The sequence below is a fragment of the Pezoporus occidentalis genome, unplaced genomic scaffold, assembly GCF_034315485.1.
Source record: "Pezoporus occidentalis ecotype Australia unplaced genomic scaffold, CSIRO_AGI_Poc_V1 ctg8, whole genome shotgun sequence".
In the NCBI taxonomy this organism is placed as follows: Eukaryota; Metazoa; Chordata; class Aves; order Psittaciformes; family Psittacidae; genus Pezoporus; species Pezoporus occidentalis.
The window spans coordinates 11,996,458-12,068,546 of record NW_026916158.1 but is presented as its reverse complement, the minus strand read 5'-3'; the positions used below and the strand labels follow the sequence as shown (position 1 = coordinate 12,068,546).

Here is a 72,089-nt window from a genome sequence, read left to right as displayed (position 1 = left end):
GTGGAAAAATATGTTTGGAGTGTTCAATTTAGCATGGTAAATTCCAGTTGCTAAATTTTGGATGTTACTGTGTATTGAGATAGGTTTGCAATAGCTTCACATTATCAGAACAACAGAAGCACAGCAGTAACTGTTGATGAGTATATATGAGGGAACACTGAGAGTGACAATTTTAGTCTGAGGTAAAAATGATCTTTTCATCATGCTTTTGAGAAAATAGTGTGTTTTTTCAGAAAGTATTATTTTTCCTCTTTTTAAAAATTGTTATTTTTTTTGACAGCTCTGTTCTGGATATCACTTTTAAGCAGTTTAAGATATAAATAATAGTTAAATGCTTAGACTGGAGGAAAAAAATCAGTAAGCTCAAAGAAAATCATTATCTAATGTTCCTAGTTTATCAGCATTCCATGTGATTTCACCTTTTTTAATAATCTGGGAAGCAAAAGCACAAAAAGATCACTTTGTATTATCCTTGGTGGTGTCTAATGAGAGAAAAATAACATGATGACCACTAGGTAAGGCATGTTAATTAGTAAAGTAGGTTTTCAAATGAGAGATTCAGAGGTAAACCTTTCTGGAGGAGATGGTGGATAGCAAGCCCCAGTCTTTATCTTTCTGTTCAGCGTTTTCCATCTGCTTCTCCATCTCTCTTTCCAACTTGAAAATGCTCTGTAACTGTATTATACAGAGAACAGCATCTACTTTCAGACAGTGGGACAGAGAGACAGCTGAAAGGAGGAGAAGGGGATGAAGTCTGCATTGTGAGTTGTTCACAGTAGAATGTCAACAATTAGGAAAGGTATTTGGGCTCTGAGGAGTAATGCAGGAGACAGGCAGTTCTGCAGCAACAAGTCTCAGAAATTGGGAGTCAAACAGACTGGGAGTAATGAAGGATAGCTCTCAAGTTAGGTGAAACTAAGTGGGTTTAGCAGTGCTCATACTGGGAGTGCAGTAAACTAACCAAGTTGTAGAGAGCTCCAGGGAGCAGACTAGGAAGACACAGGGCTCCTGAAGCATCTCGATGAAGCTGGTATACAAGCTTTGGGGTGATTAAGCTGGAGAGGGTAGGTTGGATAGAGACAGACACTCAAGTCTGAGGTACAGTATTTACCCACAACACAGTGTTAGTGCAGTTTGAACAATTTGACCCTTTTAATGCCATTGCAGTCACAATATCTATTGCTAGAAAATTTGGAATGGCAAATTACAGTTGTTTCTTTATCTTTTACTTTTGAATACGTAGGAAAGAAGAGGAAGAATTAACAGCACAAACGGATACACTGACAAAAAGTCAGGCTTTAGAGCAGGGTGGAAGAGTATGGCAGAGGCTAGAAAATGAGGAGATAACTCATGAATGGGAAGATAAGTTAGAATGACAAAAGAAGCAGTGGTTATCCTAGAAAGACTGAGACATGCTGGATAAGTGCAAGAATATATAAAAATCAGTAGCCCAAACTTCTCATCCTTTGAGAAACAGAAGGCAGAAAAATAAATGAAAGTGAATAATAATCAGGTGAACAATAATTTCTGAACAAAGTGTATGACAAAGCAGATCGTTAGTGATCCAAGTCTTAGTACTATCGCTGCACTAGATGGCTCAGCCTAAGCTTTGGTTGTTGCTGCTAGAGGTTACTTCTCCTGAGACCTGATGTATTATTTTATCTTATAGGTGTCATATATGATTTGGTTTATCTTTTTTGTTGGTTGTTTTTTTTGCGTTTATTTAATGAACAGTATCTCTCTTAAAGGAATACTGTGAGTTTGAGTTCATGACTGTAGTAATTAATGAGACCATCTGATGAAAAATTTACTAATTCATTTTTATCTAACCAAAGCCCTGTGGTTCTGTGTTTTTTGTTGCTGTTGTTTGGAGTCCAAACTAATTACTGCATTACCTGGGCCTGACTGTTCTCTGTTATGAATAATCATAGCTCTATTACTTCTGGGATATGGTGACATAACTCCCAAACTCTGATGTGAAATCATGGAACACATGTATTCAGGGCATTAGATAAAAAATATAATTGCATGGACTTAGTTAAAGTGGCACCAGAAAACACAGAAATAGTTGTGATATAAATGTCTGATTTTTATATTACCAGTTATCAGCATTTTTGAAAAAAAAGTGGTGAAAATATGCTTTATCATCCAAAGTTGCAATCCGGGAACATAATAAAGGCATACAGGAGGAAAGTTACTGATACTTGACCAGAAGTATGCATAGTTAGGAAAGACTGAAAATTAGTAGGTATTACAGATCTCTTCAGTACCTCTTTTAAAGTCCATGTTCAGGTTTACTTTAAAGAAGTAATTTTAGAGAATGTGACCCATGGTTTAATACAGAAGTGGTTGCCAGAAGATGGGCATTTTAAAGCACTTTATTAAAAGCTTCCAATTCATAATTTTAGTCATATTTTCAAATTATATAACTTGAGTTTCATTGCACATCTGTAGGCTCTAAGTTTCAAAGAGACATAGATGCGTTTGAACCTTGTGAGACTATGGACGTTATATGTTATTCTTTGTGTAGTGTTTTGAGTAGTCATGCTGTTCAGGGCCTCGATACTTAGGTATGCACAGCCCTCTGACGTCCCCCAGTTCATCCTGTATTTCTATTGTAGTTACAGGGTCACACTGAAATAATCCGTATAAGAGCTTGTATGAAAAACTTTCCTGGAGAGCAACATCTGTTATCTGGTGGTAATAGTGACTCAAAGGAGCTCTCTGGGAAGAGAATACAGTCTGTCTCACATGAACAGGGTGACTCAGTAGCTCACATTTGGAAAGAGAAACATCCTCCAGGCCTCACAAATGTGATTCTGGAGACTCATTACATGCATTATTACATGCTTTTGAGAAGCACTCTGACACAGTGCAATGCAAATGGTTTCTGGCAACCGTGATCCTGTCTTCCCAGAAGCAGAAGTGATACCAAACCATCTGCAATGCCAGTGCTGTAGACTGACTCTCATTCCTGTCTGATTCCTCAATGGCAACACATGTGACTTTCATTTCACATACTTGGTAATAAAGCTGAGTAGGGGATGTAACAGATAAGGACTCTTAACCACTGCTGAAGTCCCAGACCTTGTAAGTCCTGACACAGGTTGCCTTGTACAAGCTATCCTGCATCATTGGACAGAGCCTGGGGCAACATGGTCTAGTACGAGGTGTCCCTGCCCATGGCAGGGCAATTGGAACTTGATGATCTTAAAGTCCTTTCCAGTCCTAACTATTCTATGATTCTATGATTTTATGATCCTCATAAGACTCTGACACACACATATCTGTTCATTGGTAAGTATATAACAGCTGAAACTATAGGTTAATTTGTTTAGAGAAATTATATTCTCTGAGTATTATGGGCTATGGACATGCACATCAGATTTCACAAAGACTTAATTTTACTTCCCGTTTTATCTAAGATTTGAGTTAAATTCAGTCTCCCTGTAACATGATTGACCTTGCTATTTCAGGCCTACAAATCAAAGGAGCCTTATAGCCTCACCTGGACAAATGAACAAGCATTCTACCTTAATGTGCTGCTGATCGGTGACTGCAGTTCAGTTCAACTGAAATACATATGGGTGTTACAGTTCTGCCTTCTTTCACACAGGCTTGCATCCACAAACATTGCCCTATGCAAATAAAACTACTCGTTAAGTTCTATGTGGTAATGTTATGTAAAATGCTACAGACCTGAAATACTGAACAGCTTAATTGAGTGCAATTTCTGTTGACTTCGATAGGTGTTTTAATCAATTAGGGACTGCAGAATTTAGATCATTGCCTTTGGCTTACATCATTGCAAATATTAGTGATGCTTATAAAGCTTTCAGGGATCTTTCAGGCTTTTAGTCCACAAATTGACTGCAATGTGAAAGTCTTGCTTGAGGCTAAAAGTACTTATATCCATCTCATCTTTCATTTACTTATTCCTGAGTCTTTCTGTGCTATTCCTTTGGGAGTGCTCATATAAAATACACAATTTAACAAAGAGGGGAAAAGTAGAGTTGTCTCAGTATAGCAAGATTCAAGTTTCATTTCTGCACATTAGAAGTATGCCTTTCTTATTTTCCTGCCTAAAATGTAGAAGTGAATCTGATTAATTTCAATTCTCATAAAATGATGAAATTAAGGCACAGTAAATTTAGAATGAATATTGAGGAAAATTAACAGTTTCCCAGGGGTAAGCAGGATACAGTTCTTGAAATTTTAAAACTACACTGGTTGTAGCACTAGAAATATTAGCAGAAAGAGATAACCTGCTTTGGCAAGAAGGGGCTGGATGGCTTAAAAGAATTTCCATCTTTCTAATGTGGATGCAAGGTAAAATCAGTGCCTGAGATACTCTACATGAGTAGCACAAGCAGGCCTTGTGTAACTTAATTCTGACCAGCCTGTGGTCACAGTAGGAATATGGGTAGGACAGATGATACCCTTATGCTGGCTCTGTGCTGGCCCCAGAAAGAAATGGAATACAGTTTCTACTCTTTTCCAGTCAGTGCTTTGGGGGAAAACAGTGAGTAAACCATTTCACATATAGCGTGTATAATTGCATTTAATACAGCAAAGAAATGTCTAGAAACATATATATGAAAGTAAATGAAAACAAAAAAGGTACTAGAAATGGGCATAAGCACTTTTAGGACATGTACTGTAGAAATCTGATTGCATTTCATGCAATATATTCTTACCATAGATCTTCCCAGAGAAATCTGCAGAAAGAGCTAGGAAAAGTCACACATACACAAATGCATATCTTTAGGTCTATTTGGTAAAATTTGAGAAATTTATCAATGAGAAAATTGATACATATCCTGGCTAGAACGCTGGCTATTCTGTCATCTTAGGTGAAGTGAAAGGTAGCCTTAGGTGGAAAAAAAAGAGGTAGCCTCCTTATAGAAGGCATTTTTTTTTTTTTTTTGCTGTAGCAGTGAGCACAATAAATGCTATCTGTCAGGGAAAGAAACAGGCTATTTAAATTCAGGCAGCATAGCATCTTCAGGCGGAAGGGCTATTTTTAACTTCAGATGTAGCTTAATTTAGAAACTGAGCAGTTGAAGTTCCTTTTTTTTCCCTACTCCTCCAACTGGAAATTTTTTTACAATGACTGTAGATATCCTTGTGTGAAGATTCTGAGTAGAATAAAAAATACATTATCCTGAGCTGCAAGGTCATGAAGATACATAGCTAAACAAAGCAGATTTCCAGCAAAATTGTCATACGTGTATAAACACAGAGATTAGATCAGATTGATGCACTATTTTGTAAGCATAAGGGCCACTTTGGCAATTTGTCATAATGTTGCATATAATTTTTATATCCATTTGTGCAAGATCTTACCAAGATCTGCATTATTTTATGTAGGAAGTGTTGTAATTGCATATAGTTATGTACAACACATGATAAAGAGAGTGTAAATTTCAGTGGTTTCTAAGGAGAAATATTTATGAGAAAACTGGCACTGATTCCCTGCATTGATTTTTGGGAACCAGCTTCTTGTATTTGGCTTTGTTTCCACTTTAATCATGAGAATAGAGAAGCTCATCTTGTTACAGAAGATACTCAGAATTAAGAATTGCAGATTTTACTCTATTAATTGATTACAGGCTTTTTAATATATTCAGATTCAGAATATGGAAAAATCCTCTTACAAATGGAAGTACTTCCAAGATGGCTTGTTGCAAACAGTCTTCTTGCATAATTACATACTCTATGTCACTCAACATTCATCTATTGAATTGCAGTGGCATTTCAGCATAAAACTTAGTCTAGCTGAATTTTGTAATTTACCTCTTCCAGCTCAGCCAAAAGTGATTCTGAAAGCTATTCTAGTTGCATAACAATAACAAAAAGCAGAGAGAGACATGTGCCATTGCAACAGAAATAACTTGGTTACTAATAAGCTGAATGTGACATGGAAGTCGGCTCTATTTCTGAGCATAGTGACACCTTCACTGTTAACTCTTAAGCACATACAACTTCTCACCATTTCTGAAATTTTGCTTAAACGGTTGAGCGTTTGTTCACATACAGAAAAGATCACTTTTTCTGTAGTTACCTAAAATCCTGCACTTATAAGTGAAAGCTTCTGCTGCCATTTATTCTTTAACTTATGACAGCTAAAATTGGGGCCTTTCATTCCATTGTTTTATGCACAGGATAGCATGATGTAATGTTGTAAGAACATCATAAATCAAGTTCGAAATTTAGACTTATATTCATTAATGTTCAATGGAGGTTAAAAATAAATAGCATGTAGAGCTGGACTGCTCCTGAATTGCCCACTTTGGATGGGTATTCTCTCATCTTCCTCTTAAACATCTGTTTTTTAGGAATGCTATTTTCCCCAGCTACTTACTGTGTGGAGGGAATATGGGATTTAGCAAAGAAGCTGTTAGAGGCATTAGACTCTGCAGTGGGATTTTGTTAATTCTCTGCTGGCCAGAAAAGCCTGAATTAATGCTGAATTTAGTCTCTGGGAGGTGTTTTACTAGTGCTATCAGACTATGAAATTCAGTCTGTGATGCACAGTTTGGACTGGGAATATAAATCCAAAGCCCTTTCTTAAAGAGGATTTTCTTTATAATAAAGCAGATATATTGCACCACTATTTGCTGAAGTGTTTCAACTTTGAAAAGAGAATGTGTTTTTCTTATCAAAGGCATGATCTGAAGCTTGCAGCAAAAGAAACTTTCAACACACATACTTGGCTAGGTATGTTAGCATGCTGACAAGAGGCAGGATACAGTTTGCCTGTTAAAGAGGTTTAAAAAAAAGACTAAAAACCATCCAAAAGGAGTAGTGGGGTTGTCAAGAAAAAAACTGAAATTTTATGGAATCGTGGGTAATAATTTTGGTCTTAAAGACACACAGGATATTTTGAAAATAATTTTCTGAATGGCTTTATAAAATCTAATTGGCTTAAAATGGTAACTGTCCATTTGTATCTGCTGTGTTTTCATTTAGCTTGTAGTACAGAGGAAAAAACTATTTTGAGAGCAAGTAGTAGTTCTATTTTCAGGCATTCTAACACTTTACTAGCACAATGCAGCTACGAAGAATTAAGGTGACACACAGATGATGAGGCTTAAGTAAGGCTAGACTTTGAGACTTGAGTTTCAAGCAAAGCTAGGGTTTCTAATAGAACAGTGCTAAAATACTCTGATTTATCCTTATGAGATTCCTGCCATTTCAGGCCAAACTCTTCTGATGAGATTATAATTACAATCACTGGTAAGGCTGAATTAGAAAACTGATGACTTGTTTCGGTATCCAACCTAATGATAATAATTCGTTCTTATTTAGTAGTTTGCATCCACAGATCTCTAAGTGGTTTATAATGACTGTCAATATCATGGCCTTGTTTTACAGAAATGAAAGCACAGAAAGAGGAAGTGAGTACCTAAGATTGATGAGCAGCTTGGTAACAGGCTTAAGAACAGACCCACATCTTATAACCCAGGCGCAGGTCTTATGTTCTCCCCATCTATCAAACCAAAGCAGTATTTATATTTTCATCTTGGAATCTGAAGCCAGCTTTATCATGGTTTTGACTTGGATTTCTAGTAGTTTCGGATGGTGATGTTATAATTGAGAAAGGAAATTCAAAAACCCAAACCAAAGAACACCCAGGCTTGGATTTTCCTACCTCAGGGTTTCCTACAAGGTTTCTGCCTGAATGTCCAGATACATTTGTGTTCCAGAAACATCAGTAATCCAAGCAGGCATTCAGGTACTACCCTGCTAAAAAATTCCTACACAGGAGGATGGCTGGATAGAATACCCACAGGGTTTCATGAGCAGTCCCCTAAGACTTTTCACTAACATACGAATTCTTAACTTTGTCCCCAGAAGGACAGAGATGCAGATTCCTGAATATATGGTACTCTGTATATTCTGTGTCTTTACCCTTTTATAAACTCTTAGCATGACAATTCACATTTCCTGTTGTGAAGTGACTGCTGTGGAGCTGGAAATATTTTCTGTAGCCATTTACATCTCTGGTTTCCCTGAGAGATACTGACATTTGCTCCACAGTAAAGCAAGCCTGGTTTACTCTGCCTTTCCTCCTCTAGGTAGCTACCAGCTACTGAGACTGGGCTACTTTTAAAAGATGTGGTAGTGTTCCGTGCTATAACCTGCAGGCTGGATTCAGACCCCATCCAGGGACTCTGGGAGAGGTGGAACAAGACCTCTGAGGCCTCCTGACTTGTATCTCTGCCTGATCCCAAACCAGTCGTTACACTTTTGCTCTCTGTCTATATAATCTGTGTATACTTACTTCTGTTGTCAGGGAATCACATGCTTAATGTACTGGCCTTTCCATAAGAATTTTATTATAATTTTGTGTTTAAAAAAATTCAAGCCTCCTCTTCTGTATCACTTGTCACAGAATTTTTTCACTCGTCAAAGAAAACATGTTAGTATTTTCCATGTCCACAAAACACGGGAGGGAGGACGTGCAGTGGACTGAGTTTCTGTTAATCAGAATGCTGTCTTCTCAGAAATGGAAAATTGATTTTCTCAAAGTGTGACAAATTACAAGAAGTAAATTGATATTCAGGTGAATACAGAAGACTGAAACAGTCATACTGTGTGTGTGTGTGTGTGTGATACTGTGTATCTAATTATAAAAATGCAATATGCTATGCCTGCATAGGGATTTTCACAATCAGTAAGTAAGCTGTTCACAAACACACGTAGGCAGCGTCGTCCTGTGTTATATAGATAGGGACATCTTTCATCTTGGAGAAGATAGTCATGGGTGAGATACTAAAAATAGTCAAATTTAAGAGTGCACACTCTATAGAGGGGGTCAAAGATCCAGATGATGTTTAGACATGCAAACAACCAGAAATATTAGAGCAGGAAAGAGTGTGGTTGAACCAGTTACTGCACTGATAAAATCTGCTGCTTCTAGCTTCAGCAAAAATTGTGGCACAGAAATGGAGTACAGAAACACAGGGAAAGAGATGTGTAAAGCAGTTTCCATTGCCTAATCTTACATGCCTAACGTAAGTGCCTAAATGAGTGTCGTGGTTTAAGCCCAGCCATAAATCAGAACCACTGAGCCTATCTCTCACTCCCCCCCCCCCCCCTTCCTCCCCCCAGCTCCAGGAGGGATGGGAAGGAGAATCGAAAGAATGTAACTCCCACAGGTTGAGATAAGAACAGTCCTGTAACTAAGGTATAACAAACCACTACTGCTGCCACCAATAATAATAATGATGAGGGGAGTAACAAGGGAAGAGAATACACCCTCTCACCACCCGCCAACCGATACCCAGCCCGACCCGAGCAGTGATCTAACCCTTCCGGGTAGCTGCCTCCAGTTCCAGTTTATATAGTGGGCATGACGTGCTGTGGTATGGTATACCTCTTTGGTCAGTTTGGGTCAGGTGTCCTGTCTCTGCTTCCTCCTGGCTTCCCCTCCTCTCTGGCAGAGCATGTCCTTGGTCAGACTAAACATTACTGAGCACCAACTAAAAACATCGGTGTTATCAGCGCTGTTCCCAGGCTGAAAGTCAAAAACACAGCACTGCACCAGCTACTAAGAAGGAGAAAAAATGGCTGCTACTGCTGAACCCAGGGCAATGAGGCAGATAAGTTTTCCTGGCTATTGGAAGATTAAATGCAGAGGATGTTCTGAATTACAAAAGTAATTCAGAATCCACAAGTACTACTTCTGCTCTGAAGCGCCTCTGAAGGAGCCTGACACTCCTCACTCATTATGTTGAAGACTTAGTTAAACTAACTAACCACCTTAAGCCCCTGAGTTAGGTATTAAACTCACGCAGTAGTAAAAACCCAGTCCATGTAGAGTCACTGCAAAAGCAACTTTGTACCCAGGGCTACAAAGCTAATACTGATCATATTCTTTCCTTGTATCATCGCCTTGGGAAACTTCAATTTTCCCATAAGACTTTCTGTTCTTTATGTGACATTCAGATCACGTATGTGAAGGCTGTATAGTTTGTCTGAAAGACAAAGTCAATGTAAGAGAGTACCTTAGATCTGCGCATTGCATCTGTAACCGAATCTAAAGTCAGACAGACTCAAGGACTCTCCTCTTCTGTGTTCCTTCCTAGAGATGGGAGGTTATTTCTCTAGATAGAATTGACTTTTGTAAAAGTCCCTGGCAAAAGTGTAAATTGTGCTGTTTAGTTCAATAAGATCTCTGAAAATAGAGAAAAGTTTGTACTCAAAACAAGAGCAATACTTTTTGTGCCATATCTGATTTAGTAAGAAAGCATCATGTATTGAAAAGCAATATACATAAAACTTGGCTTTTCATTAAAATGGATGTTTTTTTAATTCAAAAAGGATTAATTTTTTTTATTTATGGTTAAAAATGCTTTAAAAAAAAAGCAAAAAAAAAGTTGTTTCTGAAAATTTTGCATCCAAGGCCTAGCTTCAGAAGATCTGTTGAATTCTCTGTCCTTTGCATCTGACTTGCAGCACTATCAACACTTTTCATGTTTCCTTGTTGCACTTGTCTTGTTTAATACAAGACAAGAAGCCATGTGGGTGACAGCTCTATACCAACAAATCTTTACAGACAGATGCTACGATTTGATCCTGATACACACTGTGTGTTTTACTTACTGCTGCAGCCAGGACTTAAAAATATAAACGCCATCTTTTTTCCTGTATATATCTCCATAAAAATGCCTGTTCTGATTTAAGAAAATTCTAAGAAAAAATAAGAAATTATTTTTAGCCTAAATGAAGCATGGGGACAGTGACATTAATATGTTTCATGGAGCAAGAAAGGATTTCTTCATTTTGGTCGACGCTAATCACCAGTTCTTGCATGAGCATTCATCATAGCATATAAAATAGCAAGAGGAAACTTCCTCCTCCTATTAAGTGGCCCTTTATACAGAGAAGATCGAATTTAGCTAATAATGTCACCAGGAAGTATGCACAATGTTTAAAATCCGGCTGGTAGTGTAAATAACTCTGCTGGGCAAGCGTGCTGTGGTACCAGTGGTAGGTCATGTTGCTGGGTGCTACATGGAGGTATCCTGGGGGTTCCTGCAGCCAGGGGACCCAGAGGAAAAGCTGAGAGCCCTGCCAGGTGCTGGCTGGCCTTGCAAGAGAGGCTGATGCAGCTTGGGCACAACCAGGAACAACTGCAGGAGATTGAAATGGTCCTGGGGAGTGCAAGCAGCCAGAAGCATCACAAACAGCCTTGGAGAAAGCGCCACAGTTTGTGCAGTAGGAGTGCTGGGGGATTTCCAAAAACACTCTCCTGGAATCACAAAACCAATTCATCCCCATTAAAGGTAAGGGAAGTACACAGAGCAAGACACCCCCTTGGCTTAACTGTGGGCTTCTGAATCTTTTCAAAACCAAAGGAGAAGCATACTAGAGATGGAAAAGCGGACAAATAACCATTGAGGACTACAAGGGCACTGCCAGGGCTTGCAGAGATGCAGTTAGAAAAGCAAAAGCTCAACTTGAATTGAAATTTGCCAGAGATGTCAAAAACTACAAGAAAGGGTTCTTCAGGTATGTAAACAACTAGCAGAAACAGAAGGCAAATATTGGCCCACTGTCGTGGTTTAAACCCGGTCAGGTAAACCTAAACATCACTATCAGCTCTGTTCCCAAGCTGAAAGTCAAAACACTGCACTGCACCAGCTACCAAGGAGGAGAAAAATGACTGCTACTGCTGAACCCAGGACATTATCCACCCCTTATTCCATACCATTCACGTCATGCTCAGATCCCACATTTTCAGTATACCATCACTCTTATCTCAGTGCACTCTTATCTTAGTGCATGGACCAGTCCCTATAAAGCTGCTGAGTCCATCTGGTCCATGATGTCAGGCTCCATCTCTTGTAACAGTCTTCCAGAGCAGGAGAGACTGTGTGCAGTGTTCACACTCGTGAATAACCTGGGCAATAGTGTCCATTGCTAAGTCCACCCCTCGATCATGAGTCCATCTCTGTGTTGCATCTCTGCTCTGATGGCCTGAAGTGCATTGGGCCCACCAGGCTCAAAATAATTCACTGTCCCCTTCAGCAGTTTCTGCAGCTTGTTGCTGGGGACTCCATACAGCTGCCTTCCATCTCCGATGCTTCCAAAGCACTGGAGGGGCCCAGTGGACTAGATACTTGCCCATACTGTCCCACACACCCTGCCACTCATGACTGTCCAGCCTTGGGGAAAACCTCTTGGTCCCCCTATATCCTCGTCTAACCCCAGACAAGACCCAAACCTGACTCTGCTTAACTTTTGAGATCAGACAAAATGGTGGTGGGTAGAACACAGTCTGTGTGAGTGCCAACATGCTGATCCCCATCACAATCAGCAGGCAGGTCCAAGGATACCCAAAGGCCATTCAAAACCTTCAGAACTCTCAAACGATGCTGCTGTACTTGTCACTGGGGCTGGTGTAGCCGCTGTGCTTGCCGGCTCTCCCACCGCCAGCTTCTCTTTTCCTGAGTCCAGCTCTTCCCCTCTGCCTTGCTGGGAAATGCTGCGTGGTCTCCTGCATCCTCCTGGGGCTCGGCGGGCGGCTTCCGGGAAACGCTCTCGGCCGCCGGGGCTCGGCAGCGGGGCTTTGTGGGGCTAGGCTTGGCCGCGGGGCTTTTCCGCTAAGCCCCTTCCTTCTGCTCCTCGAACCTCCTCCACCGGCAGCCGTCCCCGCGGCCTCCGGCCCCGCTCCCGCCGCCGCTTGGTCCCGGGGCCGCTCTCCCGGGCCGCTTCGGCTCACCCAGGACGGTGAAGAGCAGCCGGACGGCCACGTACAAGTCCACACGTCCGTCCCGCCCTGCTGCTGGAGCCCGCCCGTATTACAAGCCATTGCCATAAAGCACAGTGAAGTTAGCCCAGGCCCCATACTTGATAAACACTATCACAGCAAATACCGGCTCTACGTAAGTTACAACATTCTGAAGCTGTGAGATCAAGCAAAACAACTCTGAGAGCCAATAAAACAGCATTGTGATGAGGGACTATTAATCCGGTCAGATCTGCCCCACGTTGGGCGCCAAAAGAACTGTCGTGGTTTAAACCCGGTCAGGTAACTCGTTCGCTCACTTCCCCCCTTTTTCTTGCCCTCCCCCTGCTCTCGGAGGGACGGAGAGGAGAATCGAAAAGAATGCAACTCCCACGGGTTGAGATAAGAACAGTTTAGTAACTAAGGTATAACACAAATCACTACTGCTACCACCAATGATAATAATGATAAAGGAAATAACAAGGGAAGAGAATACATCATCTCACCACCAGCCGACCGATAACTCGCCCCCCCCAGCCCGACCAAGCTCTGACCGATACCTCCTCCAACCCTGCAGTCCCCGGCCCTTCCGGCTAACTCCCAGTTGCATCCTGGGCATGACGTGCTGTGGTATGGAATACTTCTTTGGTCAGTTTGGGTCAGGTGTCCTGTCTCTGCTTCCTCCCGGCTTCCCCTCCTCCCTGGCAGAGCATGAGGCTCACAAAGTCCTTGGCCAAACCTAAACATCACTATCAGCTCTGTTCCCAAGCTGAAAGTCAAAACACTGCACTGCACCAGCTACCAAGGAGGAGAAAAATGACTGCTACTGCTGAACCCAGGACATTATCCACCCCTTATTCCATACCATTCACGTCATGCTCAGATCCCACATTTTCAGTATACCATCACTCTTATCTCAGTGCATGGACCAGTCCCTATAAAGCTGCTGAGTCCATCTGGTCCATGATGTCAGGCTCCATCTCTTGTAACAGTCTTCCAGAGCAGGAGAGACTGTGTGCAGTGTTCACACTCGTGAATAACCTGGGCAATAGTGTCCATTGCTAAGTCCACCCCTCGATCATGAGTCCATCTCTGTGTTGCATCTCTGCTCTGATGGCCTGAAGTGCATTGGGCCCACCAGGCTCAAAATAATTCACTGTCCCCTTCAGCAGTTTCTGCAGCTTGTTGCTGGGGACTCCATACAGCTGCCTTCCATCTCCGATGCTTCCAAAGCACTGGAGGGGCCCAGTGGACTAGATACTTGCCCATACTGTCCCACACACCCTGCCACTCATGACTGTCCAGCCTTGGGGAAAACCTCTTGGTCCCCCTATATCCTCGTCTAACCCCAGACAAGACCCAAACCTGACTCTGCTTAACTTTTGAGATCAGACAAAATGGTGGTGGGTAGAACACAGTCTGTGTGAGTGCCAACATGCTGATCCCCATCACAATCAGCAGGCAGGTCCCAAGGATACCCAAAGGCCATTCAAAACCTTCAGAACTCTCAAACGATGCTGCTGTACTTGTCACTGGGGCTGGTGTAGCTGCTGTGCTTGCCGGCTCTCCCACCGCCAGCTTCTCTTTTCCTGAGTCCAGCTCTTCCCCCTCTGCCTTGCTGGGAAATGCTGCGTGGTCTCCTGCATCCTCCTGGGGCTCGGCGGGCGGCTTCCGGGAAACGCTCTCGGCCGTCGCGGGGCTCGGCTCGGCCGCGGGGCTCGGCTCCTCCGCGGGGCTCGGCTCGGCCGCGGGGCTCGGCTCTTCCGCGGGGCTCGGCTCCTCCGCCGCCTTCTCCCGCTGCTCGGCAGCCCCTTCCTTCTGCTCCTCGACCGCCCCGACCTCCTCCACCGGCAGCCGTCCCCTCGCGGCCTCCGGCCCCGCTCCCGCCGCCGCTTGGTCCCCGGGGCCGCTCTCCCGGGCCGCTTCGGCTGCCGCCGGCTCCCGGGGCCGCTCCCCCTCGGCTCCCCGCAGCCTCACGAAGATGGAGAGTAGGGTGAGGGCCAGGACGGTGAAGAGCAGCCGGACGGCCACGTACAAGTCCAAGGCCACGTCCGTCCCGCCCTGCTGCTGGAGCCCGCCCGTATTACAAGCCATTGCCATAAAGCACAGTGAGACAAGAACCTTAGCCCAGGCCCCATACTTGATAAACACTATCACAGCAAATACCGGCTCTACGTAAGTTACAACATTCTGAAGCTGTGAGATCAAGCAAAACAACTCTGAGAGCCAATAAATCAGCATTGTGACGAGTGACTATTAATCCGGTCAGATCTGTCGTTATCTCAACCCTTCGTGCCCCACGTTGGGCGCCAAAAGAACTGTCGTGGTTTAAACCCGGTCAGGTAACTCGTTCGCTCACTTCCCCCCCTTTTTCTTGCCCTCCCCCTGCTCTCGGAGGGACGGAGAGGAGAATCGAAAAGAATGCAACTCCCACGGGTTGAGATAAGAACAGTTTAGTAACTAAGGTATAACACAAATCACTACTGCTACCACCAATGATAATAATGATAAAGGAAATAACAAGGGAAGAGAATACATCATCTCACCACCAGCCGACCGATAACTCGCCCCCCCCAGCCCGACCAAGCTCTGACCGATACCTCCTCCAACCCTGCAGTCCCCGGCCCTTCCGGCTAACTCCCAGTTGCATCCTGGGCATGACGTGCTGTGGTATGGAATACTTCTTTGGTCAGTTTGGGTCAGGTGTCCTGTCTCTGCTTCCTCCCGGCTTCCCCTCCTCCCTGGCAGAGCATGAGGCTCACAAAGTCCTTGGCCAAACCTAAACATCACTATCAGCTCTGTTCCCAAGCTGAAAGTCAAAACACTGCACTGCACCAGCTACCAAGGAGGAGAAAAATGACTGCTACTGCTGAACCCAGGACACCCACTATTAAGCAGGAGAGATGAATTAGTCACCGAATATGCTGAAAAGGCAGAGGTTCTCAACACTTTCTTCACCTCTGTCCTTACCAGCACTGTTGGGCCCTAGGTGCTGGGAACAAAAATTCTGGTTGATGCAAACACTGGCCCACCATCAAGGAAGGAAGAGTTGGTGTATGAACCACTGCAGGAGCTTGACCCTAACAGATCGGTGGGCCCTGACAATATCTGCTTTAGGTGTTAAAAGACCTGGCTGATGTCATTTGTGAGGCCACTCTTCATAACCTTTGAGAAGTCATGGACACGGGGGATGTCCTAGAAGACTGGAAGAATGCTAATTTCACCCACATCTACAAGAAGGGCTCAAAGGAGGACCCAGGAAATTATAGGCCCGTTAGTCTTATTTTAGTTCCTGGGAAGGCTAGTTCCGCCTGAGGGCTATCACAAGTCAAATGAAGCATGTGATTGGGAAGGGCCATCATGTATTCACCAAGGGCAGATTATGTTTGACAAACTGATCACCTTCCAACAAAGTAACCTACTCAGTTAATGTGAGGTGAGTGGTGGACATTGTCTACCCGAATTTCTCCAAGGCTTTCAGTATGATTTCCTACAGCCTTCTCCTGGAGAAACTGATATGATATGGTCTAAACAAGTGGTCTGCCTAGTGAGGGGCAACTGGCTGACAGGAGGGTGGTGGTGAATAGCTCCTCTTCAAACTGGCAACTTGTCACAAGTGGGGTCCCCCAGGGATTGATACTGGGCCCAACACTGTTCAATATCTTAATAAGTGATCCAGATGATGGGATCAAGTGTACCCTGGTGAAGTTTGCTGGTGATACCAAACTGAGTGGGTAAGTGGACATTTTGTAAGGAAGAGCTGCCCTGCAGGAAGGCCTGGATAGGCTGGAATAGTCAGCTAAAAAGAACCTTATAAAGTTCAACAAGGTCTAGTGTAGGGTCTTGCACCTGATCTAGGAGTGCAGCACAGGCTGGGATCTGCACGGCTGGGGGAGGGAACCTAGGGATCCTGGTGTACAGCAAGCTCAATATGAGTGAACAGTGCACTGCTGTGGCAAAGAAAGCCAACAGGATGCTGGGTTGCATCAAAGGTAAAGAGAGAAAGCAAAGATAAAGAAGTCAGCATCCCACTCAGCATTTGTCAGGCCACACCTGGAATACTGTGTTCAGTTTTTTGGCCTCTGCTCTGGAAAAAAAGGCTGAAGAGGGTCCAGAAAAGAGGCACAAAGATTATAAAAGGACTGAGAAGCTTGCATATGAGGAAAGACTGAGATAACTGAGTTTGTTCAGCCTAGAGAAAAGAAGGCTCAGGGGAGATCTGACCACCATGTTCCAGTATTCAAAGGGTGGCTACAAAGAAGCTGGAGACTCTGTTTTTACAAGGAAAGACAAGGGGTAATGGGTACAAGTTACAGAGAGATTCTAGCTGGACACAAGGAAAATTTTTCACAGCAAGAGCAATCAGCCACTGGAATAATCTTCCCAGGGAAGTTGTGGATTTCCCAACATTGGACACCTAAGATTCAGCTGGACAGGGAGCTGAGCCACCTTTCTAGACTGTGCTTTTGCCAAGAAAGTCTGGACCAGATGATCCTTGAGGTCCCTTTCAACCTGGTATTGTTATGATACTGCTACAGAAGAAAAAAGTGTCAGTTTGCCTTGGAAATGGTGTTACGAATTTTAGTTTGGTCCTATGACAGAATTAAGCACAGACCCATTGGTTAGAGATTTTGCCACTATATGGTCAGTGTTAGATTAAGAGTTATGGGAGAGAATCTGAGAAAGAATTTTATGTGCTGAACACCACAAAGCCATTATGAAACCCTGTTGCTAGACTGACTCTCTAAAATGGCTTAGTGAAAGGCCAGTTACTGGACAGAAAATATTATGTAATGTATGTTAACAATTTCACATTAGCTGAAGGACGAAATAGGAATATGTTAATTATTTTCTGTAATTTTTTTTAGATTTCATGTTTAGTTCTTGTGTGGTCAGGTCGTTTCTCATTGTCAGTTTTGGTTGTAAGGTCAGTTGATTAAACAGACCATCTGTGGCCTTACAGTATTCCATGATACAGAGCAGAGAGAAATCATTTCAGTTGAAATAGAAATATAGAAACACTGAGCAGAGTTGCCCTCAACCAGAAAATTAGGAAATGAAATCACTCATACTTAGCATGGAATAGCAAAATCAGAGTGGGTATATTCCCCTAAACTGAAAAATCAGGAACTGAGCAAAGAAACAGACTTTAGTGCTGTATGGTAATTCAGCCTTGGAGATGACAAAAGAATGAAGACAAGTTTTTGGTATTAGAAATCTGAGTATTATTTTCTTGAATATGTAATTAAAGGTAAATATGTATTAAAAAAATTGGACTAAAAGAAAATGTCAGGGGAAGGGCACAAGGACAAACAAAGAAATTATTTAAATATGTAAAGCAAGACTTGTTCAATGAACCACTCAAGCATTTGTAAGAAATGAACAAAGTGGTAACAAAGACAGCTAAAGGGAAATGCATTTTAAAATTCTAGAAAGTAGACTTTAACTTCTAAATGTAACTACTTTAGTAAATGATTTTGGAAAATTATACGTAGACACACAAAATATCCTCAACCTTGTGGCTGAGAAATGCTGTGAATTCAATGGAAAAATACACTAACACTAGCACTAACGTGGATGCGTGTTTTGTGGAGAGAAAATTTCTGTTTCCCTGATGTATATTTATAAACAATGAATTAATCCAAGTCCTTAAATTCATGCAACTTATCTGTGTTGATGCTAAACTCTTCCAATGCCAAAGAAGACAGACACACTTATAAGTCTACTCGTTGCACCTTTGTTAAGCTTTACTATTCTTTTAAGTCTATTTTTATTTTTTTTTTGTACTTTTTGACTGAGTAGAGAACAAGTAATCGTAGTTACAAACATGTTCTCTGCACAAAACTCTTGCTGAGCATCATGCTTCCACATCTCTAGGCCTACTGCTGTGTCATCCCGTTATTTCTGGTGCCAGCAGTTCCCCTGTTCTTGTCTGATGTGAGTGCGCCTATACTGTGGCTTGTAGCAAGCCTTTCAGCTGCATTTAGACAGACCCTTTAAATGTCCCTCTGACATCAGCTCAGCTTTGAGGTCTAGTTGGTGTTTTTCATGTGACTGATAACAGGAGGTTTCCTGGTACAGCCTTTCAAAAGAATGGGCAAAAGAAGCACAGCATGATTCTCTAGGGGACATCATTTTTGATACTTGAAAAGGCCCTTTCAATCTTGGGCTTTGAGAGACTGCGCCCAACATGCTAAGGAGATTTAGAACATCCTTGCTTAGATTTTTTTTGCCTTTGGAGATTACTGTCCAGTAGTTAAGAATGAACAAAATCCAACGTAAATTCTAAGTGTTTAATTCTTCATGGAGAAGAAAATGCTTCACATTAATTTCAGCCATGTGGGTGGGATTCCAGGTGCTCAAGGTGTCAAGTGTGTAAAGCGAGAAAAAAGATAAGTGTTAATGAAAGGATATTCATAAATGAAAATAACACACACAATTTCATTAGTAATTGATATTCCTGGTTTGGTCACTGTATTGGTACTTGTCTTTTGCGTAAAGAAACTGTTACAACTTGTGTACACATACAAAAGAAGGTGTATTGTATGCATATAAAATGTAGATTTGGTGTCAAGTAAGAAGGAAGTGGGACACCTCATACAAAGGCCAGGATACAGATTAACAGTTTGGTAGCTATGACCCACATATCAAATGAATGTTAAGTCTCAGTTTTTAGTATAGTTGATGAGATCAATGATAATTCTATCATGCAAATTATGATGATACATATGTATAAATTACAGCTGCTGGCACGGCAGCAAAGCTTCTTGGTAAAACAAATTCAGGTGATGCAGGTAATTTCCAGAATGCTGATGAAACTGCAGTAATGTGAGGTTTGTAGTGAGTCTGGGTTTTTGTTTTGTTTTGTTGGGCTTCTTTGGGAAGTTAGTTTGTTGTGGTTTTTTTCCTATGTCTGGCAAGTCACAGAATCACAGAATCCTAAGGGTTGGAAGGGACCTCAAAAGATCATCTAGTCCAACCCCCCTGCAAGAGCAGGGTAACCTAGAGCACATCACACAGGAACTTGTCCAGGCGGGCCTTGAATATCTCCAATGTAGGAGACTCCACAATCCCCCTGGGCAACCTGTTCCAGTGCTCTGTCACTCTCACAGTAAAGAAATTTTTCCTGATGTTCACATGGAACCTCCTATGCTCCAGTTTACACCCATTGCTCCTTGTCCTGTCACTGGACATCACTGAAAAAAACCTAGCTCCATCATCCTGACACTCACCCTTTACATATCTGTAAACATTGATGAGGTCACCCCTCAGTCTCCTCTTCTCCAAGCTAAAGAGTCCCAGCTCCCTCAGCCTCTCCTCATAAGAGAGATGTTCCATTCCCTTAATCATCTTTGTGGCTCTGCGCTGGACTCTTTCAAGCAATTCCCTGTCCTTCTTGAACTGAGGGGCCCAGAACTGGACACAATAATCCAGATGCGGCCTCACCAAGGCAGAGTAGAGGGGGAGGAGAACTTCTCTTGACTTACTAACCACACTCTTTCTAATGCACCCTAGGATGCCATTGGCCTTCTTGGCCACAAGGGCACATTGCTGGCTCATGGTCATCCTCCTATCCACCAGGACCCCCAGGTCCCTTTCCCCTTCGCTACTGTCCAGCAGGTCAGCCCCCAACCTGAACTGGCACATGGGGTTGTTCTTCCCCAGATGCAAGACTCTACACTTGCCCTTGTTGAATTTCATCAAGTTCCTCTCCCCCCAACTCTCCAGCCTGTCCAGGTCTCGCTGAATGGCAACACAGCCTTCTGGTGTGTCAGCCACTCCTCCCAGTTTAGTATCATCAGCAAACTTGCTGAGGGTACACTCAGTTCCCTCATCCAGGTTGTTGATGAAAATATTAAACAGCACTGGTCCCAGCACTGACCCCTGAGGGACTCCACTAGTCACAGACCTCCAGCTAGATTCTGCCCCATTGACTACAACTCTCTGCCTTCTTCCTTCTAACCAGTTCTTGATCCACCTCACTACCTGATCATCCAGCCCACACTTCCTTAGCTTATCTATGAGGATGCTGTGGGAGACAGTATCAAATGCCTTACTGAAATCAAGAAAAAACACATCTACTGCTCTACCATCATCCATCCACCTAGTTACTTGCTCATAGAAGGCTATAAGGTTGGTCAAACATGATTTCCCCTTGGTAAAGCCATGTTGGCTTCTCTAAGTGTGGACCTATTTTAGAATAAATCAAAACATTGTTTTATCAAAGGTAGATCATAATGCTCAATATATTTCAATATGGTAATGTTTTTTTTTAGGAGCAATTAAAGTGATCTTCGTCCACTGAGATTCCAGTAACTGATATCCCACAGGAAACTGTTCTTGAATTTGGGAATTATGGTGGTGAACACAGGAATTGTGAGCTGGCTAAAGTGCTGACTAAAAGTAATATTCAAAAGAAAGTGACAAGGCTGGACAAACGTTACTAGTGGTGTTTCTCTGGGGTTAGTCTGGGGACCTGTTGTATTTAATACATTTACTGGTGTGTTGAGGTGAAATCCCTAGGTAAGAGAAGTTGTGAGGTACTGCCAATTCTGAGGAGGACAGGGTTTTGTTCAAAAAGAATTAGACTAACTTCTTTACTAACTTGCTGGTAATGTCATATAAGCAAGTAGCATACTGTATGAAGCCATACACTTTGAGTTCAATAATAACTTCATCTATAAGTTGGGGGTTTATGAACTGCAATTAACAGAGGTGGAAATAAATCTGAGTGTACTTGTAAGTGGAAGAATGAATAAGTTTAGAAAATGGAACATAATAATGGTAGAAAAGATAATGCAGTCCTGGAAAGTGCAAGTTTTTTTCGCAGGTAGAAGAAAATACCATCTTACAAGGCATGTTGACTCCTCTGGAGTATTTCTACAGTTGTGTTTAGCCATCTTGAGACAAATAAGAGAGCTACAGGATGAGAAAGGGAATGAAGCTCCATATTTTGAAGGGAAATTAGAAATTCCTCATATACCCAACCAAATGGAGTTTTCCAGGGCAATGAACTAAAATATACTGAGAGCAAATATTGGTAAATGGATAGGTTCCATGTCAACTGTTCAAGACATGTTCTTTTGTGATGGGGATAGTCAACTGGTGTTAATTCCAGAAATCTGCAAAACACAATTTCCACATAACACTGACAAGGTGTTTGCCAGTAAGACTGTATTTTTATTATGCAATCATAGAATCAACCAGGTTGGAAAAGACCTTTCAGACTATCAAGTCCAACCTTTACCCCAGGACTGCCAAGTCCACCACTAACCCATGTCACTAAGGGCCTCATCTACACTGATTTTGAGCAGGGGTGGTGATTCCACCACTTCCCTGGGAAGCCTGTTTCAATGCCTGATCACCCTCTCTGCAAAGAGATTTTTCCTAACATCCAATCTGAGCCTCCCCTGGCGCAGCTTGAGGCCATTACCTCATGTCCTATCACTTATGACTTGGAAGGAGAGCTCGACCCCCACACCTCAGCCTAGACCATGTCGCCCAAGGCTCTGTCCAACCTGGCCTTGAACACTGCCACGGATGGAGCATTTACCACTTCTTCGGGCAACCTGTTCCAGTGCCTCACTACCCTCACAGGAAAGAACTTCTTCCTTATAGCTAACCTATATGCTTAAGTTTAAACTCATTACCCCTTGTCCTGTTGCTACAGTTGCTGATGAAGAGTACTTCTCCAGCATCCTTGTAAGCCCCCTTCAGATACTGGAAGGCTGCTATGAGGTCTCTACACAGCCTTCTCTCTCCAGGCTGAGCAACCACAGGTCCCTCAGCTGTTCCTCATAAGACTTGTGCTTCAGGCCCTTCACCAGCTCCATTGCCCTTCTTTGGACCTGCTTCAGCACCTCAATGTCTCTCTTGTAATGAGGGGCTCAGAACGGAACACAGGATTCAAAGTGTAGACTCACCAGTGCCCAGTGCTGCTCAGGGGGATGATCACTTTCCTGGCCCTGCTGGCTCCCCAGTTTCTGATACAGGTCAGAATGCCACTGGCCTTCTTGGCTGCCTGAGCATAAGCTGGCTCATATTCAACTCCATCAATCAGCATGCCTGGATCCTTTTCCGCTGAGCAGCTTTCCAGCCACTCTTCCCCAGGCCTGTAGCATTGCATGGGGTGGTTGTGGTTGTTGTAGTACCATTAAAAGTATTCAGCAGCCTTAGAAAATACATGCCGTGTTTCAAATCTGATCTGCAGATTACTTACAATTACAATTACTTATTTTTTTGAGATCTTACTGAACTTCCTTCTGTTTGGTCTTTTGAACTGAGATCTGGTGGTGTCACTCCCTCACCCTTGCCTAATGAGCCAGCTCACCATGATGACAGCTGCTGCTGTCTGGTTTTGACTTTCGAGAGCTCCATAAGTGCGAAGTGTGATGACATCATGCTCCCTAGGGTGTCAGTTATTATCTGCTAAAAATAGATACAGGCAAGCATAGAATAGAAAAATCAAATGTCTGTTTAAACCACCGGTGAATGGGAAGGTAAAGAGATAGAGCTCAGGCGAGGGCCTCTTTTGTCTGAATGCAAGGACAACACTGGGCTGTGATCGTGGCAAATGTTGCAGATGATGCCTTAAGGACTCGTGAGCTAGGAGAGCCCATGGAGACAAGTTCATCCCTGGTGCAATTCCAAAACTGTCATGGTAAGTGAGCTTTTTTGTGTTTATTTCCCACTGGTTAGGTTATCTGATCTGAGTAATCTGTGTTTTGCAGTTCTTAATGTAAGTGTAGCTGTGGGATTCATAGCATGAGGATGTCAGTGTTACTGCCAGTATAATCACTGTGCAACTAAAAAATCAAACATAAAGCAATATTGATATTGTGAAATGAAGTGTTCAAAGGCTAAGAAATAATGTACACTAAAAGCTATATGCAGGTGTAAATGGTGCCTCTAGTCTCCGAGTTCAGGAAAGTATCCTGCTCTGCATGTGTTTTGGGGCTATTTGGTGCAAATTCTTTTGTCACCAGTTATGACCTTTAGGCCATGATCTAAGAGCTAAGACAGGATTGAAGACAAAAGTCACATTTTCAGGCTTTATCTTAATTCCAGTTCTGTAATGTATTTCTGTTTAACGGTTCTGTGGTACTAGCAAGGTGCTTCAGATACTAAGCTGCTCCAAATAAAAGCTTATCTAATAAGGAAAACACATATAAATCCAAAAGCAATATAACATGGAAGTTAAGATTAAGGTTGGACAAGGTGTCTCACAGCCTTGGAAAACATCTCATCCTGGGTTGTTTATACTAATTAGGCCATGGACAGAAATGTTCAACTGGGCATATCAGTGCTGTGAGATGGTTTTCTAACCTGATCTACTCATAACAGTCTTTTCTATACTTCTTAACTTACTGTCTTAGAGCAGGCAGGGGTAGAAATACGAAGTTGTGACTCTTCCTGACAAGTGGCAGAGATTCTTATTTCAAGCTGCAAATGCTAATCAAATAGGCCAAAGTATAATCTTTTCTTCATGTCTTTGGACTCAGCTTTATGGTGATTCAGAAACATCAGAAATCACTTGTAACTAGCACTTGTCCCTTATCAGGGAGAACAGCCTGTTCTCCCTCCAGCTTTTGCACCCTGGGCCCAAACTGCCTGGTATCCTCTTTGCAGCCAGTACACAAGCTATAAACACAAGTCTGCTGATCCTACAGAGCCTGACTCATGTCTCTGTAAACCACTTGCAGGAGCCTTCCCCACAGGGAATGAATTGCTTGATGGATGTTGTACTGCAGGTTATCAGAGTGCATGCTAAGGAAGCAACAGATCCATTACAGTAATTATCCATTTTACAAGATCCAATTACAGGAACTCTGTGAAGTATAAAATAGTTTGATTTTACCCTGTGTTCATCCTGTAAAAGAAGATGTCTCTAAAAGATATTTCCATCCCATCATTATTTCATTGTGCTGATTCATCTGTGTTCGAGGTTGTTTGGAGCCAAGGATTTGATTCTGCCTTTTTGCTGATAATGCTTTTTGTAAATCTGATAATTGTCATGAGTAAAGCTGAAGAATCCCTGAGTCCTTTGCTTGTGGGGTGTTACATGTAAAGCAGAAGATTTTTTGCAGATCAGAAGGCAGGGGACTGTTGTAGGTAATTGTTGTGTGAAATTACGTTGTCTCTTCTATGTAGGAATTCAGACTGTAATTGTGACAGTCCCTTTTGTCCTTTAAAAATGAGAATTTATGACTCAAAAGGTGTTCTGCTGTCAGTCACAGAATTTTTACCATCGTACTGAATCTTATTTTTAATGGTATAATATCCTGTCCTTTTAGTTGCAGGTGTGGTGTTTTGAATGCAAACTAATTTACAGTCATTTTCTTCAGTCTGCAAAACAGGCACAAAAAAAAAGGAAAAAAAATTGAAGAAATTCTGTATTCAGTGGTGGTGGCTGGAGTGGCAAAATGTAGTAGAATATAACATAACATAATAAAAACCTTTTATTCATGAATTTTTCATCTATGCAGTTTTTGTGAGATTAAGTTTTATTTATTTTGTTTTTTTTAGGAAGAGGAGTGTTTTTAGGTATCTCCTTAAAACTACCTGAAGGAGTAGCATCTGAAGAAATAGAAATACAGAGAAGTTTTTACAACATAAAATGTATACAGTTTTTAGCAGATGGCCAACTTCTTGTTTAGAAAGATTCCCTGCTGCATCAAATTTTCTTTGCTATATCTTCCAGAAGGCTGAATGTTGTTATCTCCCGCAGACAATGCAGCAACGCCCTTATTTTGTACTAGTGAATGATTTTTCATTCACAAGCTGTTTCAGTATCCCAGAGCATCTCACTGCTCTAGCATGCATTCATCTGAATGTAGAGTGATTTATTCATAAAAATATTATTCTCTCTTGGTTTGGGGGATACCATCAGGGATAAAGGCACATGCAAAAGCACAAACAACTGAGATCTTCTGGCAGACTCTGTCTGCTTAATGCTTTCACCAGTACATCACTGATTATAATGGCAATAGAGTAAATATCCTCTACAAAATATAATTTCCTGTTGGAATGTTTGCAAAGTAGTGCTGATGTGGCATACACTTACTGCATCATATGTAGGTGGTGGCACCAGCTTGCATGTTCTGTTTTCAAGGTTAAACAAAGGCGTGTACAAAATAACTCTCACTGAGAGGTAGATCTACCTGAGCCTTAGGTCTTCTGACTTTAGCTGAGCCTTCAAACCCTTGTGCAATGCTTCTTGTGTGCAAATGGACCTACTGTCTATGGAAGTTATCTCACTGTAAGTAGTAGCAAGGTAGAAAAATGTACTATGTAAATGACTATGAATGGATCTACTCTTTGGATTTTTGTGAAAAATCTAAGGGTGGTGGACTTAAATAATCAATAAAATTAGGGTAAAAGTCTTAATAAAACACTTGCGGAATTACATATTTATCAGTTTTACATAACCCAAGCCAGATCACACTGAAACAATGGACAATTCAACAAAATATGTGCCTGGAAAGTATTGAGGTCCAATAGCAGGAAGCTGAGTCGAGATAGATTCAGACTGGAAATGAAGCATACGATGCCTGTTAGTGTGGGTCATTAAACATTAGCATATCTAGACGAGAAACGTGATGTTTCACATGCACAGTAATCGAGGGCTTGTCTTCACACATGGAATTCAAATTAACACTGACAAGTTAAAGGATCTGATATATGAACTACTTAGGGAATATGGTTGACTATTGCTCTAAAATATCAGACTAAAAGATTATAATAATCTATCTGACTGGAAAATACATGCATCTATAGCAATAGCTCTGTCCTATATGTGCACAGCAGATAGAAAACAAGAGGAGGTTTCCATTCTACTGGATAAGAATATATTAACAGCACTGTCCCACCATTAATTTTAATGATAAGATAGTTAGATCATGTCAAATCCTTCCTCATCACCAAGAATACTTGCTATGACATTTCTGACTTCAGAAAAGGGACATCTGCATTAACGTGAAGTTTGAAGATCGTCTAATACGTAAGTTTGTAAGATGGAGTCCTAATCCAGAGAAATAGTCAGCACTGCTTTTGGTTTGAATTAAAGCTTCAGATTTGGTCTATTCATTGATGTTGATCCCAGCTTTTATGCAGGACATAAATTGAATACATTACATTTTCTATCATGCCAGGACAGCATTCTCTGATGCAGATACCAAAGCTGAAGTAAATGGGAACAGGCAGTGCTTTCCAGCCTGAGGTGCCAGGACATTAGACAATTCAGGTTCCTAAGTGTAGATGTAGCATAGATATCCAAGTTGAAAGATGTCTCAAAAATACGTCCAAAGATACATATTATTCTGACAACATGCTGGAATCAGCTATTCGTGTTGACACTCTGCCAACCCAGTGAAGGAGTCTTTTGATGTATTTCAAGAAACATGTAAGTTCAGTGTCCTGTAACTCCATCTGTAACCACCAGCCTCTCAGGCTTTTTTTTTTTTGTTTTTTTAATCTTTAACTTTGCACTCTTGTGCCTTCTTTCCTCTCTAAGCTTCCTTTTTGTGAAGATGAAACCTAGCAGCGCAGTGTTTGCCTATAGGCATCCTTTTCCCTGTGAACACAGAGAACCCTGAAGAACAAATAAACTGTTTTGTTGCTGATCCTGCATGTTTGCAAATTCATTGGGAGATCTGGCTCATGTGTAAGACACAAGGGAATAAATGTCAAAGGACATGAAAAGAAAAGCCTTAATAGGCACTGGGACTATAAGAACAAAGAGTGCCTCCAGACTGCAGGAGTAAAAACCACTGGTAAGTGTGGTATAGTATGACAAAAGCTGTAAGAACGACAGTTCTGAGTCAAGCACTGAATCAGAGGGGAAAAGAAAAAAGAAAGAGGCTTGATCCAAGTGAATTGAAGCCACTTATATTCCTGGAAATGAATTATTTCATCTTTATCAAAAAGGAAAAAAGACAGTTTAATTTATATGTTCAAGGTACTAACCAAAACTCTTGACGCACTGACTTTCTGTCATGAGTCTCCTGCTTTGCTTGCACTGCCCATTTGCTTTTCAGTACTTCCTCTTGGAGGCTTTCTTTTAGTCTATGTTCTCAGCAGGCTCTTAGAGGAAGCTCTGGTTCTTATTTTGTGTCCAGAATAAACAGAAAGCATGGTACTGTCTTCTGTGCATAAACTCTCTCTTTCCCTTGTGAATTTACAAATACTGTAGAAAAAAAAAAAAAACAAAAACATGTTCACAGAAATAGCATTTTGTTAAATAATCACTCAAAACTCGTGCTGAGGATTTAGTTCCTTGCTTTGTCAATCTGTTCAAGTGTATCAGTTACACAATTTACTATTTATGTTGTGAAGGCCTTCAAGGAAGTGCTTCAGCCTATGAGACATCTCCCCCCTTTCCTATCTTAAGCTAAGAATATTTTCATTCTATTCATCTCTGCTTAGATGCAGAGTGTCTGAAGACTGTTGCAGAGTATCTGTTTTCAACGCATGCTGATGTTTTGCCAGTCATATGTCACAAGCGAGCGTCCTCCCACTGGTATGAACAATATGACCATGAAAGAAGGCAAACAGTAACTGCATTATGTCCTTCAGAAGACAGATATAAGTTAGAGGGAATATGGTTTTGTGCACTATATTTCAGGGCCCTGCTCATCAGTTTTATGGTACTGCTAAGTTTGTTTTCTAGAGTTTACAAATGAGATTAAATCAGGGCTGTAAAACCGAAAATTGCATTCACATGCTTTGGAGATTAACAATGACAGGCATACTTTAAAACGCTAAAAAAGAGATCAGCTGCAATTAGTCTACAAAGAACCTAATCACCAATATGAATCTGAAAACCAAGACTTCAAATAGTTAACTTCATTCTGTCCTATATACTTACTAAGAATGCCTTTTGGGGTTGATTTTATTGGTGGTTGGAAATTAGCTGGAAATGATTGTCTAACATACAGTTATTCATAAAACTGTATCATTTAATAACAAATACTCATTTGCTTATGAATGCATTTAGATTGCTGCACTGAACATACCCAGACTCCTATCCTCTAGTCATCAAAAAGGATCTGTCATTCTTTACTGATGGAAGAGTACGAAAGGACTGGGGCAATTTCCTACAGACTTTTTTCTGGCTTTCCTGGTGTGATGCCCTGAAATAGATGAGATGCTGCTATCTCACATAGACCACTGGGTTAAGTTAACCAGGATATAATTAAGATTACAAAAACAACCCCAAAAGTTTTATGGGATTACAAGCAATATTATCTTTCATTATCCCAAAGAAGTTTCATTTCTCACTACTTCTCTAGAGAGAAGAATTAAAAATTGCCCTATTATGGGATGAGAACTGTTCAATAGATACCCAGAAAAAGCAATCTGAGAACTAGCATGGGCAGCTGGAGCCCAACCGATATGCTTGTCATTGGTGATTCCCTGAAACAAGACTGCAGCAGAGACTCTGCCTGCTGCTGCTGCAGAAAGCATCCCCAGCAGGTGCCGCCTAAAGAAGCCAGTGACAGCCTGGCCTGTGAGAGTCAAAGATGAAGCAAGGTGAATGGGAGTAGTGGGAAAAGGAATTAATCTTTGTGTGCTGGAAAGATCAAACCGCATTTCACTGTTGCAGTGTTTGGAAGTACGTTTTGTCCTAGGACCTGACTCACTGCCAATTTAAGTCATCAGTTTAATACACAGTAATGCAAATAAGCATCAACCCCTTGCTTGCCTACTTGTACAAACACACATTTGTGTTGGATGCTTGCAGTAGTGAATGCACACAGCTGCAGTAGTTAGATGCACACACTAGTGAATCTACAGTGCTAAAACACCGTATGTTTTGCTGTGCAAAGGGAACCAGCTATCACTGTAGCCATGTCACTAAATTATATTACAACCCTTGGTCTAATGACATTTGTATAGATCTCCAGCCCTCTGCTATTTGTCACTAATCAGAGTAGTCTGAAGATAATCATGCAGGGACATTATCCTATTTGATATTCTTTACTTCAGCTAATAATTTCTACAGTGCGCACACAAGCCAGTATATCCCTCTTTCTCCAGTTCCTTTTGCTATCTTTATTTTTCTTTCTTCAAGCAGAAATAATTGAGAGATCAATGAGGTCATTGTGCCAGGTCTATCACTCAACTCCCCAGTTTCCTGTTGCGGTGGGATCTAGCAGGAAACTTGAAGAAATCCAAGGAACAGTCAAATCTCTTTTCATAGTTGCTCTGAGAGGCTTACCATGCCTATTGAATAGGGATAGTTGAACATGATTTAGGCTTAAAAAATTAAATATATTTTTATTGTAGTATGCCTCATCCAAATGGAGACAGTATTTGGTTCCTATTAGCACTACAGAGTGCTCTTGTTTTCTCTTTTTTGTTTTAGCGATGCGTAAAAAAAGTAAATTCTCTTCCATGTTACTTGAAACTGCAATGAATTTTATGAAATGAATGGAATTGTTTGGGATTTTAATCAATGTAGCCTCAGAATTTGACCAGCCACCTTAAAACCATTATTTTCAATTTAAAATTTTATATTTATTTAGAACAATTGCGGGGAATATCCTGTTATATTGACCTTGACAGTGTTATTAAACAGTAAATACAACATTTGCTTTCTAAAATGGAAAGATGATATGCTCAGTCATTTAGAGCTTCACATGGTAATCATCAGGAAAACAGCTCCTTTTTTAAATGTAGCTGTCAAACTGACAGGTTGCAAAAGAAACAGATTCTCAGCTATTCAGTAGTTACAAAAGATTGAGATGATCCAGTTTAATCAGACCAGCAAAGAGGGAGACTTGAATTTGTTGAATTCAAATCATTTTTTTTCTGTTTGCTCACTTAGGCTGGTGCTAACCACAGCTTCATAACTAATTCATAATAAACGTTTGAGCTGTTACTCATTCCAAGATGGCACTGAACATCAAATACCCATCAGCTGTAAGACTGCAGAGACTTGAATAAAGATGCAACTGCCTTTTTTGAGAAATGCTTTGGCTTGATCACAACCACTTTGACATAAGATGCAGTTCTCTGCAAGTGCAAATAGCAACTGATTCTGGCAATTTCCTTGTGACAGTTTTTCCAGGGGTATTTGATGTAAGCAGATGTCTCTGAAAATAGGCTGTGGGCACACTATGTGGGTCATTCAGAAGTCTTTTCTGAAAGATGCACCTCTGTGTCTGCTGTAGTTTAGACAAGGTTATATAACTTTATCGACCCCCTAGCCCTTTGACCCTGTCTGTTGCTTAGCTCCATCACTCTAAACCAGCCTTTTATTCTCTGAAGTAGTGGAAACCTTGGTTTTTTTCAACATGCTTGTTAATGTACTTGCTAAGATTCTAGGGACTTCTTTGCAAAGGTGCTACTGCTCTGCTGATTGACGTTCAGCATGGGCAGGCAGAGCAGGCCAAGGAAAGAAGCAAGAAGCCAGGAAGGCACAAAAGCCTTCAATTGTTCAAAATGTCTTTGAATCAGCAGCTCTGGGCCCTTCCCAACTCTTGAAGGAATGCCAGTTCAGTGCAGTGAGTGAAAAAGGTGTGTGTGGGGGCGACTGCATCTCTGTCAGTTGTGAGAAGCTTTGTTTTAAAAAGTGCCTCTTTTGTTGCTAGCATTACAGAGGTTTGCATGGTTCAGAGGAGCTGGTAATGGGTAACAGAGGCTTTCTTATTGTGGCCTGTTGCCCAGTCAAATCTAGCCCAGGTCATTAGTGACTAGAAACTGTTACCACGTTAACACAGTCTGATGGATGATGTGAACTGTGCTGGAGTCCAGTTTCTAGCAGGAAAAACATCACAGAAACCAGTATTGCCATTGTCCCTAACTGACTCTCTCTGCAAGCAAAGGGGGCCGGAGCCTTGCCAGTGGGTTCATTCAGGGCAGAGCTGAGCTGAGGCATGCAGCTGAGTGCTGTTGTAGCCAGCTTCCTCCACATCCTTCCCTTCTCTGTGAAGAAAGAACATTAGCCTGCGAAGCTGTCAAGCTGATGCTTTCCCCAGCGTTGAAATGACACACAGTGAAAACAGGCAAGCAAAATGAACAAAAATAAGGAGCGCCTCAGCTAAGGAGCACTGATACCTTCTGGTAAACAATACACAGAAGACTATGAATGGTTTCATTCAGAGTTTTGCACAGAAGCCCTGTGTATATGAGGAAAATCATTAGCACACTATTAGCAGTCGTGTTAAAAATTACTTCTTTACTGTAATTTTTTTTTTTTTTTCTGTTTCTTTTTCATTTAACGTTTTTGTTATTCAGATTCTTGTACTGGTCCTGTTCACTTTGTTCATAATTAATTACACTCCTTTGTTTCCTCGTTTGTTCTTCCATCTGTACAGCTCTCATATTGGGTAACTTGCTCAGCAGCAAGAGTAGAAGGAATGCAGGTGGGCAGGCAATCTGAATTATGACTTTGGCTCTGCCCCTGGTTGCTTGGCAAGCTTTTTGCACCACTCTGTGCCTTCCTTCCCCACAGAAAGAGACTCATAGTTGAAGAACAGTTTAAAATCTTTGACAAAAGAGAAATCTATGCATCTATGAGTTCTATTTACTGAAGGAAAACAGAAATGAAACCAATTATTTTATTCCATTTGCTCCTTAAAGAGTGAGTTGATTAAACCCAGACTCTGCTCTTCATTTTCCTTTCCTGAATTAGGTCTAAATGTTGAGTCATCATCAGTGTACACATCCAAACCACCACAGACACCTTAGTTTTCAAACTGTAAAAAGTCAAAAATGTTCCAGATCTTCCCGCCCATTTAACAGGTGTGACCTGCAAATAGCAAATCTTAGTAGCTAGTGAAACACAGTTACAGTACAGATCTGAATTCGCACTGCACAGAGTATGTATTGCTGTATAATTTTGTATTATAGTCTTTTAAACTGTTGCAGATAACAACAGAAACACTGTCGTTTCTCTGCCTAGGTCCCGGTGCCATTTCCAGTATTGTTAAGTCACTATAACCGAAACACTGTTCCCTCAGGAAAGGCTGGGGTCATAGCAACAACGTTGATGCAGGTTAAGAGCCAGCAGCAGCAGTATGCTGAAAAGACTACTAGTAATTGTTTCTGTCCCTCTGTAGACCTGGAAACCCAGCCTGTTTTATCAGATCTCTTCATTCATGACCATAAAATTCTTCTGGTACCAAAAATTCTGTAAGTTAAATGGCAAAACTTAAAATTTACCCAGCTTGAATAATACCCCTGACATCTCAGTGTAAGCTAAGACTCAAAGTTCAGAAGAAGATGAAATATATCTGTAATCATTCTAATATGCAACACCAACTGTAGTGAAAATTTCTTGCTGCGCTACACCTGGAGGTTAGCTTAGGTTCCAAAACTGAAGAATAAGCAGCTTTTGCCATCTTGACAGTAATGCAACTGCAACTCACAGTTTACTGATCTTCAAAGCATTTGCAGTATGACACCCAATAGCTCGGTATTGTGCAGTCTGCAATTAGCAACATTTATCTGTGCTCAGTGGGACAATACAGGGGGGTTTGGCTCTGTAAGTGCTTTCATTTGTTCGTGGCACTATGTGAATACATACACTAAAAAAATGTTACACCATTATTTTCTAAGATGCTGGGTAGCAGTGGAATGCAAGAATCTGTCATTTAAAATGTGAAACAGTAGGTTTTGTTGTGATTGAAAAGTAGCTTACATCTGTAAGAAGTTCTAAAGCTAATTAGTGGATCTGATCATGCTTCTTCGCTTGGCTTCCTGTCTTGTTCCATAAAAGGCCCAAACAATCTCTGGACAGACTGAACAGAATAACACTTCTTCAATACTTCTTTCTTCCTAATTCTACAGTATTTTACTGCCCATGTCACTTACTGAATCCTTTATTAAGATTCTTTCATGACTATTCACATTTTCTCTTTTGTCTCTGTTCATACCACTTAGTACCTGGAACACAACTTTAATGTACATTCTGCTCTTTATTTGTTGAAGTAACTGAAAACTCACCAAAACTGATCACTTGCTGTTCTATGTGCAGTTAATTAATCCTTGTTTGCTCCCTATTGCCAACACTGTAAAATTCTTGGGGTTTAAGATCAGGCTAGGAATACAGTAAAGTAATTGTAATTTCCAAAGCAGGATCTAGAAAATACCATTCCTAATAGTTTGGAGAAGAGCTATTTGGATGAAAAGGGTTGGGAGATCTGTCAAATTGAGAGTTAAAAAGGGATCTTCATTGTTTCTGCCCCTCCCATCTGCTGTTCTCTGCAGCTGAAAATGAGGCAGAAAGCCAACATCATGACATTTGAGCAGACAGCAGTTTATGGAAGCGTCTATTACAATTCCACACCCACACCCTTGGTAGAAAGGAGCCTTCTCCCTGGCCATTTCAAGCAAAATCATTGCCAGAGAGTTACAGCTGATGTGAGGCTTCATCCTCTGAGTCTGGGATTTGTAGGCAGACTCTTAATTTTTTCTATGTAGGTCTTAAATACAGATTCTCCTTCCTCTGCCTCACTTAGTGATCTTAAACACTGGTGAAATACCCTGCAAATTACCGTAAGTGCATGAAACCTGCTACTGATCTCTCAATGTTGCAACTGGTCTTTGAAGGGAACAGTGTAGATCAGATGTCTTTTTCAGCCTGTTTGATTGTTGTTACTGTTTTTCTATGATGAGCATTTGCAGCAGTTCCACGAGTATCCTTCATCATTTTGCCTGAAAGAAATATTAATATATTATTCATAAATACACTCATACATAAGGCCATACATAAAGCATATTTGCATACATGCGCACTCCCCTTTCTCCTGTTTGAATAGTGTTCACTGATTGTTCAATTTTCTTCAAAGGATGAATCACCTGGCTCATTCTGGAATCAGGACTCTAGACTCAAAGCTGTAGCTGCACAACAATCCAACTGTGTAGCTTCATCAGTTATTTTACTCAGAAAGTAAATGTACTCTCTGACACCCACTGTTTCTTCAGTCTTCTAAATAAACAAGAAAAATATGATTACTGTTTCTCCTGATATTCTTTTTGCTTGTTCTTTTTTTTTCCTTTGAATTAAGTATTAGAGAATTAGCATATGGAAATAAAAGGAACTGAATTATGCTGGATTGGCAGCCCTAGAAACTAAAGCTCACTGTTTCTTAGTAGATACTAGTAAAACACAGTGAGGATACTCTCCTCCAGCTGCCCAGTTAAAGAGTGATTCACAGACCATAGCCGGTGGTGAGCAGCTAGTGCAGTTGCTGTATGCATTCATTCTTGGACTTCTGGAGAGACACGTACGCAATGTGAACTAAACTGCTGCCTTAGATGTATTTCATGTAGAGCATCAGCTGGTGTGCAGAGATCACTGCTGCTTTGTGCTGTGAAAGGTTGTCCATATGTAAGCAGGCCACTGACAGAATGACAAAAGATGATCTCTCATGCTTCAGTCATGCAGCTGATCAAGTTGGGGGGTCCTGAAATAAGTGAATGTTGGACTTGATTAAGAATAAAACCAGCAGATTGAAGGTAAAGCAGTAAAATATTTGCTTTCATATTTAGGAATGAATTCAGGAAGGGGTATCTGAATGTGCATATGTTTTCCCATCATGGATAATGGGATATGAAGATAATATGTGTAATCCTGCTTAGCACAGTAACTAAAATATATCAGTAAATTAAATGAACTTTCAAGTCTCTGTCTCTTCGTAAAACTTGAATAAAGAAAGATGTGAGATTCCTCATTTATTAGTAAGGGGTATCATTTTAATTTTTAATGGAAAGGCAAGGGGAAAATTATGTAGATTAGCACCTCACCCGAATATCTGTGTGGATTACAGCAGCAGAAATGCTGTCAGACATAAACAAAGAATGAGGAGAAAACAAAACAGAAGTGTATGTACTGCCGAAGGGTCTGATTTAATCAGTGAAAAAAAATAATCATGAAAGAAAACCAGTGTTGCCACTACAGAGGTGTCAAGAAAGTGGATTGCCACACTGATAAATTAATTCTGAAGTCTGAATGAGCAATTTATGGTTTTCTTTTGTTATACTAAAGCCAGTCAAAGGGGTGGTGTGATTCAGTCACACCAGTGGAGGGGATTCCCTCTGGATCTTTGTCTTATAGTTACCTGGTTTGTCTGTTGGTTCATTGGGTTTATTTTCACTTTAACTTGTCTCCTGAACAACGTGATCCTGAAGTGTTTTGGGAAGTGATTAGATAATGAGCTGATGAAATGTAGGGGCTTTCTGGAACATGGAAAGTACCGGTCTGACAATGAGCTCTGCATTTCTCTTGAACCAAGAAAAGACATGCATAAAGTTTAGTGGTATTTTTAGCCATTGAGATTATATGTGTGCTGTCCGTCTTTATGCCTTTTGGTCTCAGACTTTGCCAGGACAGGGGACTTTTTTAGCAAGTATCTCCTTACTTCCTCTTACCCATTCACTGTTCTGACATGTAGTGATTCACAAAATTTCTATCCAAAATCCAAAGGGTGTTTATGGTGCACCTGGCTAAGGTTTGCAGTTACAGTGAAATCAGTACAACCTCCTAACAGGTTCCCTTCCTCTACCTTCTCTTTGGAGATGTTTCAGACTCATCGGGCAGGAATCCAGGCTCTGGAGGCCTCCAGTAACATTTAATCTATCAGAAACCAAAGTTGCTGTGTTGGCTGCAGTAACTCATAATTCAAAGAGAACATGTTAGAGAAACTGATCTAGATATTGATTTTAAAGACTCGTCTGGCACTGTATCTCAGCATTTCTCTTTCCCTGCAGAACAAATGGATTCCTTATATAAATTCTAAAATAATACAAAGCATATTGCTGAATTGGCATAAGAATAGCTCCATTAGAGGTAGCTCTGATTTTGCAGAGTGGGGTTTGGCGCATATGAAACCAGTGATCAGAAGCAGAACTGGGTAAAAACTGGTTGTAAAATATTGACAGTAGCCAGACTGGTGATTTCTGTTGGAGTAGGAATTCATAACTTCTTTGTGTAATAAATGACTAGACAGACTACACAATGGGTAAGATGAGTTTTATAAGGAGAGGCAATTACTTTTATTTGTATTGTTGGCCTAAGAAAAGATGCTGCTCCTTGCAAACTCAGCTTTGCTATTAGCCTTGGACCACCGTGGTGGCAGCAATGCCACCCCTGCAAGATGAGTTCCCTTGCTGAGAACCACGTCCTGTGTGCTTTATTTTCCCAGTCTGCAACTGCGGGAACTTCCTTGACTTCCAAATGAGTCATGAGGATAAATGATGTAATTTTTATAAAATGTTTTAATTTGCTGCACTGGAAGGACAAAGACTGATAATTACATAATATGTAACTACCTAAATATCATCCTAAATACCATCTGAACTTTTCTGGTGCTTTGCTTACTGCCTGCTATTTTCCAGAGCTGTTTCAAAACATAAGATGAGAAATTATGTGCTTATTCTGGGGCTGTATCTTGTCAGTAATCACTCCTCAAGAGTTCTGAAGATTGAATTAAGAAAAATATAAGGTAACACTATCCTTGTGCAAATTTCTCCTTTTATAATAAGTTAACCAACTTATACAGTGATATAGTGACTCTGAGAGAGCTGTTTTTTTCTTCTTCAGGTATGGTCAACAAAATCAAATCCGTTCCTTGTTGATTTTTGCTATGTGATCACTCATTAAATGCAAAGTAAACACATTGCTGAATGACAGCCGTCCTTTGAATAAACAGAGGACAGATGTATTGCAGTGCAGGAGAGCACAAAGCAGACTTTGCAACCAGGACAAAGCTATTAAAATAGTAGGTTTGAGTCAGTTAAGGGAAGTGCATACATGTTCTGTACAACTGATTTAAGGTGAGCAATGAGCTGTTTCACTGTAGTACGTACTGTGTGTTCCAGCATGGCCACAGCATCCACAAATTAGCTATTCCATATGTTCTTAGGTCTCATGTCGGCTGTGAGTGTAGTTTGGCAGTTTGACTGCAATTTGAGCATCAGATGTGGAAGGGGAGACAGACACACCAGGACTGATACACCCTTGGCAGGCAGTACCTAAAGGTCTTTCTGCTTCCCACATGCATGTTTGAGTGCACCATTAAGGGATGCAGCATTGCAGTGTTGAGAGGAATACATGAGATTTGAGTACCCGTTCACACACATCACTTCTACCTTCTAACTGCCCTGCAAAGGTCAGTGGACTTACTCCTTGCTACTAACCAAGGAGAAACACGTGCCCTACTGGGCACAAAAGGCGAGATACGACTTTTATTGATCATGCCCACCGAGGCCAGGGCTGCTCACGAGGAGGTAATGAAAACGTGGAGTTTGGGGACTCAGCCAGTGTCGCTTCCTGACACCGGTGAGCAGCTCACGGGGTCCCTGCAGCCCCGGGCTACACCTCCCGTCCCGGCCAGGCCAGGTCAGGTCCTCCCGTTCCTCCCAGGTCAATGCAGCGAAGCGAGGCGATGTGGCCACCGAGTATCGGGGGCCGCTGTAGAAAAACGCGCTATCTGGGTGCTCGGGGGGTTGAGGGCTTTATGGAAAACGTGTGTTCCCCATGTGCCGAAGGGAAGGAGCCGTTCTGGTCGCAGCTGATTGCCGATCCGGCGGACACCCGTGGGGCAGCCTCCGCCCCGCGGGATGCCGTTTGCTCCGCCAGCCTGTTCCCAGCCCTGCCTTGCACTCCGCTCCACCTGGGCCCGCAGCCCCCGCCGGGCGCCCGGCCAGAAACCGGGTCCCTGCCGCCGTGCAGGGAAAGCCATCCGCTGCCGGCATTCGGCGGTACGGCCGCACAGCCCCGCAGCTGCGCGGGGTCAGCTTCTCCGCTCAGTGCCCGGCGCCTAACACGAGGCTTCCGCGGACACCGCCGCTATCCCCCTCACCACCGAACGCAGCCGCCCTACTGCGGCCGGGGGAGCCCCGCCCGGCCTCGCCCCTCCACGCCACCTTGGGCTACACAGGCTCGGCAAGCCCCGGCGCAGGGACCTCCGCGGCGCTATCTCTTTAAGCGCTCTGACGTCAGCGCTGCGCAGCCATGGCAACGGCCCGTCACGTCGGCTGGGTCCATGAGGGAGGGGGAGGAGCTCCTCCTGCCGCGACTGAGCGCCATGGAGGCGGCGGCTCGGTGACACCCGCGCGGACCGTTACCCGGCGGCGGCGAGCCCGCAGGTATTTCCCTCCCGGGCCGCGGCGGAGCAGAGGATGCCCGCGGGGCCTGGCCACTACTGGCGGAGGGCGAAGCTCTGCCAGGCTGGCAGCAATGGCCGTCCCCCAGGGCTGCTTGAGGGCGGCGGCTGGTTCCGCGGGGCGGCGGGCGGCATTCCACCGCCATGGGGCAGCCTCAGCCGGGTGGAGCGCGGCGACATGGGCGAGCTGCTGGGGGCTGCAGGCTCACTTCCTGCTCAGGCCGCCCCCGCGCCGAGCTCAGTCGCACACAGGGCGGAGGACTGGGGCTGCCGGCGGGCGACGGCCTCTGGGGGCCGGGCGGAAGGTTCCAGCGCCCTTCCCGTCTGGGGCGGCGCTGCTCGGGTTGCGGAGCCGGGGGGCGTGCTGGGCCCCATCGTCCCTCAGCGCGGAGCAGACGGAGCCGCTACGGCGGGAAGCCCTGCCGTGTCGCGTCCTCTGCCGCCCGGGACCACCCGCTGCACCCGGCGGGGCCGCGCCGTAGCGCTACTACCTCCCCGCGCCCGCCGGCCCCCGCCCCTCGCGGGCGGCCCCATCCCGCGGGTGCGAGGGGGGGGAGCATGGGCGGCACCACCACACCGCAGCGCTGGGGGGAGGGGGCGGTGCTCGGTGGGGAGAGCCCCGCCGCAGCGGGAGTGAGCGCTGAGGTTGCCGCGGGTGTCGCCGCCAGCAGCGGTCCCAGGGCGGCTGGGAGCCCCACTGCGGCCCTGCACAGCAGGTAAGGACTCCCCCGACGGAGGTAAAGCCCTGCGCTCTCCACTGGGCTGCTGGCTGGGGCCGCGGGCGGAGGGGGCCTGCCAGGGCGCCGCCCTGAGGATGCGGGCGGGTGAGGGGCGCTGTCCTGCCCCGGGGTTGCGGGCGCCGGGGTCCGTCGGGAGCGGCTGGGCCCAGCGGAGTTGGGCGGCATCGGCGGTTTCTCCTCCCATCCCGTCCGCCACCCCGGAGCGCGGGCATGCCGAGGCGCCGCGCCCAGCCCCCGCGGAGAAGGGTGTTGTCGGGGCAGGGCGAGGTCTCCAGAGCGTCGTGGCCTCGGGGCGAGGGACCCTGGAGGAGGGGGGAGGCGGAAGGGAGGGAGAGGTTCGTCCCCAGCCTGGGCGGTGAGAAGCGGAGCGGACAGTTCCAGCCGCCTGGGGAGCCGGGGGTAGAGAGATCATCTTGGTGCTTCTTCTCGCCTGGGAAGCATCTTGTGCCCGGGGGTCGTCAGGAACAGGCCCGGGGCTGGAGCAGTAGTACCAGCAGTGCCGGTGGCAGGCTGACTTATGCGCCGGGGTGTTTAGAATGCTCCTGCAGCCCCAGCAGTGTCAGGCAGCCCTGCAGTTCGGAGTTGAAAGTCTGTACGGCTGGCAGCAACAGGCAGTTCCCGGGTTTATGGAATATGTAGGGGAACTCTTCTCTTATTTTTTTATTTCGATACCTGTTCAGAACTTTTTTGGGTTTCTGTAAATTTGTATTGTGGCCATATGTGCACCGTGTATTTTGTGACAGGAGTAAATCTGAAGGTACTCTCTGTCTTCAGGAAAAGTGCAAAGTCATTAGATGCTTTTTGTGTCATTCTTCCTAAGTATTGCTGGCTTTCACATCCAAATTTGCATCCCCTCTCCCCCCGAAAAAAGTCTTTTTAATTTTATTTGCACTTCCTGCTGAGGTTATCAGCTTGTTTAATTTTTACTTTGGTTTCTGTTAGAAAATGTGAAAAGCATCCACCTTGTTTATATCTGTCAGACAACAAGTTTAGTTTATGCCGAAATATTATCTGAACTAATGCAAAATAAGCCTTGATCTGTTTCCTCTTGTTAATTGTACAGTTTGGGAATGGGAATGTTGTCTTTTATTAGAATGATTGTTGTAGCGTGGAAAATACATGATTTTCCAGGCTGGTTTTCAGTTCTGAACTAGGAGCGTGGTAAGTCTCAAAGCGAAGTGTGAGTTGAGGAAAAAAATTGCTTAGAGTTTAATTTGATTATATATAATCAATTTCTGAAACATCAGAGTAGTAGCTGTTCTCTGCGAGGTAGAGAGTATTAAGAAAGGAAGGGGGGAAATGGCAAAATGCTCTGGAGACCTTTAAAACTCACCATAAAAGCATTGGGAGAGATGAAAACTTGTCATTTTCAGTCTGGTGAGTTTTATGTGTTCAGTGGAGTTTTGTATTCTAGTTTGGTCTCTGCTTGAAAAATGTTTTGTCCATTTTCTGCTGCCAGTGTGAACTGGGAGCTTGGAGCACTTGCTCTGGGGAAAGGGGTTCCCTAGTCGTAGCTGGGTGCTTTTCCTCTTTGGCCAGTTGTCTGCGCAGGCTCATTCTGATTTGTAGGGGTTGCAGTGCTTCACTTGCAGAGTTCACTGCAAGAACGGTTAATGTGCTTTACACAATTTCATATACTTCCCTAAGCATAAATGGAGGATCCATAGCTTTTTGGCCATTCTTGTTGGGGAGTAGGGGTAATATCGGGGAACATGAGCCTTCAGACTAATTTGAGGGTGCAGAAGAAAACCCAAAGCTGCTCTCTGACTGCTAATAGAAATACTGGAAGTGATGTAAAAGATGACTAATTTGACAATTAAATGACAGATACAGCAGATGTAATTACTGGTTAAAGTTGGGGAAAGTCTGAAGTAATGTTAACAGGAATAATAACTGTATCAACAGATCAAAACAAAACAAACCACATGACAAATCCCGACAATCCTGAAAGTATTTTAGTGGGATGGGAATCTTCAGTGGGTTTTTGCAATGTTTGTTTGTGATTCTTAAGCACAATAGCTGTGGTGAAGTTAATTTGTGCTTCCAAAAAACAAACTGATTTTTATCTTGAAAGAAGGGGGCTAAGAAAAAGAGGGAGATCATACATATGTGAATATGTCTCGCTGTGTGTTTAACATAGCAAAATAGAGGCAATATTGAATTACACATTATTTCCTTGAAATGAGCAGTTTTTACAGTGGGCAGTGTAAAAGAGTTGTATAGATTTAATACTGTGAGAAGCAAGTCTGTAATACCTGTCATCTGTTAATCATGAAAAATTTGAGCAAGTTACAGGGATGCCTTTTTCTGTATCTTGTATTGTTAAACTGGTACAACAAATAGCTGGTGGCTTTCTCTCTTGTTTATCCCTTTCCTGAGTGCTCAAAAAGTTGGTCTTGATTGACCACTCGTGTCATTTGAATCTTAAATAGAAGGTTGTTGACTGCAAATGTAATCTGCTGGATAATGAAAGTTTCAGCTACGTCTTCATGTTGCTTAGTACTAAGATATCTAGTGTTTAATTTGTCCAAGTATTTTAATTTTCCAAACAGTTTCTAAAGAAAAACCTAGCACCTCATTATAAAACCTTGCAAAATTATTCTCGCGTACAGAACTGTGCGTAGTTCACTCCTAGACCATTATGCAACTTTAAGAAATGCCACAAAATTGATGAATGTGAGATTTTGAAGGTGAAGTAAGAAATAAACCCCAAACCCCACAATATTGTAGGTCTTCCTTAGTTACTGTCTTCTCTGCCAGAGTTCTGAATTAAGACTATTGTGTCATTGAAGACAGGGTCATTTGCTTTGTCTTCTTAATGTCAGGAGTCATAAAAGTCTCATCAAACTAGTGAGATCTGAGCTCGATGTGCAGTGCATGCTCAGGGAATGTAAATACCAAGAGACAATGGTAATGCAGTGATTGTGTTCTGTACTTAATACCATCTGAGAATATCAATTCTCAGATTAATGCAGTTACCGTGTGCCTGGAACTTTCTATGTAGAAAATATGCATAGTATTGCTAATCAAGAAATTATTTTTTTTTCAAGTTCCACCAAAATTCTTCTCTCTGATTGGATGCAGACCTGTCACTTACTTCATCTTCTTAAGTGTGTAATTAAATCTAGTTGTTATTGTTTTGTTCTTGTATGAAACCTCTGTGTTTTGCAACTTGGACTTTTGTCATAGAATTTATGTTAAAGATGCTAAACAGAACTAGAGCAAGTGATCACGAAAAATGTGAACATACACTGTTTTCTTAAGGCTGTGGTTTGATGTGATAGTAGGGCAGAAAGCTTAAGGAGCTTTCTAGATAATGTGAGGCAGTGATATACAACACTGCAGCTTTAATTTAAAAAGATCTGTATTGTTTCAGATTGTGTTAACGAGTTCAGCAGTGTGGGAACAATGAAACAGTCCATCTTTGCAGAAAGCCTGAAACAAAAGAGCAAGAGGTGAACTTCTTAAGGTTTTGAATGGATGTCAGCTTGGATGCCATCAGACCCTCGATGTTCTGATTATTATGAATTGCTGTAGTGTGGGAAAGAACCAGAATGAGAACTGAGCTGAAGGTTTATTAAAAACAGAATTAAAACAAGTACAAATGGACATTGGCTAGCAACTAGTTATGCAGTGAAGATAACCTTCATTTCCTTTAAGGTGTCTCAGCTTCTGAAAGTAAATGCTGATACACAATAAAACAAATTCTGATTCAGTTTCTGTACTCTTGCAGTCTGTTGCCTTCTGAAAGGACTTAAACTGGAAAGGAAGGAAAAGGCAGAAGTGCCTGACTGTACATTAGAGTAAAAGACACTTTCAAGTTCCACCTGCTATATAAAATTAGTTGTTTGGAGGCAAAATAGTTTTGCCAATTTGCAGAAACTGTTGTTATCCCCTCCTTATGTTAGATCTCAGACAAGTATTAAACATATGCATTTTCAGCATAAGCCAAGTGTTTCAGTCATTATGAAACCTACTGTTTTGAAACACTAGAAAAGCTGAGTAATATTAAGATTAAAATTAATTTATAAGATTTAAATTTTCAAATGGGAGAGAGGGGACCAAAATAAAACCATCAAATCAATCCCAGGATTTAATGTGGTTCTTAAGTGAGATTGAAGAGCTTGGAGCTGCACTTGCTGACTGGCTTGGCATCTTTGGCAAGAACAAATAACCTCGCTGTCAGCAGTGGGGACTCATGAATCTGTTTGGTTTGTTTTCAAAGTGCAGTTATTAGTTCAGTTGTCAGCATCTCATCTAGCACAGGAAACTCAAGTAGATTCAGGATAACCTGAAAAATTGGTTCTTGTTGGGTTAATTTTTGTCTTAAGTTTTTGCTGCCCTATATATATATATTTTTTTTTACTGTAGTAATTATTTCTAAAATTTAATGCAGTTATGTAAATTTAAATTTACGTACTAAAATGCAGTTTGTGCATTTGTACATCTTTAAAGTCTTAAAGATGTTTATTCATATGTTGTTATAACACGTATTTAAAAGTGCTCTGATAAAAAGAAATATTTGATCTGAGTATTTTTCTGGTGACCCTTTATATCTTGGCTGATCACTAAGTGATTGTTCATGTAAACCAATTTTATCCCAAGCTTGGAAATGGAAGACATGTTCCTTCCTTCAGATTATTGATTTAAATAGAGCTTAGTTGTTACTGAGCTGAAAGAAATACTCAGGTGGCATATATAGATGCTACACTTGTCAAAATCTGATTAACACAGCATGGATTTAAAGACTTGGTATGTATCTAGTGACTCTGATCGGTCTTGGTGATTTGACTTAAAGATTTTGGCAGTGCAATATAATGTCAAGACTCCTAAAAAAATTAATGTATCTGTAGTAGGTTTTGGGTAGATTTGTTCTAGAAAAGCTCTTCTCTCCCCCTCAAATTATAAATTAGGTTTAAACAAATGTATTTATCTCGTGCTGCTATGTCAGAATGCAGACTGGAGTACTTTATGTGTGCATGTTGGTGATGGGAAGGAAAGGAAGTACAAGAGCTCATCAAGTTTTGTAGCAATCTAAGCATTAGGTACAACAGGCAGAGTTAAAAAAATGACACAGCAGTTTCCACGAAAACACTTAAGTCCAGCTGCCTCAAATAAGGATGATAATACCATTTTCCTTCCATTGGATCAGTAGGAAGGACACAGTAGGAATGTTTGGGTGCTCCTAACCATCTTGGGAGAGAAGGGCAGCGGTCCACAGGGAAGGGTTGCAGTATTTTATAGGATGTTAACTGTCCCTTTTAACTCTTAGTGACTGACACTTGAAGGACAAGAACTTCTCCATTGCGGTTGCTCTTTCTAGTAGTTTGAATACAAGGTGTCTAAACAAAAAAAGCGATCTTAAGTATGGATAATGAGGTGGCCAGGAAGTAAAACTAATATTTTGGGCGCTACAAGCACAATCCTAATCTCTTAAAATACACAACAGAAAAGGGGAAACTCCTCTGTTGTCCTAAAAGAGGGAGTTGGATATTTTTATTTTTGTACAGCAGGATAAAAATGTAATACAAGTCCAAAGTAAAAATGCTGTTAGTGAGTGTGTGATGGTGTCAGCACTGTGTTGCTGTTAGGCTTTAGGAAAAAACAGCTAATTGGGAAGGTCAGGTAGCTGGAGACAGGAAGTCATAGAAGCTTTTCCCCCCCCCTCATCTCTTATAGTTTGTTACAAATGCAAATAGATGAGCATCAAAAGCCAAGCATGCACTTTGAAAAGGGATGAAATGAGGAAAATTTACTTTTCTTAATGGTGTTGCTTCAGAGGTTTGAACAGTTTTCTCAATCTCTACAGAAGCCTCGCAGCCCTGAATTGTAGACTTTCGTAGTAACTTTTGACAAGATGACAGCTGAGAGCTTGACATCTTAAGCAAATAGTTAAATTACTTGAGAGTTTCATTGATATGGCTAATGTTTGCCTTTTTGTTGAGACAGATATCATTTTGCTTTACACTTGGCTTAGTAATCTTTCAGACAATTGATGAGAAAAATGCTAAACTAGTAGTATGCATATGCCAAAGGTTAAAAGCCTTACAAGAACAGTGTCAGCTCTTTAGTGAAGGGTAGAAGCAGAGATGATGTGCTTGGCTGGGCTGCTTTTGACCCAGCTCACTTTGACCGAGATACGTAGAAAATATTTACAAGAACAGAAGTTTCAGTGGGTTGGAAATATAACCTTCAGCAAAGCAGGTTGTGGAGCCACAGGCTCTCTTGTGGCCGCAGTGCCTGGCAGATACATTCCTGTCTATAACCTGAGGCTTTGTCTCTGCAGGAGAATTTTGCTATTTATAACCCAGTGAGTGTCACATTTTCATAGAAAAGTTATTGTATTAAAAAAAAAATAAATCCCAAAGTGACACATTAGAGAAGACTGCTTCTAGTGGGAATATGTAATTATTTCCTTCAGCATGTTCTTTTCCATCCTTTTATTCTGGAAACCTTATCTAGGGTAATTCTCTTTCCAATAGCCAGGTAGGTAATTTCTGGCTTTTGGGCACTTACAGTCTGTATACAGTTCATGTGACCTGAATGTCTTTTTATTCTTTTTGGGCTGTGAACTCTACAAATATATTTGGATTTTAATGCATTGTAAAGGTGTGAAAAATAATGAATCACAAGTTTAATTTACAACTCCTTTTAAATAGCGCCAGCTTTATCTAGATAGGCTTTTTTATGAGAGGTTTTTGTGTTCTTTTTTGTCTAGATATAGTCAGTAAGCTTAAGATATTCCTACTGTGAAGACAGCCTTGATTTTGAGAAGCCTGCAAGTATGAACATAGAAACACAGTGGTACATCCTGCTTCAATATAACATCTTTCTTAAATACTTCTCAAATACTTTTTTTTTAGTAGGTAGCCATTTGAAAACTGGCAATACTGCATGAGAAACATCAAAAGCAATTCAAAAGAGTATGGATCAGATACATCTCATCAGAAGTGGTATCTGAGGTAGTTACACAGCCTGTGTACTCTTAATCCTGTACTTGGGTTAGTAGGAGTGAAAAACAGTACTTGGGGTTCTCACTTTCTACTCTTGAGATTTCTAATTCAGTGTCCCTCTGTAAAGTGAGGTTGCTGATAATTTTTTTTCACAGACCTATGGTAGTATGCATCTCAAAGAAGAAGAGAAGAGAGAGAAACTTACTAAAGCAGATTTAACTCCAGTCTGGAAGAAGACTTGATTTTTGTGGCTTAGAATCACAAATAATTGACCAGAAATGCATTGTGAATCAAAAGCAAAATTAAAATTAGGCCTGAGGGTAATAGTTTTATCTGATCTTTGGATAATTAGTATAAAAAACCAAATGTTTTTATTTCCTTGTTTTCTTATGAAAGAGTACAGCTGTATGCTAAATGTTACAGCTGCATGATTATGTGAACTGCATAATGCCTTGCTGTAACTTTGGTACCAAGGGAGTGTGTGTGTGGTGCTGAATGGTGAGGAGGAGGGAAGGGTGCTGAAGACTGTGTATAGATCAAATGCATTTTTTTTCCCCCAAGCTGGTGAAACATTAGAAAGGGTGCAATGTGTGTATAACTGGTACTGCTGGGGTCTCTTCTCCTGAAATGTGTAAGAATGCTCCACTTCGAAAAACTGTCAGTCAGGAATTATTTCAGTCAAGCGAATAGTCATCTCAGTTGAATTGAGGCACTTGTCCTTTAGAAGGTATTAATGTTTCTTAATGTGTGTCTTCTCCACTGACTTTAAACTTGCTTTTTTCTGTGTACTTCATGCCTTTTATGCAAACCATTCAGTCTTCACACTGTCAGAAAACAGGAGGCTGCTTAAGCAATCTTTTATGCATGTAGGTGCCAGACCAGATTTTGTATGCATAACACTGCTTGGCCCTACAAGATGCAAGGGTACTCTGCCACTGCAGTAAATATCAATGTGTTAGACCCTTAGGAAATTCCAAAATCAAACTTGTTTAGGGATGGATTTAAATGTAAGTGGTCTTTCAAGATGACTTTGAATTGTCCCTCTATGCTTTTCATAGGAAAACTTCTTAGAATAGCTTCTGGGTATAGCTGGGTATTTGAAGAGAAAAATAACAGTATGTTAGCTCGCTCTATGTGTCTACCTGTAAGTCCCCAAGGAAAAAAAATGGACTGGAACCATCTCTGTCTTGTTACTTGGAGTTGTATCTTTTTTGCTTAATTAAGCTTTCTTGTCACTTCTTAACATGTTTTGAATTGTAAAACCAGTAATAAGTTGTTCAGTGATGGACTGTCCTGTGGTCAGTGATCCAAATTTTCACTGGAGAATTATCGTTACAGTCACTAAAGACAACACAATTTAAATTTCACAGGAAGTTCTGTTTGCAGGGAGTGTGATAAAAATAAACCTGTGCTTGCACACCAAAATATTTTGACCTGGAAATGAACAGAATGAATATAAGATGTGAGAATGTTACTTTTGGACTGTGAAATATTCATGACTTTTAAAATTCCTTGCTTCCTGTGTTTTTTTCAGTCTTGTGCTTGACACTGAATTTCTTGGGTTTTTCTTAGAATCTAGTGTGTGGGCAAAGAAGAGTAGGGGCTTTCTGTGCATGTTTTATGAATGTACTTGTCTGCGCTTTAGAAATAAACTCAGATATCTCTAAGCACCAAACACTCGTCTAGTGAGCTGTCAACTTACTGTATAAAAAAAAGTCTAAAGTCACTGATCATTTTTCCTAGTAAACTTTATAGAATTCTTTCACTCATCATTTCAAAGCAGTGATTTTCTTTGTCTGTTTTGTAACTGCTGTTAAGAAGGTCGATATTTATTGGTCTGTTTTGTCTTCCATGGAAACCATAGTCAAACCAGTCATCAGACAGAGATGTGTTGTGATCTGTTAAGACTGGTTGTGGTGAGGGTTTACTCTCTGTTTGGCAAGCTGTGTGCACAGTGGCAGCAGCACTGATAAAGTGGCGCTGGCTTCTAAACCCAGCTGCACTCCTGCAAGGTGCCCCTGCTTTCCTCTGTTAGTGAAAAACACTAAAGGTTGTTACTTACCATACTGAATTTTGAAGGTGAACACAGATATTTGCATTCGTCTGACTGAAATTACTTCTCTTAGTAACTCTAAATAGTTATTGCAGGTAATACAAACATTTTTGTGTGGCAGGCTTTATTTCAAAGTTGTATTAAAATCACAAACTAAATAGCTATGTGTGTATAAATGGCACATACTACTTTATGATGTGTAGAGAGGTATGAGGTGTTTTGCGGAGGAAGGGAGGAACAATATTGTTGGCTTGAAACTGCTTCTGCCACACAGTTTGTGGGTGGGGTTGTATTTGTGATGTAACTGTATGGGGCATGTTGGCACACGAAGCAAGACTCTATTCATATCCCACTGATCTCTTGTTTGCTTGTGGGTCTCTTCTGCAACCTCTCCTTTCTAGCCGTACATGGAATTTTAGGCACATACATTCATCAGTTCCTTAAAATTGGGGATGGTATCTGTTAGAGAAATGGGTGTTTGAGTAAGTTCTCTTAATATCCTTCCTCTCGAGAGGCGTTGGTTGATTATTTCCTGTTTTTGTACCAAAGCTATAATGGAGACATATCACTTTAAAACACTTCCAAAATGTGCAGAAGTGCAACAATAGCGCTGACCTCAGCGAATGAGGTCACACCCAGGCTGCTTCCTGTTTTCTTCTTGGGGAGACCAGAGGCTCTGAATACAGGAGAACCCTTCCATATATGTGCCCTGGGGGCTCAGAAATCGGAGTGACAATTAATTCTCTCTTACAAAATGAAAATTTAAAATTCTTAAGAAGAAGATTTAGTTAGGATTTCTGATCTTATATTTTAAATTGTAACAATTTTCTTAAAAAAATTACTGTTATTCTCTTTCTTTACTAAATGTCTGTGTTCTGCAACATAAATACACTCCTCAAAAGTATACGTAAAAGAAACAGCAAGGAAGGAGATGCACTGGCAAGGTTTGAGAGGAGAGAAAGAAAGAGCAGGATACACAATGGCACAATTAGAACCCTTATATACTGTTATTCCAATTTATGCCTCTCTGTTCAGTTTTAAGTATTAGTTGACCAGTATAAAAGCTCCTTGCTTTGTTGTCTTTATTTATTGATGCAGTACAGCTACACATCAGAACAAAGATTCTTGGGAAAATAAATAGCTTGTAAGGTCTGTGACAAAGGGAGGAGAGACAACTTAGGGCCAAGGTACAGGGGGGAAACAAAGGCATTGTGTTTAATTTTCTTGTGTGGAGAGCTGAGTGCGTGTGTGTGTGGTCTTCAAACAGCTCTGCTAGTAAATATATTGCGTAAAATTCCAACTGAAATACTGTTTATATATGAAGGTATGTAACTCCAGCATAGCATTAATGCATTTATTTCAAGTGGCTGTTGTGCAGGCAGCAATTCCACTTTATGCAAGGCTTTGTCCACTGTGTCAGAGTTTGTAGATTTTGAACTGTTCTTGAATATTGTGAAACCGTTTCCTTCAGGCTGTGAGATATAAAACCTCTTTCATGGTTTTTCTTCTCTAGTCATGACTCTGAGAAGACATAAACGAGCGAGAAAAGTTGTTGAAGTCTTGGTTAATGTCACTAAATAAGAAAAAATGTTTTATCAAAGTTTTCTTTGGCACATCATGAACATAGAAAGTATTTGGTTTGTGTATTCTGCTGGAGATCAGCTTCAGAGCCTGAATCCCATTGTCCACCACTGTTGAGACAGCAAAGCCTGTAGACACTGTCAGCAGTTACTTAAGACAATCAGGTAACGTTACACAGGTGACTTCAGCATATTAAGGTTTTGTGGACTGAAGCCTGAATGTGAGTTACAATATAGCCCACTTGAGAGGTATCTGGAGTATGACATGGTGTCATCTTCCTGTAATCAGTAAAGCCTTATAGTTCCTTATGTTTACTCAACCTGTGTGATCACTAGTAGGAGTGAAACCACTTCTTACTTTCTGCTGCTGTGTGTTGATCACTTGGGAGATGTTAGTACTTATATGAGTCAAAAAGCTGAGGTTGATACGTATAGGTAAACAGTTCTAAAGGACTGATTATTTTTTTTTTTAATACAAAATGAAATTCTTGACTAAATAGTTCTTAATCCGTAGCTCTGAATAATCCAGACAGGCAGACTATTTTTTCTGCAGTCCCTTTAATCTATATGTATTTGGCACAAAACCAGTAATGCTTTGTTGTGGGGAGGGTATATTGAGACTTATCTAGTAATTGGTTTTGCTTTTTTGCTCTTGCCTATATGGTGATTTTTACATGGGAATAAGCTGGGCTTCCTGAGGCAAGTGCAAATGCCTCCCCCCCCCCCCCCCTTTTTTCTTTTTAATATATTTTTTTTTAAAGAAACGAGATTTCTTAGCATCTTAGTTTGTAAACTGTAATCTTATCTGAGACAGAAATAGCTCTGCTTCGCAGAACTAAAGGTTCCCATCACTACAAGCCTGACTATTCTGCTTTGAGTGACCTGCAAATATCAGACTAGGTTCCCATCACTACAAACCTGACTGTTTTGCTTTGAGTAACCTGCAAATATCAGCCTGTTTCCTGGCTTTCCAGAGCTGTGTTGGCTCTCGGTCCCTGTACCAGCCTTCTGCTCAGTGCTGTGGGGTCAGCAGGTCCCTGCCTGATGAACTCCTGCATCCCAGCTTGTGTAGGCACTGTGTCCTGCTCTGCTGCCGGACAGGGTATCACAGAGGTCCTGGGCTCAGTGAATCTTCTTACAGTGTGTCCTCAAGTGCATTTGGAGTGATTTTTTTTTTGTTGTTTTTTTGTTTTTTCCAGAGAAAAGAAATTTGCTCCAACATTTGCAGTCCACAGGTTGCAGCGAAAGTACTTTGGAGACAAGAACCTGTGGTAATTTGTCACTGCCTGCTTGTATAATGAAGAATTAAACTCTTAGCAAATTATGTTGCTACTGAATCAGGCATAGCGTAAGGGGTAATTTATATGTGGAGCACTCAAGCCTTCCAGTGGCTTTCTTGACACTAGATAGCTGTGGAATCTGACTTAGTTAATTATTTTGCCTTGGGAGGCACTTTATTTTGGTATCAGTAAATTCACTTGTACAAGTCCGCTGAGGAAAAATTGCACTGAGGTACAGTTCAACCTACAAATGATATTACTTTTATGAAGTCAGAGATGTGCTGCCTTGGTTACACAATAGTTATTGCTGACAATGAGCTCCCATGTTGTTGCTTCTGATGGGAAGCATCTCGTGTCCTTGACCCCATTTCCTAATCATTTGGGTGTCCTGCAGTGGTACACCCTCTGGCTACCAGTGGTATTAAAAAGTTCTTCCTCTTCCTGTTGCTCATCCCCTTGAGGCCTTTTTGCCATAGCAGATTATATTATTCGTAGTACATCTTGCACATCATCAATTGCATTTGGAGAGAAGCATCTGGTGGCTTCATCAGGGTTTCTACCTGTGAATGCTGAAAAGCAGATGCCGCTAGTATTCCGCATCTAAGGTAACTAGTATTTTTTCTCTGACTAAATGTTTATTAAAAATATTAATAAGTCAGGGAGATAGACATTACATTAACCCCAGTCTCCTCAGGTGGTAGGAGGCATCCTGGCTGCCCATAGAAGTGCAAGAGGTGATGGCCTTGCTGTGATCACAGCTGAGTATGACACAACTGGGCTCCTGGGGAAGTTCATGTTCAGAATAAAGAATTTTCTAGGCTGTGGAGCAATGCTTCTTCCTGGCTGTAGTATTTGCTCTTTCTGGAGGGGAGAATAGACAGGTTAATAGGCCTTTATAATGTAGTACAGGTTGGAGGTGAATCCATAAGCCCCACAAAAGCAGTCCCAGCACTTAATCAGGTAAGAAACAAGAGGGTTTTTTATCTGATGACTGGTAGCATTGGGAAATAGCACACTTCAAGGTTGTGGTGATGACCGGCTTCTCCTCATTGAGGGCATGTTTATAGGGTGCAGCCTCTGCTTTACCATTGCTGCCAGCTGTCTCAGTTGTGTGTTCCTGCTCTGCTTTACTGGTCACCTCACTGATACACTTAACTAGAAACAGTATTACAGCAAGTGTCTACCTCACTGATACATTTAACTAGAAACAATATTACAGCAAATGTCTCCATCTTGACTGTGGCTTCCTCTCTTTAACCACATCACTGTAGCATTAGAAGCACTGAAACAGGCACAGACGTGTCTGTGTACGCAAGTTCCAAGCCAAGTGCTTGTCTTCTTGGATTGCTGTCGTATGGAATCGGCAAGGTAGTCTGACATGAAGAGTTCAGAGATGCTGCTTGCAAAGTTACTGTGAATCAGAAAAGGCATCCATTAGAGTTTTCTCCCTACCCACTCCGTTTCTATGATTTTCTTTGGGTACCTCACAATAGTGCTTAAAAAATATATGGAAGCAGTTTGCTCATGGTTCTGCTAAATACATAATGGTGGATGATCATCTGAACACACAAGCAGTAGCACTGGGAGCTGCAGACAGCCAATATAGAAGAGAGCATTGGCTAGACTTCAATTTAATAGTTAAACTGTGCACTTAGTTTGTTTACTGTGTTTGTTTACACTATCCCAGTGTTTATATATAGCTTAATAATATCTGAGAGTTTGCTGTTCAGCTGCTGTGTACTGGAAAGGGACTTTAATGCTTTAAAGCTAAAATAATTTAGTTCTAAAGTGAATCTAGATCTTGTAAAAATATGTACTGGCTTGGAGGCCATTATGCTCATTGTGGTATAGCTTGACCTTGAACCACTGATAATGTTTCTGCTAAGCAGTAATGCCAATGACCTTGCAAATTTAGAACATACTGATGTTGTTAGGACTTTTCAACTACAAAAAGAATTCTTTCAAAAAAGTATGCAAGATCATTATCCTTTAATTTGCTTTTAAAATTTGCTTAGGAGTTGATTTTTACGCTAAAGGTGGGTGGATGGGAAGGGCTTCTGGAGCTGGATTTTGTCCGTGTAGGAACTTGTACAGATATAACAGAATTTGAAGATGTTAAGCTTAACAGCTGTTTAGCTGCTGGTGGTTCTTGATACAGAAATGGCATTAATGATGAACAGTACTGCCATGAATGACAAGGTCATTAAGACTGACTTTGTATACAACTGAAGTGCAGTATGGTCATTGGTGGTCTTTGAGTGCCAGTGCAGTGTTACAGCTAATTTTCTAATATGCTTGCATTTTTACGTAGCAATAAGAAAATGCCCTGACTTCAGGTAGTTGTGAAGAGCCGTGTGTGCTTCCATTTGAATAGTAATGGAACTTTCTTTATGGTCAGTTCCTCTCTGTGTTGATGTTACTGTTTACAGAGCACTGTGAAGTGTGTGGCACATCACAGGGCAGAAGCTGACTTCCCTTCTCAGAAAATCAGAGATACATCAACTTCTGTTAGGAATCTTTATCTTCTGTTAAAAATAGCAGGCAAGACTACTGAAATGTTGGCAGGCATCATGGCTGGCTTGCTTTAGACCTTTGAATCCATTGTTTTGTCTGTGTTAACCTTTGTGTAGGTTCTAGAATGAAAAACGGAAAACATGCTAAAAAGGCTAATTTGACACACTTGAAGCTGAAAATGGGGCTATATTTCATAGAGGTATAGTATTCCAGTCAAATGTATTAAGATTGTAATTAAGCTTGATTGACTATAAAGGCATGTGATTAGCATGCATGATAAAGTGATATTTTTAATGCTTGATTTTTTTATTTTTTTATTTTTTTTTTAAATTAGACATTACTGTTGATGACTTCTGTTTTGTGCCTGATGTGCATTAGGCAATATTAAATAGTTTGGGCTTCTGAAATAGGAAGATGGTAGTAAATAAATTAGTCTCCTAGAGTATTTGCATACAAACTATAATGTCTGTCTTTGTAGTTGAGCATGGGTTTGAGGAAGAGAAAGGTGTGAACTTAATTTGCTTATGTGTAACTGAAAATACAAGTTCGACCTTCTAAGTCACCACTGGTTAGGATGTATTTTGATTTGGAGATGATCCAGTTTGTGTATGTGAGTTGATTCTGAAATGGACTTTGCAGTGATATCTGTGGAAAACATGGAGTTTCGGATCGAAAAAAAGAGTAGGTGGATATTTAATGAAGACGGATTTTTCTTGAGCAAGATGTTTTGTAGCTCTCAAACACTTGCTTAAGGTGTTTAATCCAAGGTTAATCATCTTATTAGTAAGTTATTTTGAACCAAAACTTTTCACTGTTTACATCTGTGGAGTGTCATGTTTTATAGGTGGAAAAAACCTTTCCAGAGTCTGTCTTTTAGAGCAAGTAATTTCTGAACTACAGAGAATCAGGAGCCAGAGCAGACAAGGGGTTTTGCTAGAGGTGTACAACTTGCCAGACACTGTGACCTTTCTTCCCCTGTTTTTTTGTGCATTTTTCAGTGGACTAAATTGGAGGGACGCTACTGTATTGTGTCTCATGCTTCAGTAAAAAGCTAATAATAATGTTTTAAATTGGTTATTCTCCCTGCTTCTTTTCCTTCCTCCCTCAATTTTAATTTTGTAAGCAGTTTGACTTTTGTCTTTCTTTTTCTCTGAGCTAGAAGTGTTTTGGGCTTTTTAGATAATGTCATGGGACCACCACTGCCATCTTTCTGGTGTGGTTTTACAGAGAAGTGCCTGGTGTGTTTGTGAGCCACCCTACTAGCTTATTTTATTTTCATTGCAAGGGTATTGAAGTCTGCATGTATGTGAATAGACTTAAAAGGTTTCTGTAGTGGTGTTGGCTGTACTGCTGCTCTGGGGATAAAGAGGAAAAACTAACTGAGGAAACTGTTTAACAGTGAAAAAATCAGATGCAAAATCTGATTGAAAAAATTGCTAACCTGAAAGTGGTCTTACTGTTTCTTGATCTTTTTATTAAGGTTGCTTTGAGTCCTTGTTCAGATGAGAACTGCTTTAGGCTGGGCTTTACCAGCATGAGGATGCTTTTAGGGATGGTGTGGTTTTCAGTGTCCATTTTCACTGTGTGGATGCCTTGAAATAAAAGTTATCGTGCCTTGCCCAAGGAAAATATGGGGGGTCGGATACCCAAGTAGAAAGCTGCTATTTCAGCCGTAGTCCAGGGTTCAACATTTTCGTTTTCAATAAAAATAACTGCTTGAATGTCATGTGCAAAGGTGCTTGTATTTGTAGCACTGTTGAGCTCAAAGGTTAAGAAAGGTTTAAGGCGACCACTACAGTCTTTGCTCTCTGTTGCCATCTTGGGGTGAAGACTTACAGGGGTTTCCGGGAGGAGGGTGAGGAGAGTGGTGCTACAAATGCATTCAGTAAGTTTTTTGAAGTACAGTGGATGTTTCTGTTGACAGTTGCTTCTCTGTCCGAACTGGACTTCATTTAATTCTGCTTTTCATGCTAGTTCAGAAATGAAAGTAACTTGCCTATTGCCAAATTAGGCAGTGCACTAAAGGGAAGCCTTTCTAAAGGCAGAGCAAGTATAAGTTCATGGTGACTTTGGGGTTGGGTTTGTTTTTTTTTTGAAGAGGAGAAAGTGATAATGAAACTTACTTTTCTCCCCCCCCCCGCCCCCGGCAGGTTTTCTTCACAAGTGGAGTGTGAGACATAGAGGCTGAAGATGAGTGAGCTGGAACAGTTACGGCAGGAGGCAGAACAGCTGCGAAATCAAATCAGAGTAAGAATTGCTAATTGCTTATTCTTCATGATAAAGTTCCCCCTTTAAAGGAATAAAATGTGAAGATCGCATCTATTACTTGCTTTTGTTAAAGTTGTACAGAACTTGAAATATTTTGGGAATATTTGTTTAAAAATTGGAAAAGTAAGCCATTGGTCTGATGAAATGCATTTGTGATGTATCTTGAACAAAGTGTTTTGTTTGCTAAGAAGTTTGCTGTTTTTTGGTACTAGGGATATTTGTGTCTCTGCAAATTTTTTATTTTGTATTTAAAAAAAAAAAACAACCCCAAAATGGAGCAGCAAACTGCCAGAACCCAGGCATGACAAGTAGGGGCTAAGGGTATTAAGAAAGCTTATTCTGACTAGAAGTGACTACTGTGCTGCCACACTTGGTAAACATGCAGGTCAAAGCATATGGAGTGTGAGAGAAAACCTTCAAGGGGTGGATGTAATTTCTACAAGCCTTATTTCTTTGCTTCCTGTTGATTTTTATTTTTTTTTTTAAATGTAGATTCCCCCCCCCCCCATATGTGCTCATTTTTTGTTGAAATTACTGATTGAAGATAAACCAAGTATGAGCTCTCAGTTTACCAGAAATCTGTTGCAGCACGCCTGTGTATTTCTGTGATGCAGTTTTCTGTAGGGAGAAAAGTACAGAGTATAATAAGGATCTTCAAGGCCTGTTTATGCTTCATCAATATTTCCTTTTCCTAAACATGAGGCATTCATAAATCTGGTTTATATGGGAATGCCATATTTGCAAACATTTCTATCAGCTCGGGCTACAGGTTTCCTAGAATATATTGCATGCACGCTGACTTTTCCAGCATAGCATCTCCTGGCAGCAGTTGTTTTTGTGGTGGTTTGCTGCTTAGTGCAGTGGATGTCAAGCTGCTTGTTAGCATCAGCCACATGGTAAACAACACTTTGTGTGGTAGTAGTTGTACTACTGGGGACAAATGTTTTCCTGTCTGCTCACTCAGTATCATCCAAGGAGTGCTCTGTGTCCTGTTTTCACTTAATACACTGATGAAAGATAAGCAGAGATCGGTCAGTGTTATGGCACTGGGTACCCCTTTTAGCAGCTCTGTAGAGGAATGCAAATAAATTTTAGTTTAAAATACTTTTTCTTAAATTTAGGCTTTATTATGTCATTGCACAAATAAAAGCTATACATAACTTTTCAATTATTCCTCTGCCTGATATGTAAAGACTTTCTCATTATACTATGTTGAGGTGAGCCAGTTAGCCTTAATTCAGTCTTAGTAATCAATCAGTCTGATTCTGTGTGAAATTAAGTTGTGTGAAGAAAGAGATACCAGGCAAATAAGAGAGCTAGACTGTTGCAGGAATGTTTGGGTTTAAGTTTTAGGTCATAAAAATCTGATTGTCTCTTTGTATAAACATCTAGTTTTGTGGCTTTGGGTCGATTCAACATCTCCCTTGTAACTCTGTCACTGAAAGTTGTAACTGGATCTAGACAGATGTAGCTGACTAATCGTGGTTATTGCTATGGGAGTCCTTTGGCTCAGCATTGGTAATCAGTGTTTGCCTCTTTGGATCTGAGTGCAGGCTCCTGATGACTTAATATTCAAGAAACTTTCTGACCAAATATTTCAGTTTCATATTTGTATAGGTGATTATTTATCTTGCTTATTGTGCTTGTCTTCAGACAGTTTTCTTTATGAATTGGTGTGTTGTGTGGGATGGGTACCAGAATAGATACAGGATCTTAAAAAAATAATAAAATTGCAATTGTCTAGAGTAGCAAGTGGGCTGGGAATTTTCAGAAATTATTGTTGATGCACTCCTGAAAAGAGATGAGGTTAGCAACAGCACTTGATGTTTTACAGACAGCAGTTTGCTGTTGTAGCTGTTCACAGCTCTTGGGTTTTGCCTGATATTTTCACTAACAATATAATCACAAAAAATCAGCTTTGTGCTTAAGAGTGAGGTCCAGATAAGATTGTACCTGCAGCTTCCTGAAGCAGAATAAACTCTGATGCGTAGCTTTCAGTTTCCCATTAGTCTGTGTTTTAGGTATGTTTAATGATTTTTTTTTTTTTCTTTGCAATACCTAAGTGATGCAGTACCTTTGCCTCCCCATGCTGTTCTTACAGCTCTAGCTCTGTACACAGACACACTATGCTGGAGGGATAAAGTAAGCCTGCATGAAGTTTTAGTGCAGGAAGTTGCAAATGTCAGCGAATAATGAACCATTATATAACAGATGGGTTTATGATCCCCAGTTCTGTCTGTAATAAAAAAATAAATATCGGGCATAATAAAATTCTCATGTGATGCATATCCTCACTTTCAGAATTGAAAATCAGGTTATGATGTCTGGAGGTGTTGTATACTTGGTACAGTGTCATTTGAAATTGAATGACATTTTGAACAAATAAAGACACTATTTTTAGAAAAACACATACAGGGTTTTTTTTTTTTTTGGAAAAAATGAAATCCTATGTGTGTGTGCTGGGAAGTTGTGGAAGCTGCACAATCTGCATGTAGTGCATAGATTTTTCTCACAAATTCTGTGTTGTCTACTGTATGAACTGAGAAAAAGCTACAACTGTATAGAGGAAGGTGTTCATGTTACGACACTAATGTGCCCCTGCCCCTGGCAGGGGGTTGGAACTAGACTGTCTTTAAGGTCCCTTCCAACCCAAACTGTTCTGCGATATTAATGGCTCTGTTACAATGATTCATATGTAGAAATGACAGTTAAAATGGGAGAATTAAAATAGCCTGCTGAAACTTTGCTTTCCCTCCGGCTTTGCCAATTGCATGGCAAGTAATTAGACAGCCCCAAGTATAGGTGTTGCTAATAGCTCTTTCTTTAGAAAAATTGCTTTGTTTTGTTCAGTCTGCATTCAGAATTCATTTGATGTTGAACGTGTTCAAGTATTTCAGCTAAACTAAACAAAGTTGTTTAAAACGCAGTGTGTTTCTTCCTGTGGATGAAATAAGTCCTGAGCGCTAGGGGATTTGCTGCCTTGGTATTTTAAACCCCTCCTGATTCCAGATGTCAACATTTTATAAATATTTTTACAGTTCAGACATTTTAAAAGAAGCTGAGATGGTTTAATCCACTCTAAGACCTGTTCTCTGGGAGGAAAGCTATAAAGGGTGGTCAAAAAAACACTCACTAGAAATCGCTAAAGTTGCAGTGTCAAGTAACTCTCAAGCAGGAGCTTGAAAAACTTTAGGATCCCAGTCTGAAAGTGTTGGTGCAGTTCCAAAATGTGTTGAGTAAATGTTTCCGTTCTTCCACTCAAAGAGGGCATTGCCATCAGTGCACAGATTGAACGCTTTCCCGGGACTGGGGAGGACACACAGATTAGTAGCGAAGGTGGCCATCCATCTGTCATTTGTGAGGGGCCCGCTTCACTGCTTACAGCAGTTGGAAGGTATTTGGGGAAATTACAGGGAGTTAGGATCTTGTTAGAGAGGGCTAGTCCTTCAATACTGCCGTTGATAGTTTTATCTTTAATATGTGCTATAAAGTTCCTGTCTTTAATATTAAGTCAGTTATTTTAAACCATGCTTCTCAGAAGTGGTTGCTGACTGTGTGCCTATTTATTTGTTTTTCTGGAGCTGAGTTGCCAGGGTGTGCTGTAGTCGCAATTGCAACTGAAACCAGGCTTTGCAAAATCAGGGTGTTGCCTTTGTCAGGAGTCTAATCTGTTACTCTGATTATACAAACAAAAGTGAAGTCTGTTTTCTGGGTAAGATTGAATAATGTGCAGAAGTTTGTCATATACCCATAGAGTCTGAGATAATGAAAGAAAGACAGGAGGATCTGCATGGAGACATGAGCACCATCCGTTCCATGAAATGAATGAGGATGTTAGTTGACTGTTTTTATCTTGGTTTTGTATGAAGTGCATCAGCAGCTTAAGCTTCAATTAAGCCTGCTGTCTGTCCTGCTCTCCAGGTCTGCCTGTTAATTTTCAACCTGCCTCTCATAACTAGCATCAGCACAGCTGTGCTCATAAGGGGTTAATGCAAGAGTCTCCTGTAGCACAAAGCTTGCTAATTATGTATGATACATAGTTGCTTTTTCAGGTGGATTGCTTTTCCCTTGGTGCTCAGCACACCCTGAGCAAGCACATCCACACCAGGGAAGGAATAGAGGGAAGAGGATAGACTATGGGACTTCAGGATGGGTCCAGATGCCTTTGAGTCACGTATTCCATAGAAAGGGACTCCAAAGGAGGGCATGGCCGTCCTCAAGTCCCTTTTCCTCTGTTACCACCAGCTTAGATTCCATGGACAATAAAACATCAGGGTGACAGAAGGCATACAGGCATGTAAGTTGTTGTTGGCTTGAGGCATTTTGAGTGTAGTAAAGTCTAGCTTAAGAGTTATTTTTCCTTTAGATGCTTTCAGTTGTTGCTCAGTGTTGCCTTTTAGATTGAAATTGTCCCATTATTTTGTTTCAGGATGCAAGAAAGGCATGTAGCGACACGACTCTTGCTCAGGTATGTTATGTTCTTGATTGTGTGCATAGGCTCTTACTTGATGTAGAAATAAAAATCCATACAGTTTATGTCTGTAACATGCTTCTGCTTAGTAACTGACAGAATAAAGTGAAATAAGCCTTTGGAGATGTCCTGTGTATTTTTACAGTTACTTAAAATCAATACAAACCAACCTCACGAAAAAAAACCCAAACCAAGTAAAATAGCAAAAAGCCCCAGCTGGTCAAAACCCACCACCATCATAATGAGTCCTCCTTCCAGTTTACATATAGAGTGTTTATTGAGTTTAGTATCTTTAGAAAGACTTAAATGTCTTCTAGCTCTGTTTTGGAAACAGAAGTATTCTGCATTTAAAGTTCTGCCATGCTTTGAAAAGTAGCAATGCAGCAGATACTGGAGTGTTTTCTTCCATTGGTTTTAACTGAAAACTTTGAGATTCAATAACATGAAATAGCTTCAGTATTACAGGGCAGTATATTTTGAAAGCCTTCTGAAGTTTTAGGTACACCCATAATGAAGTTGTTAGTCTGTATTCTATAGAGTTTTTCTTCAGCATTGCATGGCCCTAACTAATCCTGGGCTGTACGCTAGTGTCCTTTATGTTTAGTTTTACGTTGCATGCCAAGATAGATTATTTTCTATCAGAGTTCAAATGTATTTTGTTATCTTGTGTATTAAAAATAGTTCTAAGTATCTCAGGGGTTTGTTTTACTTATTTTTAGATCACAACGAGTCTGGACTCAGTGGGTCGAATTCAAATGCGAACAAGGCGTACGCTTAGGGGTCACTTAGCCAAAATCTATGCTATGCACTGGGGATCGGACTCAAGGTTTGTACAAGCGACCCTTAAACCTGCAGCTTAAGGGCTAGAAATCAGAATGTTGACTTCAGAGTTAATACCAGGTTTCGGGAGCCATGTGCTATGGTGTTGGTGCCCTTGCAGGGGGGTCACAGACCACAACTGTAGTGGGGTTTTTGTCTTTAGTTATAGTTCACCTTTTTATAGCCAGTGAGGATTGCGTAGTGGTAACAGAGGAGCCTTGATTGAAAAGAGAGGTACTTTGTGTGTTCTTACCACAGACATTTTGCCCTTTCCTTCTTTTAGTGTTAACTATATTCTTTGAGTCTTAAGCAGAGTAGGGTATGTGGTAGGGCATGTTTTGGGAATGATGGATATTGCATTTTCCATGACGTTGACTAATCCTGTAATTTCTGTGATAACGGAGATTTACAAACTTTACAAATTTTATTTCATTGAAAAAAAAGATCCTTTTGTACACAGTGGGAAAAGTTACGTAGCTTCTAGGAAAGAATTTTGTTGTGCTGCCTTTACAGCAGCTGATGGTCAGTTGTTAACAGTGCCTCGTGGTTGATACTCTGTTTTGTAGTTCAGAAAGAAATGCATCCAGAAGGAAATGCATATAGAAGCTCCTCTCAAAACAATATTTATTTCCCCTTGAATTTCTTGTTCATTTTTGTGTAGCTGTGTGGATAAAATATTATCTGAAAAATAAAAGCAGCGGAGAGAGTTCATAAAATGTGTTTTCAGTAAGTTTGGTTTTGTCCATTGTTAATCATGAGTCCCTGTGGACATGTGATTCTTTGGTCACATAATGTGTAGACTTTTGCACATTTTTTCTCAAACGCCATCTCCCCACTCTCCAACCCCCAAAGAAGAGGGTAATAAAGAAATGCTGACATTTCTGAATCACTTGGTTATCGTGCATGATGTGTGTCTGGTTTGAGCCTTTTGGGGAGTTTGTTTTATATTAACATAATTTATCTTATTTTATTTTTAGGCTACTAGTCAGTGCTTCTCAAGATGGAAAATTAATTATTTGGGATAGTTATACAACAAATAAGGTAGAGTTATTTATCATTGATATCAATAATTCATGGACACTGTGTGTGACTGAGGGGGCTTGTGTCTATTTTCCTCTACGGTTGCAAGGCAAAAATGAAAAGAGGCAGTCTTTTTCTAATTCAGACATAACCTTTTTCCTTTCATGAATAGCTGGTTACTAGTGATATGTTGTAGGTTGTGTTTCGGAAGCAATAGTTGTAGGTAACACATCACATTTTCTTTCTTACTTGCTAGTGCGGTAGCTTGTAGCAGTTGCTCTCTGCTTGTGTGGTATTGCTTCTGAAAGTCATTTGGTTTTAAATTGTAGAAATACACAACCTCAGAATTTACAAGAGAGCTTTGGAGAGCAGAGAAAGGGGAGAGGAGGGAAAGACGAAAGAAAAACCTGTTAAATGAGAGAAGCTTAGGTGGAGTGTGGAGTGGTGACCTGTTTTTGTAAAGTGTCTGCTCTCCATGGGTACAACCATCCCATGTTATAACCTATAGTTCTGTAGAAAAATTGGCAAAGGAATTTAAGTAGAATAAACAAATGTTGAAAATGTTTATGTTTAGAATAGCTTTGCTATTAAATAATGTTGTACTGACGTTCTGTATGTCTGCTTCGGAGCCTACTGGCGTTTTTCATCCTAGTGTGTATGTTTGTTTAAATATGGAATGGGTTATAATATGTTGTAAAATCATACTGAAACTTATGATACACACTTTGTCTAATCTGCTCTTAATTCATGAACTGATACGAATGACCTCAGTGAAAAATGAAAGCTGACATGTAATGTGACATTCATGAGCTCTGTCTTTCTGCAGATGCACGCCATTCCTTTGAGATCCTCCTGGGTGATGACTTGCGCGTACGCACCATCTGGAAACTACGTTGCCTGTGGTGGATTGGACAACATCTGTTCCATATACAACTTAAAAACCAGAGAGGGCAATGTGAGAGTGAGCCGAGAGCTGCCAGGGCATACAGGTCAGCCGTATTCTTGCTTCAGCTTTGTTTTTTTATTGTACTGAATGAATCAATCTCACTTTGAAGTGCATTGTGAACTGTGAATTAGTTTTGTTGGTTAAAGACTAGCTGTGAGAGAGCTTTATAATCACTGCTCTTGGATTTTAAACTTCAGTTATTACTCCTGCCTCTGAAACTAACATAAAGGTTTTGTTTTCAGGTTACTTGTCCTGCTGTCGCTTTCTGGATGACAACCAAATTGTCACTAGCTCAGGAGACACCACTTGGTGAGTTTTTGAGCTGTTGCCCCCTTTCCCCTCTATTTCTTCCACTTGTTTATTTCCTTCACCCCCTCACCCATCCTCTCCAATGCCTTAGTTTCTATTTGAAACTTAAAACTCTCAGATAAACCACATACATTGTATTAATGTTGTCATTTTACCTGCAGCGCTTTGTGGGATATTGAAACTGGTCAACAGACCACCACATTCACTGGGCATACTGGCGATGTGATGAGTCTCTCCCTAAGTCCAGATATGAGGACTTTCGTTTCGGGTGCCTGTGATGCCTCCTCGAAGCTTTGGGATATTCGAGATGGAATGTGCAGGCAGTCATTCACAGGGCATGTGTCAGATATTAATGCAGTTTGTGTAAGTGATCATTTATATTTCCACATGGGAAGAAAGGGGGAGGATAAAAGCTGTAGTTACATGAATTCAGCGTATTTTCTACTGGGCTACCTTGACTTAAAATAAAGTACTTTGTTAGGGTGGTGACTAAAATTGTATGTAATGAAGAAGGTTGTCTGATAAACTTACAATCTAGTTTATAAATGAATTATTATTACTGTTGTCTGTGAGGCATTGAAGTGTTCCTGGAATAGTTTTGGCTGTTTCTGTTCAGTAACTGAGAAGTCAAGAATGGAGGAGTGAGACTTTTTTGCAGTGTGGTGATGTGTTTGAAACTGAAAATTGTAGATAAATGCAATACACTGACAGGGAGCAAAATAGCCAGGCATCTTCATCTTAAAGTTCTGTGCTGAGCAAAAGTACTTGGTGTATTTTGTTGAAAAGAGCTTTTGGCAAAATACTCTGGAAGGCAAAGTTTAAATCAGTACATATGTTGAATATTCATCCCTGGAATCATTTTGTAATATTTATAAACTGGATTATATTTCCTTTCTGTCATAGTAACAGTATGTTCTGATCTGCAAGATACACACTCTGATAAATAGGGAATGAAATCTAAGGCTAAGCTGCATCTGGTTTTGATAAACATGAGACATTATAAAGGCTGAGAAAATACCAAAAGCATGACCAGTAGAAAAATGCAGTTCCTATACTTAGACCTGAATCCTGAGCTATGTTGAGCTCTCTTAATTCCCATTTCAGTCAATATGGCTGTTGTAAGAATGACTCTGATCTGGAGTAGGTTTTTTATGGCTGAGCGAATCAGGATGACCAGCTCGAGATGGAACATTGTGCCCATTTCACCCAGGTCTTCCTGACCCACAGCCAGGATCCACATAACTGCCTTTTGCTTTGTTTTGTAGGAGTTAGTTGCGTCTCCTTTGATTCCTGTTAATACCACTTGCAGGAACTGTCTGGGTAAAACTTCAGTCATTCAGGTGTCACCAATACTATTCCAGAATTGTTCCGTTCTGTAGTTTGGTATATGCATTTTTTTTAACATGCAGATTGGTTTGGGGTTTGTGTTTTAAATAAATGATTGTGCCTTTACCTTGTCACACTGGCAAAATAATCCTGTGATGTTCTTGAAATAATGCATGGGCAGTGTATCTTTCTGGTGTCAAACTCGTGTCTCTTAATTAAAACTTCCAGTTTTTCCCTAATGGACATGCATTTGCCACTGGATCTGATGATGCCACTTGCCGACTCTTTGACCTACGTGCCGATCAGGAATTAATGCTGTACTCTCACGACAACATCATCTGTGGGATCACTTCTGTAGCCTTCTCGAAAAGCGGCCGCCTCTTGCTAGCAGGTTATGATGACTTCAACTGCAACGTGTGGGATACTCTGAAAGGGGAGAGAGCAGGTGAGGACACATAACTGCAATGAGCTGAGCTTTTCCATTTCCTTAGCAGAAGATGGATATTCAGAATCTATGCAAAACACTGAACCAGCTCCTTGCCAGTGCTATTGCTGATGATACAGAACCTGCTTGCTTTGTTTAAATGCTCTCTTCTTTTGGAATGACATCCTTTTATTTGTTTGCATTTGGTTATATCTTCCAGTTGTTACACTGCATTATAGTTTCATGTGTATGATGTGTGAAGTAAATGCTTCAGTTAGTGAAAGTCTTGTTCTTGGGTATTGGCTATTATATATCTGTGCTGGAAGATACTAGCTCTTGAGGCTAAGGAACAGCCTCCAAAATTATGTCTACAGGAAATTTATTTGACTCAAGTGTGTGAAATGAAGTAATACAAAATTACACATTTGCAGGACATAACTTGGTTTATAGTAAATTACACTGGTCCTTTTGCTCTGGGGACCATAATTTCCTGCTGTTGGGAGAAGAGGGGAAGTGGACATTTTTAGTCTTTGAGTTAGTCACTTCTGTCAGGATAGGCAGCATAGCTGCATCATTCTCACTTTGTACAGTAAATCAAATGATGGGGCCTGGTTAAGCTCTAAACCTTGATTTTGCTGCTCAGACTGAAAATCTGTCCTGTTCCTTAAGGGACATGGACAGGCTGAGTTTTAATAGACCTGGATGTGGTACCTCAGGAGAGCAGATAAGTGCAAATAGAAGGAAACCAAAAAGAAAGCAAGAGGAGGCACAGTACAGTGCTGACTTTCCTATAGTCTCGCACAAATATATGGGAGATTTTTGATCCTTAAGGTTTGCAAACATGAGACTCTCAAGGTAGCTCCTGTATCCAGGGCACTGTCAGGAGATAATCACATTTGTTTTCAGAAGTGCTTGATGGCCAAAATTGCGGACAGCGTTGTTGAAAGCAAGGGAAAAACAGTAGAGAGACTGCATAGGGATGGGGGGGGAGGGGGGGCAGAAAGGAGAAATGAGGGCAAGAAAAACGGAGGGAATATTGTGCTTACACGTTTGTTCAAAACCTGGTTGGGTTTTTTTATGGCTGTTGTGATGTACAGAGTTCTTCAGGGGAAAGAGAAAAAGGATGATTAGAACTTGCGCTACATTGTTTTTAGCAAATCTGAAGACTTCTCTGGGCGAGCAGAGGAACAGCTGAAGTCCATGGCATTCTGTGGATGCTAACTTCTGTTGCTGCTTCTTTTGCAGGTGTCCTTGCCGGCCATGACAACCGTGTGAGCTGTTTAGGTGTTACTGATGACGGCATGGCTGTAGCTACAGGGTCTTGGGACAGTTTTCTCAGAATCTGGAATTAACTGGGATCCAAACATGTACATTCTCCATTTGAGATCTGGAGAGATCAATGCTGCAGCCTATAGCTGTGAAATAACATTTCTACCTTGTATTTGCAGGTGAAGTTTTTCTATTCACTGATTATTACACAAAAAGGCTTTCTGTAAACTAGAAAAAAAAAAATCAAGTGAAGAAATAGGGAGGGGGGAAGAAATCACTGACTTTTTAAAAGGGGCCAGCACACATAATCATGGTGACCGACAAACTAAGAGCCAGTCTTTTTGTTTTTGGTGGTTTGGTTAGATTGTCCTTGAAGGGTTTTTGCTTGTGCTCAGTCTGCTAATCCTGTACCTTTTTTTTCTGTACATAACAGAATATACACGTTATAGCGGCCAATCATGTAACATGTGTCTGTATGTAAAGAAGTATGTTTGCATTTTTTAAGGAACTACATTTATAGCTTTGCTTTTAACCCGAGATGTCACTTCCGAGTTTTGTAGTGGATGAACTAGATTGCTGTTTTAAATGTTTTTGTGAATTTACTGTAGATAAAGTGAAGCCAATGATATGTATGTGTTTTTATAATGGAAGGCATTTGAACTTTTGTTTTTTTTAAAGGCCCTGGAGACTCCCAGTTAATACCTTCCGCCTTACACACTCACTTCTTGACCTGCTTGCCTGTTTTTAATCCTGGGGGTTCCTTCTCCAAGCTAGTGGTTCCTGGTTCATCCGTTGGCAATCACGGCCTCCAAACACCAAGGAGTTAATGCCAGGCAGACCTGCAACAACAGCAAAAATAATGATAAAATAATAACATTTTATAAATCAGAAGTATTAGAGCTTCCTTACTGCAGCTTTTCACGTCAGTTACTCCACGCAGTCCTCGGGTATGGAAGCCCTCCATTGCTGTTGTTAAGTGGCCAAGAGCTTTTCCTTCCAACAGTTCAGCTCCAAGTAAATGAGGTTTCAACCCATCCCAAACTCTGGCTGACCTGCACTCCCAGACTGACTGGGCATGTTGCTCAGTGCAGGGAGCTGCGTATTTGCAAAGTGTGCTCAATTACCACAATCAGCTGAGAAATTCAGGAGGACTTTGCTTAAATTCTTAACATAGATTTAAATGTGCAGTTAATCGCCTGTAATCGCCCTCAAAGTTAGGGGCTTGCCAAAGCATACCACAACCAAAAGCGCTTGTCAGTTATGTGCAGTGTGAAGTCTAAAAGGAATTGTGTAACTTGCAACAAACCAAATAACGTTGCTTACCTGTGTGACCCTTTAAAACTTCACCCTGTCAACTTTGTGACTTGCTTCTTCTCCTGTGGTCACAGAGCTCTGTGCCGTGGGGGCTTATTAGATGCTAATTGTTCTGCAGCTCTGACACTGTAAATAGCCATTTCCTCTTCTGTTCCTGATTTTATTCTGGTTTTGATGTCAGCTGCTTATAATGATAGGTTCTGATAAAGTACAGGTGAGTGTAGCAGTAGGAAAATCAAGGGACTGATGCCTGTTTGAAGTGACCCGAGGTCAGTTAACTTCTTGGTGCCTGGCAGCACTCCTGCACTTGCAGTGGATGTTCTCTTGGAACCTGGATGTCTGTGGCATTTTTGGAAAAGGGAATTAAGTCCTGTTGGCTTCTCATAAGTGGCTTTTTTTAAGATAATGCAAATTTTAGATCATCAGGTTGGAAGGTAATGTTGATCTGCCCTCATCTGAAGCTGTGGGGAGCCTGGATATCTTGGGGTCAGGTAGGAAATAAAAGGGCCTCGTATCTTGTAATACACCACAGCTGATTTGTGGCCAAGATGACTCCTTGTCAAGTTTCTGCCATTTTTAAATCCTAAATTTTGGTACTTCCAGACTGTGCCTATAAACCTGCCATGTCTGTAATGGTGAAGGTGCCAAGAAACGTACCAGTCAATCACAGTAAATTCACCTTTACAAAAAGGCGAGCCTTGTGCTGGAGAAGGAGACATTTCCTGACAGCAGACTGCGGTGTAGGACCAAAATCACACTGTATTGTACGTCACAGGGATGCCTGAGCATTTTGCTTTATGATGTCTGCATTAACAGAACTATTATGGAATTCCTGTTACTCTTTCAAGCGAGCAGCTCTTCGGGATCTTGCAGACATGGTTTCTTTTTTCAGTGGTGCACTTGTTGTTTTTAACTCACAGCTGCCTTGAGCGAATCATTCTGGAAATTTGTTACTGAGGCATTTTAAGAAAATCTTCCTTTTCTAAAAAATGGTTTTCCATAGAAGTGTTTTGAACCAATTTCCTAATGAACACCTTTGAGAAGACAGGTGCCATTTTTACATTATTCTGGTATTAAGAACTAGTTTCTACTTGCAAAACTCCAATAAAATTTTACAGATGTATATAACTTTTCTCAGCAGTTCAGGTAGACTGTAACGTGGTCATGGTTCTTGAGCAGGGATTGCCACAAATAATTTCACTGTCATCGTTTGATGGGCAACTGTCTGTTGGATTCAGCTGCTTTTAAAATAAGGAATGCCAACTACATGCTAATGAGGTTTCCAAAAGCATCATGCAGGTATCTGCCAGCTTCTGCCATCCAGTTAACCAGTGTCTGTAGTATCATGGGTCCTGAGGTGGTTCCTTCTGTGCTGGTGAACAAGGAAACCTGGAAGGAGCCCATGCACAACAGGGGGAAAAAGGGTATTGATGCTTCTGGGGAGCTTGTAGGAAGCTGGTGGTAGATCCCACCAAGGTGATGTGTGCTGCTGAGTTACTGTCCTGGATAGAGCTTAGATTTTGGTTGGTTTTTTTTGTTTAAAGCCCGCAGATTCAGTGTAAGGCATTGCTATTATATGAGGCCAAATAACGAACGTGCACAGGCTGGGTTATTTCCTTCTTTCCGCAGTGATCAGTGGCCTTTCAAGATTGATGCCTTTACTAAAATGGATGGGGTTTTTATAGTAGAAGCTCAAACTCCTCCTAGCATGAGGAAGGTAATAAAATGACCCTTCTTCAGTTTTACTTAAAAGGTTTTACTCCCAGTTTTGAATCTCAACCAAAAGGGAGTCTGCCTATAGTTTAATGTAGGTTCAGGTATGTGTCTTGTGTGATTTCTGCCTGTGCACCACAACCTTCTTACACTGGAGGTTTTGCAGCACTAGTGGGTCCATTGGAACCCATCTGTAATGGTTTGTTGCCAAACCACATCATTACCTGAATGTCACACAACTTGTGTAATTACGGGAATGGAGGAACTAAGACCACTGTGCCCAAACGGTGGCGACATCATAACTCTTACCCAGCCTTTTGTCTATGGCTTGGAAAGTGGAGCTATGTGCTTTGGGTAACAAGATGTATTTTATTCAGGTACAGTATTTTTGTCAGCATTTTCTAGTGTTGAAGTATCTTTGCAATAGCAAATACTCATCAGGCAAGCGCCCAACCCAGGCTTGTTCCCTTGTAGACTCAGACATGGGTTCCTTGGTAGAGATACTGGTTCAGATTCTGGAAACCACAAGAAACTTCTCCGTGGCATTATGCTGACGTGTACTCGCTTCCTCCAATACTGTGGGCCTGTTTCTGTCTCCAGACTTTTTTTCTTCCAAACATCGCTATCCTCTGCCTTGCTGAATTGCAGGTACGTCGCAGTATGTGGCAGAACAGATAGTTCAGTGTATTGACAACAACACAGTCAATTTCAAATGGAACTCAGATTAAATGGGTGTTTCCCCCTGCCACAGGAGGGCCTGACCTTGACCTGGCAAAGCTGAACTGCTGTAACAGCTGGTCCTAGTGTGCTTACTGTAATGCATGGGTTGGAACTAGTTACTCTTTAATTCAGTTCGTGTAACCGCTTGTCCCACAATGAAATTCACATTACTTTAAGGTGGAATGAAACCATTGTGAAAACATTCCAAGAGTGCTTAGTCTTTCCTCTTTGAGGACACTGTCACCTCCACTAGGTTTAGTGCTGTGCTTTAAGATGTTGGTGAGAGTATTGGCTAATTAAACTAGTTGGTATAAATGGTCGTGTAGCAGAATGACTGATTTTTGAGATAGCATTTCCTGTACAAGTACTTAAGCATGGGTTGATGGTGCACTTTGTATACCGTAATCTGGCATGCATGCTGGTAAAACTACTTCCTACACTTCGGAGGCACCACAAGCCTTTTTATCCAATTGCTGGTTATGTAAAATACATGCAGAATGTTAATGCAGTGTTGTTATGGTAAATGTGTGAACAGTGTTACTAATTGATATAATAACTGATAACAGATTACATGTGCCTGACATTCTTATACCACACAGTATGTTTAGGTTTTAACTAATATGGACTTCAGTGGAATAGTCTTAGGTATTTCAAGCCTTTGTTTTACTTACACAATGGTGCTCTCTTTGTGTTTTTTCTCCTTTTTTATTTTAAAAAACAAAAAGCATCTGAACCCTTGTAGTACATATTACATCCAAAGGAGTCCAAAAAAAAGTGCTTCTGAACATGCTTGGTTTTAATTTGCCTTTAGTTTCCAGCAGTTCTCATCAGCTTGGTTTCTGTTTGGTTTGTTTCATTTTTTATCTTGTTGCTGACTACTTTGGAAAACTTCAGTAATGTTACCAATTATGAAGTGATTCTGCACTGCCTTTGGATTGTGTATGTATTCAGAAACAGTCTTAAAGCTTTTATTTAAGCTATTAAAAAAACCAGGGACTTGTGCCATTTGTTCTTTAACAGTGCTGTTGTAAAAAGACTTCCCTGTGAAAAAAAAAAAAAATCACTTGCTATGAACTCTGTTTATAGCTTCTTTTTTTTTCCACGATGGATCTTTTTCTTTGTATTTGTACAGTGGCTCAGTGAAAGATGTTGCCATGAGTTGATATTGTAACCAATAAACAAGTGCTTTTAACCAGACTCTGGCACCTGTGACTCTTTTATTACAGCATCCATATTGTTCCTGTTGACACTGCACGTGGACAGAGCCACACCTAACTCTTGCACCCAGTTACCTGGGCACAATGAGCCAAGCTGATGCCTATGCATCTGCAATGGCAACAGCAACATGCTGCGCAAGTAAATGCCCTAGACCAGATGCTAACTGAGACGGCTTTTTCTTCCCCAAAGCAGAAGGTCTTTGTGTGTGTTCTGCCTGAGGAAGGTGAGAGGCATGTTTATGCTCCAGTGTGGTGAGCTGGAAGTTACCCACACGTCCCAGACTGGAAATAAACCCAGGTTTT

At 41.2% G+C, this 72,089-nt stretch overlaps 1 protein-coding gene across 2 annotated transcripts; it reads left to right on the top strand.

Annotated features, from left to right (window-relative positions):
- The first annotated feature begins 38,707 nt into the window (after window positions 1–38,707).
- On the top strand, window positions 38,708–71,766 carry GNB4 (G protein subunit beta 4). Of its 2 annotated transcripts, XM_062602916.1 has the most exons (10): window positions 38,708–38,833; window positions 56,121–56,217; window positions 60,668–60,706; window positions 61,429–61,535; window positions 62,506–62,569; window positions 63,375–63,537; window positions 63,737–63,803; window positions 63,965–64,166; window positions 65,358–65,574; window positions 66,799–71,766. In XM_062602916.1, the coding sequence occupies exons 2-10, from the start codon at window positions 56,161–56,163 to the stop codon at window positions 66,903–66,905; spliced, it is 1,023 nt and encodes a 340-aa protein (XP_062458900.1). In that variant the 5' UTR covers window positions 38,708–38,833; window positions 56,121–56,160; the 3' UTR covers window positions 66,906–71,766. The 2 variants fall into 2 exon arrangements, with proteins under 2 accessions (XP_062458900.1, XP_062458902.1); XM_062602918.1 differs by lacking the exons at window positions 38,708–38,833; window positions 56,121–56,217; window positions 60,668–60,706; window positions 62,506–62,569.
- Window positions 71,767–72,089: the final 323 nt, after the last annotated feature.

Bases quoted from the DNA above. Each gene is read 5' to 3' on its own strand.
- GNB4 (XM_062602916.1), top strand. From the start codon at position 56,161: ATGAGTGAGCTGGAACAGTTACGGCAGGAGGCAGAACAGCTGCGAAAT. The intron at 60,707-61,428 runs GTATGTTATGTT...ACTTATTTTTAG, and splicing joins GCGACACGACTCTTGCTCAG to ATCACAACGAGTCTGGACTC. The intron at 61,536-62,505 runs GTTTGTACAAGC...TTTTATTTTTAG, and splicing joins CACTGGGGATCGGACTCAAG to GCTACTAGTCAGTGCTTCTC.